The sequence below is a fragment of the Protopterus annectens genome, chromosome 2.part0 (genome assembly GCF_019279795.1).
Source record: "Protopterus annectens isolate FY-2018-M chromosome 2.part0, PAN1.0, whole genome shotgun sequence".
NCBI lineage: Eukaryota > Metazoa > Chordata > Ceratodontiformes > Protopteridae > Protopterus > Protopterus annectens.
In genome coordinates, this window is record NC_056728.1 from 93,667,507 (window position 1) to 93,739,595 (window position 72,089).

Below are 72,089 nucleotides of genomic sequence, written 5' to 3' on the forward strand. Positions count from 1 at the left end.
GCTGGAAACTCTATTAGAAAAAATGGTGTAGCTCTTTTAATTAAAATGAACTTCCCTTCAAAAACAATATTCACTCTAGAGGACCCTGAGGAAAGATTTATAGAAAGAGAGAGAGACACAGAGAGTGAGAATGTTCTATTCATGCATTAGCCATGCCTATAATAATTGTATCAGTATATGCACCGTGTGGCAAAACATAGGAACATGGAAACAAGCTAGGCAAGTGATCACAAGGACCAGAAGGTGTCTAGCTGTATGGACACAATGATTTGTGCCACCATTCTCAAGGGTTTAATACTGCTTACCTCCCAAATTGGACAAGACTGTACAGGACAATCCAGGTATTGATTTGTCTACCCATCCAATCATCATGACTAGCCTTAAAGGTTGTCAAAGCAGTACTTCTTTTGACCTGTAGTGTTAACTTAGTCCATAGGCTGGGAGTACATTGAGTTATGAATCTCTCTCTCCAACCATTTTTTTTTTTTGTGTGTAGCATTGATATTTAAACACCACCTCAATATTCAACTCCTGAACACATCTGCTCCTCACCACAACAATGAAGAAATCATTTATGCCAATCTCAAACTAAACCCAAAAAAAGCAGTCAATATCATAGGATGCTATTTCCCACCAGGGCAAAATATTACACCCCTAGAAAATCTCTTGAGCTGGGCTACTCTATCTCTACCCCAGGGAACCATCATTCTTGGTGACTTTAATATCAACTGGCTATCCTATAATAACAATCTCCCAACCATTCACCTTAATCTCCATGGGTTCACTCAACTCATCCAATCCCCTACCCGAATCAACAAAAACCCTAACAATCATACCTTACTTGACTGGATCCTAGTCAACAAAGCCCCTCACTCTTTCCTAGCATGCTGCTTACCTGGGTTCATATTAGAAAGATGAAAACGCTTTTTGTCAAATGTGTTTTTGTCGACACATGTAGGGCAAACAGGCAAAACAGCGAAGCGGCTGTTCAGTGAATTCTTTCCCTGGGAAAGAAGTCGTTTGACCGCTTCATTGCTTTGTCTGTTCTGGAGTGTAGTGCGGTCCCTTGTCTGGTATAGCTCCCGAGCGTGATTGTGTGACAGTTACTGACCTTAGGGTTAGGTAAGGTAAGTGCATATGTATGAAAGTGTTTACTATTTTTTATTTTGCGTTAGATGTATGGTTGAGTTATATGTGTGTGTGTGTGTGTGTGTGTGTGTGTGTGTGTGTGTGTGTGTGTGTGTGTGTGTGTGTGTGTGTGTGTTTTTAGCTGTTTACTTTTGTTTTGGGGGGGTAGGATTAGGGTTAAGGTAAGTGTGTTTGTGTTTGGAACTGTTTATGTAAATGTGTGAGAGTTACTGACCTTAGGGTTAGGGTGCGGGTTAGGGTAAGTGCATATGTTTTAATATCGTTTACTGTTTTCTTTTTTTGTTCCTAATTCGGCACTACACAAACAGTCTCAAGCCCATTATCCACAGGAAAATACGGAACAAGTCCATCTACAACCCCAACTCCTTCATCTCCTCGCTGCAAAAAATTAACTGGTCACCACTAAAATACCTCAACCTAGATGAGGCTGTCCACTTTTTCAAAAGTACCTTCCTCTCCATCCTAAACACCCATGCTCCTGTAAGAAATGCCAAAGTCAGATCCAGGCATGCCCCATGGTTAGAAAAGACCACCAGAACCCTAATGAAATCCAGAGATAAGCCCTGGGAGCACTGGCGACTAACAAAAAATAACTCACATAGGCAATCATTCCTTGAACTGCACAATAAAGCCAAAAAGCAAATAAAATTAGACAAATCCCTCTACTATAAATCCACCCTACACTCTACCAACCACAACCCTAAGCAATTCTGGTCCACTATTAACACAATCCTCCACCCAGGGACGGTTGATACTCCCCAGCATCCATTCCCCCTCCTCCAGCAGTATTGCTTAATCCTTCAACAAACACTTCACTGAAACTATAACATCTCAAAACAAACACTTCCCTACAACAACCCCACAAACTCCTAACCCTAAACCCCCACTCCTCTTTTCTTCTTCACCACAGTACCTACCTCCAACATAAAAAGACTATTGTCAAAAGTTAAACCCACCAAACTCGCAGCTAACAACCTCCCCTCTGAATGCTTGAAAATTGCAGCTGATACACTAGCCTACCCAATTTCAGTTCTAATCAATCATTCCATAACAGAAGGCTATGTTCTCTCGATATGGAAAATATCCCACATCATTCCCCTCAACAAAGGCACCCCCTCCACTGACCTCTCCAAATACTGCCCCATTGCTATCCTCTCTTCAAGATACTTGAAAAATGTATCAACACCCAGGTCTCCAACTACCTCTTAGCTAATAATCTCCTCTCCAAAACCCAACATGGTCTCAGGCCATATCACAGCACTACCTCCAGTCTGCTCTCCTTCACCAACACTATACTTCATCACAAAAACAATGGCCTCTTCTCTACTGCTGTATTTCTAGATCTCTCAAAGGTCTTTGACATGGTATCTCATGAGCTACTACTCTCTGCTCTCCCCAACCTCTCCTTCTCACAATCAGCCTGCAACTGGTTCCACAGCTATCTACACGGATGCCAGCAATCAGTAATCTGGGATGATAACCTATCACATCGCCTCCCAGTTACTCTTGGAGTTCCCCAAGTGTCTGTTCTTGGCCCTCTGCTATTCTCACTTTTCACTAACAACCTACATACTGCCACCACACAAGTATTTCTTATACAGTACACAGATGACTCTTCTCTCATCTGATCTGCCCCCACTCTACCAGAACAACAACAAATCACACAGGAATCATTCTCTTCTGTAGAAAGCTGGCTATCCAATGCACAGCTTCTACTCAACCCAAGTAAGACAAAACTTCTCCTGTTCCAACCTTCCAAAGCCAACCAAAACACCCCCCCCCCTTCACCATTCTCATCAAAGACAATACTATCATCTCTCCATCAGAACACATAAAATTTCACGGTGTGGAAATAGACAACAAACTTAGATTTGATACCCACATATCTCTCACAATAAAAAAAGTTCACAAGAAACTTGGTGCATTATATCGAAGCCGCCATTTCCTAACCAAGGCAGCTAGAATCTCCATAGCCAATTCCCAGCTAATCTCCAGCCTAGTCTATGCATCCCCCATACTTACCAACATTAGACAGACAGACCTACACAAGCTGGATGCTTGTTGCAGCAAAATTTCTAAATTTGCCACTGGAACCTCCTACCGCAGCCATCATTGTATCTCCCTTAAAGAACTAAACTGGCTAGAACTCCCACAACTTCTTCACTTTAATCAACTCACCCTCGCTCATAAACTTATTAACCACCCCCATAACATTCCTTCCCTTCAAACCCTTCTCCAACCCTATCACTCCACTAGGCCCCTAAGATCAAGCAACAAAAATCAACTCACTGTTATCAAACCCAAAAACTCAGCAGGAGAAGCCATATTTTCATGTACCATATCTAAACTTTGGAACAATCTTCCACCATCTATAACTACTCTACCTTCCAGCAGCCTTTTCAAGACTGTTCTCAAATTCCACTTAAATTTGTACTGGCTTTGTCCTTGTTCTAATCCAGACTAACACCCCCCCTTACCCCCCACCTAGACTCTTAACCCAACTATACTACCACCACTACTAACCACAGTCAGAATTAGCTAGTTGTCTTTACATACTTTAAAATCTTGTCTGACAACTTTGTTACTAATATTATAAATGACAAGAAACTATCTTAACTTGCAATATTTACTGTATATGGTGTTAATAATCAACATCTTGTTATTGTATTAAAGCCAACAACCTGTAATGTTGTTTACTATTGCTGCAACTTTGTATCTCTATTTATCATGTACATGATGTGGAGCTTTTCTCCCCGGGCATCCACTGAAAAAGGACCTGTGTCCACTCGGAATTTCCCGGTAAACAAATGTAAATAAATAAATAAAATAAAAATACATTTAGATCCCTAGTGCTGGTGTTTGTAGAGCCATTGGTTTTACAAAGAAAGAAAAGGTCAAATATGATTGGGTCTTTTATGATTCAAAAAGCAAAACACAGGTCATCTCAGAACAGCCGGGAGGCTCTTTCAAATAATGAGAGTTGTGATAATCTGTCAGGATAGCTGAAAGATTTAAGGTCTTTGATTTTTTTTTTTGGTAAGGTATCTTCAGGCCCTTTGTAGTTGAACAATAGGCTTCAATTTATACATACCAAAGGGGACAATATATTCAATGGTGGATCTGCTAAGGGAAGAGTATAGTAGCATGATGACTTCTTTGGATCTTGAAGACATTCCCTTGGAAATTAACTGGGCCATATAGAAGGATTTATTGACTGTGATATAAACATGATGACCAAATGAGAGACACTTGTTCGCTTATTTATTTATTTATTTTACATTTGTTAACCGGGGGTGTCTGACTGAGCCGAAAAGGCCCTTTTTCAGCAGAGGCCCAGGGAGAAAAGCTCCACAAAGAAAAATTACAGACACATTTAGTTATTTAGACATAATCAGTATACACACAAATTACAAGAGACATGTTTGTACAGTGGTATGCGGCACAAACAGTTACAGTGGAGAGAACAATCAAAAAAATATAAATTTTTAAAATAAAGGTAAGTAATAGATTTGTGGTGTACGGCTGAACTTTGGAATGTAGGTAGAATACATACATAGTACACAGGTACAGTACATACATTGTAGATTAGTCAGTGTTTATGAGTAAGATTGAAATACTATTATCAATTGCTCTAGATTTAGTATGTATATGTTATCCGCTTTCACTAGCCTGGGGAGCAATCATGGCACTGCCAACTTTGCTTGAGATGTTGCCTGATGAGGTCTTTAAAGGAGGCTTTGGATGATGTGTTTTGAATGCTAGTAGGGACAGAGTTCCATTTTTTAGCCACTGAACTACTATATATTGCATCTCCAAAGCTATTGTAGCTGTTGGTGACTTCTAGTAGTAGTTTGCTTGATGATCTAAGAGACTTTTTGGCTGAGTGATGTTGTACTAGGTTTTTGAGGGCAGGGCACTTATTGGGGAGGTAACAGATAGAATGACAGAGGCAGAGCTGATTGTAGGTTAGGAGGTTGGGCAGTTCAAGCCAGTGGAGCTGTCTCAAAGCAGTACAGTGATGAGTTCTATATGAGCAATTTGCAGCACAGCGGGCAATTCTGTTATAGCAGGCTTCCATTTTGCTTAGTTCAGTTTTGTTGAGATTAGTCAGAATGGGAGATGCATAGAGTAGGGTGGATAGAAGTTGGGAGTGAGCAATGGCTGATCTTGTGTTGTTGGTAAGAAATGGTTTGATACGATAGAGTGACCCCAGTTTGGCATGTACTTTTTTAATAGTTAAATTCAGATGACTATCAAATTTTAGGTGGGAGTCTATGGTTATTCCCAATAGCTTAGCCTGTGCCACTGGAGCAATTGGAGTAGCATTTGTGGAGTAGATAGTGAATTGACTGTTAGTGTTTTTGTTAGAACTGGTTATAATCATAAGCTGAGTTTTCTTTGGATTGAGGATAAGTTGGGCTTTGGTAAGGTAGTTTTCAATGTCAGTGAATGCTAGTTGAGTTGTTTGCAGGAGGGTGGGAATGTTTTGTGCAGCACAGATTAAGGTAGTGTCATCTGCATACTGAATTATAGATGCATGCTGTGTGGAGGTGTGGAGGTCATTTGTGAAGACTGTGAATAGTAGTGGTCCTAAGATAGAACCCTGTGGGACTCCTATAGTTATGGGCAGCTGAGGAGAGAGAGAATTTTCCCATTTCACAGCTTGGTACCTGTCAGTTAAGTAGCTTTGGAACCAGGTAAGAGTGGAATTAGATAGATGATATTGGTTTAGTTTATTTAGCAGGATTTGGTGTGAGACTGTGTCAAATGCTTTGGACATATCCAAAAAAGAGTTGACACCTGCAGGCCTTCATTTTTGAGATGGTTTACTGTGTCTGTGAAGCAGAGGAGGGCTGTAGTGGTACTATGGGCAGGTCTGAAACCATACTGAGTAGGTGGCAGGATGTTGCAGTCTAGGAGATAGTTTAGCATCTGGGTATGGGTGCATTTTTCCAGGATTTTGGCCAGGGGAGAGAATAAAGCAATGGGTCTGTAGTTATTAAGTTCAGTGGAGGTCCTGCCTTTATGTATGGGTGTAACATAGGATATTTTCCAGAGTTTGGGCACATAGTTTTCAACAATTGATCTGTTTATGAGAGTGGAGACTGGGATAGCAATAGCATCTGCTGTAAGTTTCAAGAAATAGCTGGGGAGTAGGTTGGCTGCTGTTGATGAGGTTTTTAGTTTGGAGAGCATGCTTTTGATTGAAGTTGTGGAAACTGTTTTGAGGGTAAAGCTTGTATTAGTGTTATTTGTGTTGGGGGGGATAGTGAGGAAGGAACTGTCCTGTGATACTAAGGATAGAATTGAGTTCACAAAGTTGGAGTTGAATTGTGTTTCAATGGGAACTTTAGTGTCAGGGGTGGTTGGTTTGGGGTAGCCTTTTGGGTGGATTTTAGTAGCTGGTTTACATTTTTCCCAAATTTTTGGGTATTGTCTTGGTATTTAATTTGTAATGTTGTGTAGTAGGATTTTTTTTGTCCAGCCTAATGCATTTTATTGCATGGTTGCATAGTGTTTGGTACTTAGTTAGGCTTTCTGTTTCTTTGTTTTTGATAGTAACGCCAGGCAGTGTCTCTGGACTTGAGGATTTGTTTGGTTTCTTTACTGAGCCAGGGTTTGTAGAGGTTCTAACCTTGATTTTGTGCAATGGAGCGACAGTGTCTAGGTGTTGTAGAAATGTTTTGTTGAAATATGCTACAGCCTGGTCAAGTGGGAGGGTTTTAGGGGGTCCAGTCACAGTTACACAGTAAAGTGTTGAGGACCTCAGGAGAGAATTTTTTTGTTTCTAGTGGATATATAGTTAGTGGTTTTGCATATGCTTGTTCTACTACGTATAAAGTATATTATGTTGTGGTCACTTAAGGTGTCTGGGAGACTGCCTGTGTGAGGGTACAATGTGAGGTTGCTAGTTAGGACCCAGTCAAGGATGGATCCCCTTTTAGATTTTTTATCACACCTAGTTGGAATTTGGACTAGCTGCTGGTAGCCATGGAGATTTATTAGATTACTTGGTTGTTCTGATATACAGGTGAACCAATCAAGGTTGAAGTCCCCCAGAATAAGGGTTTCTTGTGAGTATGTGGAAGAACACCAGGATAAGAAGTCTTCAAGGCTAGCAGGTGTATTACTTGGTAGAATATAGATCACAATTGTGGTGATGACCTTTTTAGGGTAAAGTTGAAGTTGTGAGATAAGTATGTCCCAATTATTGGCGCAGGGTAGGAGTTTGGTATTTGACGTACAGTTAAGTTGGACTTGTACAGTAAGGCAGTTCCACCCTTTTATGAAGTGGTCTGTCTTGTCTAATGATATTGTAGTCGGAAGGGAGAACTTCTGAGTTAGCTATGTTTTTATTTAGCCAGGTTTCTCTTAAAGCAACTATGTCTGGGGAGTAGTGTGCTATTGTGGCCTGGAGTTCAGGTATTTTATTTTTGATACTTCTAATATTAATATTTAGCATTAAAAGATGGTTGGTTTTGCTGCTGTTGTTGATTTGCCCAGGGATGAAGAAAGTGGGGGTTTTATGTTCAGACATTTGTGTTGGAGCAGTTAGTGTTGGACAGGATGGATTTGGGCCTGGGTTGGGGTGGATATCCCCACTTATGGTGAGCCTGGAGTTAAAATGGTTATACAGATGTTGGGGTTTGGTGAGCAGTGTGAGAAAGTATTGAGTTTTTTTGGAGTAGGAATGAGAGCATATGTGTTTAGTTCTGAATTGGTCCGTTATGTAGTTCTTGAATAAGTGTGGGTAGATATTATTATAATGTGTGGTGTCTGTGTATGAGAGTGCATAATGCAGTGTTGTGCTACTAAGTTTAGGGATATTGCTAGAGTGATAACTAGTGGTGTTGTAAAGAATTATGAGAAGACAGACTAGATTTAGTTGTGTGATAGTCATGGTTATAAAGTTTATGTTGTTTCTAGGTGGGGAGTCTGAATAGGAATTATAGGGTTGCACTATATGTGGATGGGGAAGTAGTGTGGGTGATGCAAAAAATGCCTAGTGGGAATGAGAGTGATTGGGAGTATTTTGTGTGGAGCAAGTTGGTGTGGTTTAATGTGATATGACTTGAGGAGCTGTGATTGGTGGAGGTGATGTGAGGGTGAGCTGTGGGTGTGGCTATGATTACTATAAATGTAGAGGTAGTGGGGGTGGGAGGGAATAGGGGGCAGGGCAGGAGAGCGAGAGAGCCGAGCATTAGCGAGGGCTTAACGAGCGGGCAGAGCCAGAGCCAACCAAGACAAGAGAAAAAAGTAAGTATTACTTTACAAATCTGAACACTTTTAAAACAAATTCCTGAGGTCTAATGGCTTACCGGCTAGCAGAATGTAATTGCTGAAGAGCACTTGTGTCCTGGTGGGAGACTAGAAATTTAAAGATGGCTCCATGCTCAGCAGGATTCTAATATAGACTTTGTATTGGGGAGGGAGATAGCACAAGGGGTGTAAACCAGGTGGAATGCAAAGAAACCAGAGAGGCAATCAGTGGAAATCAGTGAAGGCCTCAGAGAGGGTAAGTAATAATTCAAACTACCTGTAAAGTGAAGGAGAGAAGAGACAGCAAAGTTTATTAAGGTTGGGACTTACATTGACTTGCTGATTAGTAACCAGTTTGTGCACAGATTAGAGTAGGGAGATACATTAGCAATGATAGAGATGCAAATAAACAGGTGATCCTCCAAGTGATACAAACTAAGGCAGAAAGAACTGAGAGGGCTGCTTGATGGTTAATTTAATTTAGTCACAGGGATGTGAATTAAATCTATACTGTCTATTGGACAGTTAGGATTACTGTACTATCAGGGGGGGGGACAAGGCTACAACAGTCAGTTTTATTAGCAAACTGAGAACTACTAAGAAATACTGCTAATGTAATAGCTTCACTCTCATAAAACATACAAGTAGAATGCCTGGGTGGACTGACCCTGCTCTTGAGGCTCAAAATGTATATCCTTGTTTAGTTTGCAATACTGATTCCTTCTTACACTGTATAGATGGAGTGGTAGCCGCAGACTGCAGATTTGCTTGAGTGTGCTCCTGCTCTTGAGGCTCAAAATGTATATCCTTGTTTAGTTTGCAATACTGATTCCTTCTTACACTGTATAGATGGAGTGGTAGCTGCAGACTGCAGATTTGCTTGAGTGTGCTCGGCTAGCAGAATGTAATTGCTGAAGAGCACTTGTGTCCTGGTGGGAGACTAGAAAATGTATCTAGGTCTCTTATGGCTATATCTGTGTGAATAGAAGCACCCTTTTAAATATGAGGGAGGAACAGTTTTTTTTAGATAATGCTACTATGCCACATGCTTTTGCATTTAACTTAAGATCATTTTCAGTATATCAGGTATATGCATACTCCAGCCCTTGCTGGAGCTGTTTAGTATCAGAGGATCAGCTGGTAACAGTGCCCAGCTTGCAGTCATCACCAAACTCAGTCAACCACACTTGTGGGATGTTGGACTGTGCAAACTAAATGCCAAACAGGAAAGGTTCCAGCACTGATCCATATAGTATCACACTACATACAATTTTTATGTTCAGAGGATACCAGCAACTTTCTCAGCCTCGGATCTGTTTGATAACCAATTTGCAATCAAACGGATAATTTGGGGGTTTATATTGTTTTTCTAATATTTTAATCATATCATCAGGGGGAATAGTGTCAAATGTTTTAGCTAGATTGAGATAAGATGTGTGCATTGAGTGCCCACAGTCTTAATAACCTTTTTAAAGAAGGTACTAGTTACAGAAGACAAGACCTGCCCTTTACAAAACTAAACTGATTGGGGTTTAAATCTATTAAGTTGCCTGTGTCTGCACCAATGAATTCTGTTATGCTATGCATCATGGGTTTGAATATAAGGCTGGTAAAGCTAATGTGTCCATAATTGCCTGGAACTGTAGAGACCACTTCTTGTGTAGGGGAGTTACAGTGGCTGTTCTTCAGGCATCAGTCACAAACCCTGTGGATAGACTGATGTTGAAAAGTTACAGTAGAGGTTCAGTTAGTGTATACTGTGCTTTTTTAATACCATTTTGGATAGCCTTTAAAATGTAAAAATCATGACTATAGCCAAAGATTTAATTTGGAATCTGGCTTAGCCTGATTTATGATAAAAAGCATTATATTAATCCACCAAACAAAATGGGTATGATATTTTTGAAAAATAAATAAATTAATAAATGTGTCAAGTCTTTTTGATCCCTCTGGAAAATTGAATCCTAAAGGCAGAAATTAATGTTTTCCCTACCTGCCCCACAAAACATTGCCTAGAAGTGATGTCTTTCTTTCTTTAGTCCAAATCACAGTCCACATATTACCTGGAGCTTCTAACCTAACAAAGACCTTTTTCAGATTATTCTCATTCTTGCTGAAGTTAATTGAAATATCAAACAGTAGAATTTTTAATTGGAGAATAAGCTCATACCTTTTAAAAGGATTTTATAAAGCTGATAAAGTTCAGTATAGTCTTAAGTCAGTCTTTAACAGCCACAGGTCAAGAATGTGCCCCTCAGTTTAAAATGGTCAGCTAGCTTTTGAGCAGAAGTTAAGAGGTTTCATTATTAGTAAGGTGTCCTTTTACAAGAATATCAGAAAGGGGTAAATACCTGCTATGGAAAACAAAGAACTGTCTAAAAAAGGAACTCCTGAAAATATAGTGATGTTTAATTTGAAGAATTAGTATCATCCCAAAATAATTTCAAGTCTCTCAAAACATTTATTTGAACTGTTATTGAGGTGAAAATGTTGGCTAGGTATGCCAAATGAACTAATATTTTACAATTTGGGTTAGTTTAAACCATGCATCCAATAATACTTTACCGATAAAAGAAAAGATGATTTAATTACTATACCGAAGAGAAAGTGATGAGCATTCAAGTTCCTCCTTGCCAGAACTAGACCTGCATTGAGGGAAATATTAACAAAAAGGATCATAAACATTGTCTTTCTTTCTTGAAAATAACAAGTTTTTATTTCAGATTTTTCTTAACTCAAACAAAAGAAAGGTTTGGAGACAAATAATCAATCCTTCCAGCCTCAGCAAGCATACAAGGCGTTTTATATAAAGATTAGAATGAATGTGGAAGTTTGGAATGATAATACTTCAGTTGCAGTATCCCCTCCTTCCAAAGCAAATGCATTAAGCCTCATAGGATATTTATTGGGTTCCAAATGAGGATCTGAATTTCCAGTCTGCATTTCTAATCCTCAGTCTAGAAAATGCACCAAATACATGAATTTGATAAATCCCCCAAAAGTGACAAAACACACACATAGCCCTCACAAACACAGAAAGTTGATAGAGAACAAGTCATGCATTAGCATGAATTATTGAAGGGTAGAAGTCTGAAAGCAAATGTATGCCAATAGTCCCTTACAGCAGTGCATGTTAACAAAGGCACAAATGATGGGGGGAATAAATAATATATTAGGGACACACCTGAAAATTTGCCCTCACACACTTGGAAAGTTGATAGATAACAGGATATGTATTAACAGGAGTCCCTGAAGGATAGAAGCCTGAAAGCCAACTAAATGCCATTATTTCACGATTGCAGTCCTCAATGACTTGTTAGAACACCACAAGACTCACTTGGGTCTATATTATATAGTTGAAGTTTCAAAACTTCGAACCTCACATGAGCGAACTCATATGAGCGAAGTTCAAAACATCGACTATATGAAAACATTTAAAAAAATTAAAAATTACTTTACTGCTCTGAGCAGGGGGGCTGTGCCCCCCACACCCCACCCTACTTAAATATACCAACTCCGAGAACGCACTTCAGTGCAGAAAGGGAAAATTTCCCATTCTGCACATGAAAAGCCATTGACTTTCACCCTCGACCTTTCCGATGTTCAGTCATATGATGCCAACCATCTATGATTCTAACATTGGAATGGTCACTCATCTAATATAGAGCTGACTCACTTATATAACATAATAATATGAAAATAATATAATTTTTTTTTTCAAACTTAAGGAATGTTTAAGCTTAGCTAAGCGGGTGTGCATGTTATGGCCGTCCACTTAGCATAGCTTAAACATCCCCTAGGAGATAAATGCAAATATAAAAGTGAAATTTCCAAGCCAAGATAGTGTAGTGGTTAGAGTTCTGGCTTTACACGCAGGTGTTCACGGTCTGAGTACCAAGACAGGCAACTTACTTTTCTATGGGAAAGTAGTGTTAAAATTATTTTTGTAAACTTAAATTATGTAGCAACTGTTTTTAGTCAACCAGGTTAGTGTAGCAGGTCCACAAGTGAGATGTCAGTCCAGAAAAGATGTGAAACCCCCGTATAAACACAAGTGCTCCATACAGTATAGTCACACAAGAATATAATTTAATGAAAGCACATAAGGGGATGTCACGGAAGGCAAATATAAAATTATAATATGTCAGTAATTATGAATCAATCCCACAATCCTGATATTCTATAAAATGAAATGTGAGCAATGCTAAATAGTGCTCAGCTATGCTAAGCTGGTGCAAGCATTGCTTAAATGTAAATGCTAAGCAATAAGTAGCCCAGCTAAGCGGATTTGCGCATTGGTAAGCAGTGCTCAACATCTATCCCTTTAAGCACTGCCAACCTTAGCTAAGCGGGTTTGTCCATCACTTAGCTTAGCTCAGCATATTCAAAATAATCCAATCACAGCAAAGTGTGAGAATTCAGCCCTATTTAAACCTTGCAGGTGGGAATACAGCTATAACCAGTTGTAGCTGATCACTGTAGGCACTATGGCTGGCGTTGGTGAGGGTATGCAATTTCGGACGCAGTGTTGAGGCATTCAGGAGTCCATACTCATGGTTGGACTCCTTGTAAAAGACCATGAAGGAAGACTGCTGCAGGACCAGTACCAGGGCTCACAATACAAAGCAGAGGCCTGGGACTGTCTCACACATGATCTCACCAGTGCAACTGGCATCCCTCGAACTGGTGATCAGGTCCAGCAGGTAATGAAATGTTTGTAGTATGTGTAGGAAGGCTTTACTAATAAACTGTGTACAACACTTCCACTGCCCAACCCCAAGGCTGCAAATGACAACAAGATAAGTACATACAAAAAGTGCTTTTTTCCAATACATGTCTCTCAACTGTCATGCTGTCATGGCTAGTGGTCACCACTGCCAATAACCAGGGTGACAGATAGAAATCACAGCAGAGTATGTCAGTAGCATACCCACACAGCATGAGTGCAGGACACCCCATTCAGTGTCACATATGTAACACTGAATATGTGAATATGTGCAGAAAAAGTCAAGTATTGTTAACGGAAATTTCCTCCACAGGTCTGCCAGGCAAGGAAATGTTTGTACTAGCCATAAGAAGGCATTACTAATATACTCTGTGTACAACATTTCCACTGTCCAACCCCAGGCCATAGGTTACACCATCGCTTATCATCTCACAAACCCACACAAACCTGCTTACAACTGCTTAAAAGTGCCTTAATTGCTCTGTATCCAACAGCCATTGTTCTGTCCAGCAACAAAATAATCAGTGCTGCTAAGTCTGAAACCCGGGATGCTGTACGCTATAATCACAGCAACATACCACACCATCTGAGCTGTAGGAATTACTGTTGCTTTTTCAAACTTATCATGCAATAGAGATGTATAACAATAGTGAAAAAGCTGGGTCTACTTCACTTGATTGAAAGCTCACTAGACTGAAACTCATTTGAAGGAGTACAGTTGACTGAAAGCTCACTTCACTGAAAGCTTACTTGACTGAAACTCGTTTTGTTGAAAGGTATATGACCTCTTCCCCATTGTAGTGCAATCCTGGAGTTAGTATATATATATATATATATATATATATATATATATATATATATATATAGTAAGGAGGATGGGGGGGGCACAGTCTCCCATATTGTGGGGGTGGGGGGGTGAAGCTCCCCACCTGTTTTATACATTTTAAACAGTATACATGGATACTTACAACTATAATGAATAACTCTTTTTAGAACACAATATGTACCCACACCCCCATTACTATATATACTAACTCCAGGATCGCAATACAGTGGGGAAGAGGGCATATACCTTTCAACGAAATGAGTGTCAGTCAAGTGAACTTTCAGTCAAGTGTGCTCTGTGAAATGAGTTTCAGTCTAGTGAGCTTTCAATCAAGTGAAGTAGACCCATATATATATATATATATATATATATATATATATATACACACACACACACACACATATATATATATGTGTGTGTATATATATATATATATATATATATATATATATATATATATATGCATCTATATAACATGCAGTGCAGCCATACCTCAGAACTATACCTATCAACCTCTTAGTGCAAGAAAACTGTGCAAAGGCTGTACAAAGTGGAGGGGAAATGGGCCACACATAGGGTCATATTCCAAATATTGCTGTCATAAGCAAATATTTGTACAGCAACAGGGTGCATTTAGGCAGAAACATCTGAAGGATATGAGGATGGGAACTGACATGTTATGTCATTATTCACTAGCATAAATCCTTGGATCATCACAGTGATTTACCAGACAAATACAAATAAACTGTGGAACAGAACCATAGCATGGGCCAAACATCTGGACATTCTGTGAAAAGCCTGGCAGTGGAAAGTTACACTCAGAACCCCTTAGTGCAATGAATCTAGACCAAGCCTGACAAAGTGGGGGGACAAAGGCATGACAATAGGGCCGCATCCAAAATATTTAAGTAGATAAGATGAGAAAGTTGCTATACTGACACTGTTAGTCCTACCATATATTGACTGAAATATTATAGGTCTGGGACTTAGTTGCTTATTAGTTATTGACCCCAATCCTCACATCATTTCACTGATGAGTCAGGAGTACACAACAGTTATGGGGCCCAAACAATGGTTCATCCTACGAATACATGGACATAACACACCAGTAGGGAAACTGCACTGAGCTACCAAGCACCATCCAAACTACAAGCAGACTGACATAACACTACTGAAATCCAGCTCTGTGGCTGTTCACATGCATTTGCAAATATGACAGGCACTACAGGGATATAACACCAGTGGAAAACAAAAACTGGTGTGAAAGTGCATGCCCACAAACAATTGCACCATAGTCACAGTGACATACCAGTAAGCAAACTGAAGACTGCAACATAATGACAGTGTGAATACACATATCCCATTTCCACTCGCACATTACCCCTACATATACTGCCCCAAGACACAGTGTAGTGGAAATCCGGAGGTGTTATGGGACATGTCACAGTCTGCCCGTACAAACATATAACAGTTGATAGGGAACCAGAAACTGCAGCAGCATGCACAGTCAGATAGAAAGAGACCATGACACTCACATGTAAACCCCTCCTTACACAGCCATAATAACATGTACACACTACATTTCTATACAGTTCTGACAGTCTGTTAACGATGGCCAGACATACATAGACATCTCTAACATACGGTTTACCTCAGAATGTACAGGCTCAGGACTCATATCTATGGCCTATTCCCCTTAACATGTCTGTGGGTCTACTACCTCAATGGGATGGTAGCAGGAATGAAGGAAATACATAATTATACAAAATACCTGTGAGCCTCTTAGTGCATGACATGATCTGGACAAAATCCAACATAATCTGGGGACAGAGGCCCAAACACAGGGTTATATTGGACATATTTATGTTATATATTGAGACAGTTGCTGGTGTTAATGAGGTTTTTGCAATATATCCTTTCCGAGGGATATGAAGTCAGTAATAGCAATGGATGTTAGTATTTAATGACTGCATTCCACAGAGTCCCCTACAGATTTCCCAAGGACAAATACTGTCTGGGGAATAGACCAAACATAACAGGCATATGTCTGGCCAGTCTGTGGACAGCATGCCAGTTGAGAGGTATGTCAGAGACATATCACTGCCAGATGTCAGGTCACTCAGTAAATGCATGTCCAGATGAACCCTGTCAATCTAGCAACTCTCCATGTATATAACAGCACTACTGACACACAATCTGTACCCAATTCTGGAGCTTTGTCCTCCATGTTGTTGGGCTGTCCACACATGTCCTGTCCTGTGTAGTATCCCCACCTACTGTCTGTGAAGCGGTAGCCCCCACACCTCTGTAATGTCCATTGCACAGGCAAGGAAAAGGGGCAAGGCCGACATGAAGGATATAGGTGACCGGTTGCAGACAGGTGACGTGTAAACATCACCCCCCTAGCCCCCCATAGGTACACATGTGCATTTACAGCACCTGCCCCTTACCCTCATGATCACAAAGCAGGTCTGTAATGCCCTCTCAAAGGCAACACATAGAGGTCTCCATAGGCCTAATACCATTCCTGGCTGCATCCTACATGAACACAGGCATGGCTTCTCAAACACATTCTGCAGTGTAGTCTACCACAGCCTGAGCACTGGTGTCATCCCATCTGCACAGAGGACAGACAGAAAGTAGATAGAAAACAGGTTATGCATTAGCATGAATGTTCTAAAGGACAGAAGTCAGAAACTGAAATATATGCCATTATTACATGACAGCAGTGCTCAATGACATGGCCAAAAAACACAATCCTCTACAGTTAATATAATGATATGATATTAATATCCAATAGGAGATACATAAAAATATATAGCTCTAATCCCCAGAACAGTAAAGTGCAGCACTCAGAGTCCCAGCTTTGCATTCAGGGGTGCATGGTTTGAGCACTACAACAGGCAGGCAATCCAATTTTAAGTGGAAAAGCAGGATTAAATGTACTATTTTAATAGTGAAATATGTGGTAAATATTTTTTGTCAATCAGGGTACTGTAGCTGGTCTAACATGGAAGTGTGAGTGCATATAACATGTGAAACCACCCATGTGTACCCAAGTGTACTATACAGTATAGTCACACCCCTTGCTACTGTAATGGCAGCACATACAGGCATGTTATGTAAAGGAAATCATATACACATACTAAATGAAGTCATTACTCTGCTATTTTCTAATAATGGAATGTAAGCAATGGTTACCAATGCTCAGCTATGCTTAACAGGTTTAAGCACAGCTCAACATGAATGCTAAGCAACAGGTAGCTCAGCTAAGTGGATATGGCCCTGATAAGCGTCACTAAGCGAAGTCTACATGGATTAAGCGCCTATTATTTTAACCATGTGTTGGCATCGCTTAGATTTGTGTAAACCCATGCAAACTCACTTACAGATGCTTAAAAGTGCCTTAATCACTCTGTCTCCATCAGCCTCTATTCTGCCCAGCAACAAAATAAACAGCATTGCAGGTCTTGAACCCAAGACTCTGTACACCCTAGTTTCAGCAATTTGACACTAGGCCATCTTAGGTGAAGGATTTTTGGGATGTTTATTCAAACATATCATGCAGTACAGTCAGTTTACCTTATGGAATGGACACTGTGAAATCACTTATGATTGGTATTTACAAATATATATATATATATATATATATATATATATATATATATATATATATAAAAAAAACACACACACACACACACACACACACACACACACACACACATATATATATATATATATATATATATATATATATATATATATATATATATATATATATATATATATATATAGTGAGATAGATATGTAGATACCCGCGGTGGTGGTGCTGCGGTAGTGTTGTCGCCTCACAGTAAGACGCTGTCCGGTTCGGCTCTCAGCTAGAGTGTCCTCTGCATGGAGACATGTGTGAATGGGCATACCTTCATTGAAGGTTGTGCATCAGGCCTGGCAAGCCGATACGTAAAAATCAACTGCCAATCATTAGCAGACCAGAGTTCTGCTGTGGCGATCTCTAACCAGGAAAAGCCGAAAGACACAAACAAACAAACAAACATAGTGAGATAGATATGTAAGGAGATACACACACACACATAGTTTCATAGGTTCATAGGTTCATACTAGGCTATCTGCCCTAGGGCATTTATAAGCCTAGCCAGAATGTGTTTGTCTTTCACCACCCATTTTAAATTTATTTTGCTATGCCCTTTTTCGAGGTTAGTATACTGTGCCTCTGCCTAACAGTGACACAGAAGTGATACCCGGGGTAAACCTACGATCTCCCATCCATTCATCAAGATTCCTCTTGAAGAGAGTCAATGAGGGACTCTGCCTAACCTGGACTGGGATTTTATTCCAGAGTGAAGGGAGCCTCTGGGTTATGAATCTGTCCCTCCAGCATGTCCTATTTATTTCAGGGCTGAGGTTCAAGTCTCTCGAGCGCGTAGCTCGATGGGATTTGGATTTTCTGAGGTGCAGCATGTCCATTAATTCCGGGTTGGACATGGCTTTATACGTCAGGCACAGATCGCCTCTGAGCAGGCGGTATGCCACTGAGTAGAGCTGGAGTTTCTTTAACCGGGCAGCATATGGCATCTGTTTCAGCTCTTTGATCCTCTTGGTGAGGTACTTTGGGGTCTTTCCAGTTGCCGCAGGTGTCTGGTAAGGTACATCCCAAAAGGGGCATTGTACTCAATTATGGGCCTAATGAGGGATGAGTAAAGAGGCACAATGACCTCCCCTGATCTAGATGTGAATCCCTTCATGATTAGGTGGGCTATATAAAATGTTTTTCTAACCACTTTGGCCACGTGGTTGTCAAATGAGAGATTGCTATCAACTTGGGTCCCCATGTCCCTAATTACTTCTTCTGTACTTAATGGATTACCACCTATGTGGTAATATGTGGGCACTTTGTTTTTGCCAAAGGGGATGACTATACACTTTTTGGCATTTAGCTTGAGGCCATGGCTCTGGCACCAGTTGTCTGTTTGTATGAGGCCCTTTTGAAGGATGCTTGTGTCGGCTGGAGAGTCGATTATGGTGCCCAGTTTGCAGTCATCTGCAAACTTGGTCAGCCACAGTCCTTCCATGTTGGCCTGTACCTCCGAGAAATATATACCGAACAAGAGAGGTCCCAGAACTGAGCCTTGTGGGACACCACTTGTAACTGGTTTGGAGTCTGACTTGGCTCCAGCAATTCTAACCATGTGGGTTCTGTCCTTGAGCCAGTTTGCAATCCATCTAGTGACATAGGGGTTTATATTTAAGCTGGTGAGCTTATCTATAATGCCCAAGTGGGGTATTGTATCGAAGGCTTTTGCGAGGTCCAGGTAGGCTGTGTGGACCACCTTCCCCTCGTCAATAGCCTTGGTGACTGTTTCAAAGAAATCAACCAGGTTTGAGAGGCAGGATCTGCCCTTAACAAAGCCAAACTGGGTAGGATCCAGTGTCTGTAGGTCCCCAATATCTTTATTTATGAGGTCCATGAAGATCCTTTCCATAGCTTTGCAGACCAAGCTAGTCAGGCTTATGGGGTGATAGTTTCCAGGATCCATTGAGGCACCACCTTTATGGAGAGGGACCACTCTTGCTGTACGCCTCTCTTTGGGCACATATCCTGTAGTAAGGCTGAGATTGAACAGTAGTTTTATGTTTGGGTTTAGCTCTTCTTGGAGTTCATGTAGGACGCAGCCCGGGACACTGTCTGGTCCCATTGATGCTGTGTATTTTGCTTTGGAGAGGGCGGCTCTTACCTGAGCATCTGAGATGTCAGGGGGGCAGCACTCTGCTGGGATAGATATTTGCCCTTTTGGTGGGGAGTTTGCGCTGAACCTGTCAGCTAGGATGTTGGCAATGTCTGTGGGTTCAGTGTATTTTTTGTCATTTTGGACTAATTCTGAGCATATCTGGGAATTACCACCCAGGTTCCTAACATAACTAAAGAAAGCCTTGTGATTATCCTTAGTGTCCTGTGCAATTTTTCTCTCAAAGCTGGCCTTAGACAATTTTATGAGTGCCCGTAGTTTTTTGCTAATACTGATCAGTGATGCCTTCCCTTTTTCGGATTTTGCTCTATCATTTAGTAGCTTCCTCCTTCTATTGTATAGTTTGTTTATGGCTGGGGTCCACCAGACAGGACGTCTGCCTTTGGAGGATTGGGTCTTGGTTTTATTTGGGATCGCATGATCCATGCATTCCTGAAGGTGTTCATGGAATGCGTTTATAAAGATTCTGCGGTCTGGGCCGTATTTTCCACAGGCTCGGGGGCTTTGAAGGATTCCACCTTGGTTTTGAGGAGTGTGAAATTTGCTTTAGAGAAGTTTTTCACTGTGGTATTCTGGGCAGGGGGTGGGGCCGGGATGTGAATATCCAGTGAGATTAGTTTATGGTCTGATCTTACCAGTGAGGGATACACTTCTGGTCTGGAGCATAGAGTCCCCATGTTGGTGATGATCAGGTCCAGTATGTTTTCCCCTCTTGTGGGAGTGGTAACAAGTTGTTCCATAGCATTTGAGTTTATAAATTCTAAGAACCTTTGGGCTAGGGTGTTGGAGTTAGAGTAATACTTCCAGTCTATGTTTGGGTAGTTGAAGTTGCCCAATATAATGGTGTTTGGAGAGACCTTCATATTTTCCAGTGTTCTCAGGAAGGCCGAGTGGGGTTCCTGGGTTTGGGAGGGTGGTCTGTAGCAGGCTATAAACTGGAAGGCAGTTATATAAATATATATATATATATATATATATATATATATATATATATATATATGTATAACAATATATAGCTATATTAGCAATAAATACTGAGGTATATTATTTATATATATATATATATATATATATATATATATATGGTTTCACTTCAGAATGTTGAGTTACTGAAAACTCGAACTTCATATGGTCGAGACCATATGATCGAGTTTTCAGAATTCTGAACTGAAATTAAAAAAAAAAAGTCAAACACATAATTTCTGCAGGGGGCAAGCCCCCCTGCACCCCCACACCCCCCTACTTAAATATACCAACTCCGAGATTGCTCTACAGTGGGGAAAAGGGAAATCTCCCATTCTGCACTGTATGCAGAAGTGCAGAATGGAAGGTTTCCCTTTTCTTCGCTATAGTGCGATCACGCAGATAGCGTATTGAAGTAGGAAGAGTGCAAGGGGACTTGCCCCCTGCAAAAAAACTTATATCAAACTAAATTTAAGTCTTTTTTTAACACTTCACAATTTTGTGTTTCTGAAAACTCGATCATATGGTCTCGACCATATGAAGTTTGACTTTTCAGTAACTCGACATTCTGAAGTGAAACCATATATATATATATATATATATATATATATATATATATATATATATGTATATGTATGTATAAAATTATATACACATATATATATATATATTTATATATATATATACATGCATACATGTATGGGGATACAGATATATGTAAGGGAGTGTATAAAAAAATGACAAATATATATATATATATATATATATATATATATATATATATATATATATATATATGTAGTTAAAATTTTCCTATAACATGCAGTGCTGTCATACCTTAGAATACCTTAGAACAAGGAGTCTGGACCAAGCCAGAGAAAGTGGCAGTCCAGGGTATGGAAAGAGGGACACATTGAAAATAATTGGGTAGATAAACTGCGTAAGTTGCTGCAGTAACACCGTCCGTCCTAACATATGTTGAATGCAATATCAGATATCTGAGAAATAAATTGCCTGTCATTATGTAGTAAGTACATTCCACACATCATCTCACTGAATTGTCAGCAATACACATCTGTCATGGGGACCAGACCAAGCATATGAAGCAGACAACTGTACATCCTATGAACACCTGGAGGGTTGAGACCTATGAGCACAGCTATGTAACATTATGGAAACTACACTGAGCTGACAAGCATGTCACCAAGTACCATCCAAAATGCAGTCAGGACAACACATCACTACCCCAAAGCAGCTTTGGGGAACTACATATGCATTAGCTACTACAACATGCACTACAGGGATGGAACTGTACTGACAAACAGACACTGGTGTGAAAGTGCATACACACAACCAGTTTCACCACAGTCACAGCTACATACTGGTAAGTCTACCAAATATAACAGTGTAATGGCTGTATGGACAGATATGTCCTCAATGAGTGTCACACAATACCCCTACATACACTGTGCCACATCACAGTGTATCCGGAATTGTGGGGTGGTATGGGACATGTCTCAAAATAAACCTTTGAAAAAGTCACAAACAGACTAAAAAAATGGTGGATCCCTTATAACAAGTTAAACTATTTATTATTAAGCACTTTTCATTTGCAGAGTCTGCAAACTTCTTCAGATAAACAACAATGTAAGATCCAAACACACTTTAAAACTATAGTCACAATCACATGATTTGTGAGAACCAATGTACACACTCCCAGTAGAACCTAGGGACTCAACATTAAAGCCACATTAACATACTAGATGTTACTAAAACACCTCATTTTGCAAAAAATAAACTAGAAAAATAAAAGTAAGAATAAAGATAAAAATACTAACACATTTATACTGACTATAAAAACCTATAATAACTAGTCAAATTAGATATTAAATATAGTTACACACTCAACTCTATCTTTCCAGGCTCTTCATGCTTCATTTAAACCTGGAAAGTTAAATGCATTTAATAAGAGTTGCCAGTACAACTCCAATTCCTCTAACAATAATGTAACTGGTCCACCTCTACTATCCATTAATACTTGGTCAATTGCTCTAAAAGTAAAAGTGTGACCTCTTGACATTTCACAATGTTTAGCCAAGGTGTTCTCTAGTTTACATTTTTCTATTGCATGCAAGTGCTCATAAACTCTCTCTCGGAGCCTACGCTCCATCTTTCCTATATAGAAAGCTGAACAGAGTTGGGACTTGGCCAAATAAACAACAAATCTTGAATTATATGTGTATTTCTATTTGGATGTGAACCTCCTGTTTTTTTACTTCAAATTAACTACCTATATCCATGTACTTACAAAATCTACACATTACACATGACAAAGACCCGAACCATACATCCAAAGCTACCTAAGAATGGCTCCACCTGAACACACCCATTGTTATTGATTGGTCCTGCCAGAGCCTAGACCTAAACCCAATAGCAAAACCCTTGTGTGACCTGATGAGGGCTGTGCACATAAGCTTCCCTTGCAATTTGACAGAGTTGGAGGACCTTTGCAAGGAAGAGTGGCCAAATAATACCAAGTCAAGATGTGCCATGCTGATAGACACCTTCCCAGGAAGAGTGAATGCTGTAAGTCACTTACATGGTCCTTCAACAAAGTATCATTTTAAGTGTGTGCACACTTAGTCAACCACCATATTGTACATATTTCATTGATTAGATTTTACATCCAACGCATTTGTTTGTTTATCGAGTGGATTGCACAGGTCATATGTCACATGAAAGGTGGGTAATAAATTGGAATGCATTATTGCAGTCTCATCTTATATATTACAAGAACATGGCATGTTAACAGGATTGTGTACACGTATCCACTGTAAGCATAGAAGGTTGGTGGTGTAACAGGAATTGTGTGACCACACATTTACTGCTGGTTTGAAGGTCTGAAACTCAAATGTATGTCATTAATAAGTGATGTCACTCCTCAGATCATATCAGTTATTTATCAGACAAACACAGGGGTTATGAGGAACAGAGCAAACATATGAGCCAGACATCTACACATCATGTGAGGATCTGTACAGTTGTAAGGTATGTTCTATAGTAGTTGCCACTGTGCTATATAGGTGAACAGCAATGATGTGTACATGGGTGCAGTCTGTGCTGGGGAAGGGCCATCACCTATTACACTACTCATGTATTCCAGAGCTCTATATTTTTAGTTACATGTAGTAAAACTGGCTGCAATGCATGAAGTTGAAGGCCGTGTGTCATGCATGTCACCATTTGGGTAAAGTGAGTCTGTGTAACAGATTTTCCCGCCTTACCTGTAAGTGTGTGTGTGTGTGTGTGTGTGTGTGTGTGTGTGTGTGTGTGTGTGTGTGTGTGTGTGTGTGTGTGTGCACCAGCCAACCTCAAAGTGCAGGTATTAATGTACATATGTTGTCTTCCTCTCACAGGTGGTGATGGGGTTCTGGGTCCCTCTGCCTTGGAAACTGATGTCATTGTCTCTGCAGACTCTGACAATGATTATAGGAATAGTAAGGTACAGGTGGGTTTGTCAGGGGCTGAACCTGTGCCATTGGTTGGCATCCCACTCTTGTCCACACCATCCCCACACACAGTGATAATGCCCACACATACCACGTCACCAGTGGCCACAGATGATGGACAGTTGGCAGGTGGCAGCATGGAACAGGCTAGTGTGGTGACTATGGCAGGTGTGAGTGTAGACACTGTCCATAGCCATATTGCAGGTGAGGTCCCATACAGGCGGATGGACAAGGGTGCTCACAGGAGGGCTGCAGCTCAAGCCACAATCAAAAGTGCCACAGCAGGTGTCACCAGATGCATGTTCTGGGCTATCAAGAATGCAGAGGCATGTAGTGAACTCCACACCAGACAAATACTCAGGGTCATGGATATAACTCTTCCTGATTTATGTGGCAACATACATGACCTTACTGAGGCCACACATCAAAATACTGAGGTCATGAAGAGATGGTGGGATGAGAGCTTGGCAATCCTCGACCGTGGCATGTCTGTGTTAGAGCATGTGGTGGGAGATGGGCATTGGCCACATTGATGTAGGGCAGCACAAACAACAGCTGAGAGTCTTACAGGGCCATGCACCTTCACACTCCTGTAGTAGCACTGACACCAGCACTACTGAAGGGGAGTTGCTGTTCACATCAGACCAAAGCAGGCCATGGGTACATGGTCCTGGCTGGTCTCGTCAGGGGCATGGATCCAGCAGAAAGCAGTCACCATCAGGATGCAGTACTGCATTTGGCCTTGTGCCTGGTGGTGCCAGTGCCACCCCTGGCATTAAATGGTGAACTGGACACCCTGCCATGTATGGGCCACAACTGTGCAACATACCCATGTGTAGGGTAGCCACATGGCGTGACTGTGTGCATACATACACACACATCTGTATCACAGGCAAGTCACCTCCAGACACACACAGCACCTCTGCACAGCCCATCAATTGGATACCCCTACAAACACATACACATGATGTCAACCATATGGCCCAGCCTAGGCTTCTGGCAAATCCACACCACACCCTGTGCATATGATGATACTTGTGCCACATACCTGTCATCCATAACATCAATTCAGGGACATACTAATATGGGTCTGATGCACAGGATGAATATAGTACAGTGTAGCTATGTAATACTATGTAAGGTGATGTCTGCTGGCATTTGTTATGGGTATACATACAGGTGTATGCACCTTATTAGTCATGATGCATTATTGCTGTTAGTACCACTGACTGAATGTAGTCTGACATGCTGTATTCTGTTGTGTTCCAGGTGTCTGTGTGTCTGCAGGCTGTGGCCCTGCAGACATTCCCAAGAGGGAGTATGGCAGAGTGGGAATACACTGACCATGTCATAGGCAATGTACAGCTTTATATGTACATATACCAGGTGTGTATGCATGTAGCAGTGTGTGAGGGACACTGTTATCAGGCAGTTTGACCTTCCACACATACCTCTTGTCACAGACAGATAACCTTCAGACATGTCACCTCAGTGTTGTGTAGTTCCACAGGCTCATACATACAGAACAGGTTACTCCAGTACTGTCAGCAGGTCCCTCACAAGCAGAGCCATTACATTAACTGCAATAGATTCACCTCTCAGCACCTGTTGGCCCTGCCATTTCTTTCCCATACACTCAACCCTAACGCAGTTGATGAGGGCATGCATGATACTGTGTATGACAGGTTTGTGGTGTGTATTTCTGAGTTCACCGGGTGAAAGATGGAGAAAAAATGGCATATCCTTTGCATACACACAGTAAGAACTGACACAGGGGATGTGCATACAGTAACACAAACACAGTTGGCAATAGACACATTAGTAAATCTACATTCCCACTTTGATGTACTGTAGTACTACATACACATGACATGCCCCACATAGATTATATGTATGGGACATAACACACTACCTCTTACAACACATAATGTTCTGAATGTCTTCATGGATGGTGAGATAACCCACCAGAAATAACATGTGGAGTCATGTATTGCTCCTACAAGCCTGAACAAGTGATAGTGTAGCAGACATTGTATCAGCATGATGTTCCAGTGAGTTATGATACCTGATGCTGACATGTGTGTCACTACACTCACTGTGACTGATTTGGCAACAAAATCACATACATGGGCATTGTTAAGGGACACAGACCACATATAGGTTGCAAACATCTGGATATTCCATACACAACTGTACAGAGGACTGTATCACCTGCACAATGGTTTAACATGCTGCATGTGAGGCAGGTGCCTTTACCGTGCTATATAAAGTAATATCATCAGGAGGTGGTAAACAGGCATGGATGGTACACACATCAAAATGGTATCAGCCAAACAGGATATAATCTTCACCCAAACACACACACTTGCCAGTATTGAGATTAGAACTTTTACCTATCAAGTTGTTACTACTATAGTGTTATGCAGTTATCAGACATGTCATGGAGCTTACATAATTTCACCTAGTCTCAAGGTACTTCTAAGGTGAATTACATCAGCAGGCTAGTAGAGTAGGGTGATGGGAAGTTTAAATGGTGGTATACAACTCAAAATGGTATAACCCACACAGTATATGATTCACACACACACACACACACACACACACACACACACACACACACACACACACACACACACACACACACACACTTGCCAGTTTTGAAATTAGAACCCCTACCTACCTAGTTATTTCTACTATAGTGTTGCACAGTTATCAGACATGGCACAGAATTTACACAATTTCACCTACTCCCAAGGTACTTCTAATGTGAAAGACATCAGCAGGCTTAGTAAAGTAAGTTGATGGGAAGTTTATAGGGTGGTACACAACTCAAAATGGTATAAAACCCACAGTTTATGATTCTCACACAAACACACACACACACACACACACTCAAACAGTTGCCAGCATTGACATTAGAACCCCTATCTAGTTATTTCTACTATAGTGTTACACAGTTATCAGACATGCCATGGAGCTTACATACTTTCACACTCACACACACACACACACACACACACACACACACACACACACACACACACACACACACACACACACACACACACACACACACACACACACACACACACACACACACACACACACACACACACACACACACACACACACAGTTGCCAGTATTAAGATTAGGATCCCTACCTATCTAGTTATTTGTACTATAGTGCTAAGCAGTTATCAGATGTACCATGGAGCTTACATGATTTCACCTAGTCCCAAGGTACTTCTAAGGTGAATGACATCAGCAGACCTAATAAAGTAGGGTGATGGGAAGTTTACAGGGTGGTATACACACACACACACACACACACACACACACACACACACACACACACTAACTTGCAGATATTGAGATTATAACCCATGCCTTTCTAGTTATTTGTACTATAGTGTTACACAGTTATCGAACATGCTACAGAGCTTACTAGGCTGATAACTGACTGAACGAGCTGATAACTGCACAGCTGAGGTAAACTATTACAGGTGCCAGAAAGTCTGTCTTCAGTTTTTCCCTTAGATCTTGCTAGTTCTTTCTCTCCTGCACTTCAAATGACCTAATAGCTTTGCACTTCAACAGGTTTTTGTATCAGTTATTCTAGCACACCTGAGAGCCATCAGCAGTAGTCATTCCTCATGGAACTAGCTCCAATACTTAGTAGTTATGACCACCCCTCCTGACATGATTAAACTGCATTTCTCTGTGTTTTTGCCCATTAACCTGGTGCACTTGGGCATTATGAGGCAATGTTGCAACTGCCTCATGTACACAGACAACCCTCTCCTCTAAACTCCCAACACTCAGACTTGTGAGAGATACCCGTATATCACCAAATTGGAAGATATGCACTATCCAGCAAAGACTGGACTAGCTGGACAAGACGAGAAGGGTCAACACCTGCACCACACCACATGGAACACATACCCCTCCAGAACATCCACTATCACAGCTCTGACATACAAACAAAAACCACATACCCACCTTCACAGAGGCACTCAATAGACATTTACCCAAACAGCATAGACCAGCAAGACAGACACCCACTTGACTAGCACAACACAGCACAAACCACAGGACACATATCTCACCTACACAGTGTGCCCCTCAACCTAAGCCCCTAAGTCTAACCACCTTGCTTAATACACTTATCATAGGTGACTCAATAGTGAGGCACACAGATGTCCCACTCAGTAGGTTGAACATGGAGAAGGTAACAGTCAGCTATCTATCAGGTGCAGAATCCAACACATAACACACCCAGTCAGGTCACTCCACAACAACTACAAGTATCACTCTGTCATTGTACATGTGTGTGTGTGAATGACCTGAGACACACCTCCCTGGACTACATGCAAAGAGACATGGTGTAGCTCTCAGATTATGTGGGCCAGGTGGGCATGACAGTATCCCTGAGGAGTATACTACTGTCACCCAGAATGATACCGCAGTACAAACAACAAAAGATTGACTTCAACAATTGGCTTAAGTGTCTACTGTCATTCTCAGGAGATCCAGTATCTGTCTGTTTGGGATGACGTGATTGACAGACTGCAATGGATTGTCAAAGATAGCCTACATCTGTCACCCCTGGGTTTCCAGGTACTAGCTAAGTGTCTTTCCACCCCATAGTGCTTTTTTAGTTAGGGGATGTTCCATATCAAATTACTACCATAGCAGCTATACATATATGCAATCTGAGGGTCATGCTGCTCAACACTAGACATATAAATCTCGAGATGCAGCCACTCAAAGCTCTCCTCAAAATGGAGAACATTGACATTTGTGCTGTAACGGTGACCTGGTTTACAGCAGCAGACAGCACCCTGCACTACCAGGCTATAACTCATTCCACACCTGTCAGCCCCAAAACATGGACCACATATCCAAAGGTGGTGGTGTCTCCATATTAATAAAGGATATGCACAACTCCAGACTAGTATCCCAGAATAATGCATTTGAGATACTTCAGGTACAACTGACACTGGGTAATAGTGAAATCCAGGTAATAGCCTGCTATAGGTCCCCATCCATGTCCCTAGACACTCAGTCCACATTCCTCAACACCCTGAAATCTATCAAGATCCAACCCAACACTCTCATACTAGGAGACTACCACTCCATCAACTGGGAATGATACTCATGCACCAATACACTGGTCCAACACTTCCTGGAATTCATCACTTTCAATGCCCTGGACCAGCTCATTCTGACACCCAGTAGAGGAAGCAACATCCTTGACTTGTGTTGATTACTAACCTATGGGACTGTTGCTTGACAACAGTAGTCAATCCCTACTTGGTCAGATCCAACCATAAAGTCATCACAATGGAAACCCACATCTCAACCCACACACCCTGCAAAGGCAATCACTTTGGAAAACTTCTCCAAAGCTGACTTTGGACTCCTAAAAACAGAGGTGGCTAACTTCACAGCACCCATGCCAACGGAAAATACCTGCATGACTGCCAAATTATACACAAATGCACTGTACAAACATGTACTTCAATGCATGGAACTAGCCATACCCAACAGAACCATGACACTCTCCTCCAAACACTGGAGGCCAATCTGGTGGTCCCCTGCCATTAATAACCTGTACAACAGAAGGAAGAAACTGTTGCAGAAAAAGGTGGCATCCCAAGAGTGGTAAAACTACCTTATTAGCCTCAACAACAACTTGAGATCCCTCATGAAATCAACTAAACCCAGCTATGATGGCAAAATTGCAGCAGATACCTTTATTTATTTATTTATTTATTTTACATTTGTTAAACGGGAGAGTCCGACTGGATACATGTCCATTTTCAGCGGAGGCCCGGGGAGAAAAGCTCCACGCATAAGCAAATAGGAATACACTATGTTGATATAATACAGTATGTTCACTTAGGTATTTTACACAAGAATAGGAGACATTTTAGAATATTTCTACTCATTGCTCAAGATCTGTAAAGAAAATATTCAAAAAAGAACACAATATACAAAACGTATAGTATAACAGACTTTTTCCTTTTAGGTAGACCTTTCGGATAGTAGTAGCAGGTATTAAATAGGATAATAAGACTAGGGAATTACATAGAAAAGGGAATAAAAGGGAAACAGATGAGAGAAATGGTAGTGGTTCCATCATTAGTCCTAAAGGGAGGAGGAAAAATCTTGTTTAGTTGAAGTCAGACTGGGCTTATACATTGGCATAGCCAGTGTATCTGAAGGTGGTGATTTAGTCTCTTTTTGAAGAGTTTTATGGAGGAAATGGTGGTGAGGCTGGGTGGAAGGTTGTTCCAGATTTTCCTATTGCATTGGCAAAGAGAGCATCACCCCCTGAGTTGTTGGATTTTACCGTTTGAGCTAGTAGTTTGTTTGAGGAGTAAACTATTGAGATTGTTGTAAGGTTTGATTAAGTTTATCAGTGCAGGGGTTTTGTCAGATTGTTTAAGAATTTTAAATGCTACTATGAGTTGGCTCTGCTGTAGAAGGTTGGGGATCCAACCCAGGCTTTGTAGGTTGGTACAATGATGAGTTCTATAGGGCGTGCCAGTTGCAAATCTTGCAATATGATTATAACAACATGTAAGTTTGTTTAATTCAGTAATGTTAAGATTTGTGAAAATAGGGGAAGCATATAAGAGGGTGGAGAGGAGATGGGAGCGGGCAGTGGCCATTTTTGCTATTGGGGTAAGAAAGGATTTTATTCGATAGAGCGACCCAAGTTTTTTGTTTACGGTTTTAACAGTTTGATTAATATGGATATCAAATTTAAGTTTATTGTCAATGGTCACTCCCAGAAGTTTAGTGTAGGAGTCAGGGGAGATGTTTGTCCCATTTTTGGATTGGATATGGAAGGGTGTGGGTATGATCTTGTGAGTGGGTTAGAAGATTAACAGTTTGGTTTTATTTGGATTCAGAATAAGTCGATGTCCCAGTAACCAATTTTCAACTGCCGTAAAGCATGATTGTGTTTTTGATAATAAATTAACTGGGGATGAATCAGAACAGACTAATGTCGAATCGTCAGTATATTGAATGCAGGTGGCATCTGGGATGGCTTTATAGAGGTCATTACAACAGTAAGAAAGGAGAGGTCCCAGTATGGAACCTTGAGGAACTCCTATGGTATTAGAGAGGAGGCTAGAGAGCCTGTTCTGCCAAAGTACAGCTTGCTGTCTATCTTGGAGATAGGCTTGAAACCAATCTAGGGTTATGTTGTCTAGATGGAGATTTTTTAGGGTATTGTGTAGTAGTTGATGGTTCACCATATCAAAGGCCTTTGATAGGTCCAGAAAGAGAGCTGACGATATTTTTTGTGAGATTAATTGTTTCAATAAGCGAGAGAGCAGTGGTTGTACTATGGTGTGGCCTAAAGCCATGTTGAGAACTGGAGTAGGTTGTTTTGGGTTAGATAGTAAAGGAGCTGTCTATGCGCATTTCTCCATGATTTTGGCCAAACTTGACAATATGGCTATGGGCCTGTAATTTGATAGTTCAGTCGATGAGCCTCCTTTATGGAGTGGTATAACATAGGATATTTTCCATATTGAGGGAATTTTGGCTTCGGTCAAGATTGATAAGAATAGAGATAGGGTAAGCTATGACATCAGCAGCTTTTTGTAAATATTCGGATGGGAGAAGGTCAGCAGAGAGAGTGGTTGGTTTAAGTTTCTTCAGTAGTGAGCAAATATAGGCAGTGGGGACAGGTTGAAATTTAAAGATGGGTATGGACATTTGGGAGATATCTGTTAACTGGGGGCAATTGGTAGATAGCTGATTGACAAGGAATTGTATTGTGTCCGTGAAGAAGGTATTAAAGGAATTGGCTACTTCCTCTGGGCTCTTATCTGATAGTTTTTCTGGGATAGGAGTTGAGCTTTTACCTGGGTGGAGTAGATTGTTTAAACTGGCCCAGAATTTTTGGGGATTGTTTTGGTGTTTGTTTTGTAGTTGGCAGTAGTAATTTTTTTTTGTCTAGGGTTATTGTTTTTTTGGTCAGATTTCTTTGCTGTTGGAATTTAATGCGGTTGAGGGGGTACTTGGTAGTACGCCATGTATTCCAGGTTTTGTTTCTTAGTTTAATTAAGGATTTGGTCTCCTTTGTTAGCCAGGGTGTTATTTTTGTTTTAATTCTAATTTGTCTTTTTGGGGTAGAAGTATAGTTAGAAATGTGGTATTAAAATTTAATACTACCTCTTCTAGTGGGAGAAACTTAAGGGATGCCCAGTTATAGGATTTGAGTTCTGTCTGGAATTTTGTGAGGTCAAAGTGTTGCCTGTTTCTAACAGATCTATACATGGGCTGATTCGAGTAGGTTATCTTGTTTTTCTTTAGGTAGGTGATGAGGTGATCACTGAGGTCATTTGGTAGGGTCCCTGATACATAGTTATGATTTTGACTGTTTATAAGGATCCAGTCTAGGATGCTCTCTTTTTGTTTGCTGTTACCTATCCTGGTAGAGGAAGTTATTGTCTGTTGGAATCCGTGGAGATTTATTGCTGTGGAATTTAACTCTGAGGAACAGAGGTGCCAGTCTAGGTTTACATCTCCTAGGATAATGGTTTCTTGAGGGTAGTTGTTTGATAGCCAGCTTAGAAGATTCTCAATTGTTTCGGTGTTTTTCCCAGGGGGGATATAGGTAACTATTAGATAAATTTTTTTGCCCCTATTTAGTTCTATTTTTAGTGCTAGTATTTCAGCATTAGAGATCTGGGGTGGCTGAATGGGGTTGATAGTGACATTTAGCGTGGCTTTGTAGAGCACAGCAATACCACCACCCTTTTTGTTTAGTCGATCAGCTCTGTGTAAGTTGTAGCCAGGTGGCATGATCTCATTATCTTTGGTCCCTGGTTTTAGCCAGGTTTCAGTTAAGCACATTATTTCTGGGAAGTACATTCCTATTAGGGCATGTAAGTTATGTATCTTTTTATTTAGACTTCTTATATTTAAGTGGTATATTTGGAGGGAGTTGGATGTGTTCCAGGAAGGAGGTGGGTTGTTCAAGCTTAGTAAGGACATGGGGCCTGGATTGGGGATACCTTGGAGAGTTATATCAAGAACCTCCACAGCAATAACCAGAAGTGCTCTGAGTTACTGCACAATGCTAGCTCCTATACTGAGCCAACAATTATAGCCAACATTCTTGCCAACACATTCTGTGCCAGCTTTACCCCCCCCCCCCCAGGAAACAATTAGAAAGCCAGAAGAATGCCAGGAACCCAGGATTACTGCTGCCCAGGTTATACCTGCATTGTCCACGGTCAAGAATACTGCTTCCATGGGACTCAAAATTATCATGGCTGTGTTCTACATGAACTACAAAGATACCTGGCACCACATCTGTGTGCTCTGTTCAGTCACAGCCTCACCTCAGGCTTTGTCCCTTCCAAATGGTGCACTGCTAGAGTCATCCCTCTCCATAAAGGTGTAGCAACTACAGAGTCAAAACAAAATGGCCAGCACCAATGTAGAGGAGAGAATACCTTTATTTCCAATGTAGCAACACCATCCAAAGTAGTGCATAAGACACCAGACAACAGATAATCAGACCAGTTTCAGCATGGTAGTCCTGGCATATATACACAATACAGTCATATATTCCAATGTGGTTCCAACATCCCCTGTGATTCTCTAAGTGTAGGAGCATGCCCAGTGTGATCTTCTATAGTTAGAGTGGGACTCCATTCCAGAGATAGGTGTACTTCAGTCCAGGGTTTTGTGTGCTACAGCCATACCTCTCAGGAGTACACAGGACTTTCCTCAGGGTACTTGTTTTGTCTGGAAGACATTTTCTGACACATCTGTAGTCTGAAACTGCAATGTATTGTGTCATTACCTAGTGCCAGATATCCTCAGATCATCACAGTGCTTTACCAGAGGAATACTTGTTGTATGATGCATAAACCAATATTATGAGGGCAGCTATGTAAATTCTTGCCCAACAATGCCATTTGTGAGGTGTGGCTACAGCCAGTTTAGTAATGACATATGGCCGTGTAAACAGTCCAGCAACCTGCTGATATACTAGCTGGGGATCTCCTGCCTGTGTGGTATCTTTCTAACCTGAGATGTCATATCCTTGTGTGGGCATACCTCTCACCTGTACATTTTTTGGCAGGTTGTCCAAGTGTTTGGCTAGAGGTTTCATTCTTTCTACATAAACTTGTGTTTTTATGGCAAGTCAGTTACATATAATTGAAGTGCGATGTTGCAAAATAATACAGACATTACTGTTTCAGAATACATTACCTTCAGACAAATCCCACTACTGCAAACCCCTCACCCTACCAACTTTCTCAGTATGTAAGGGTGATATTTACAACACATGCCTATCACTGTGTCTTTGTTCCACTTTTATTTCTGCCCTTGTCCAGACATCTTGCTGTCAGAGGTTGGGAGTTATAGGTGTGGGTACAGAATGCATTCAACTGTGCAGACATGCCCAATATATGTAAACGAAAACATAAGAAAAAAAGAATTACTGAGAATGACCACTGGCAACAGTACCAAAAAGCACTTATATTCACAAAAGCCTCGGCACCTCTGCTACACATCCTTCAAGATGTCAGTAATATGTGTAGTATATTCCACATAGCACTGTGACTTCCAGGTATGTCAGTGGCAGAGCAGTGGGTGTCACTGACATGCATAACAGTTGGCACTGCAGTTATCTGCACATGGCCCTGTCAAAGGCAGCACTGTACCTAGGGCACTACAAGAGAACTGCCAGGAGAACGTGCTGACCAGAGCCAGACAGTATTAACCACACATACACATAGCTCATTAACACCTGCATATTGTGGATGGGCAACATGTTTTCATGTGTATTGGTACAGCCCTGCCAAGGTGTGCTATGCTATTATTTCCCTGCAAGCATACATGTTACTGCATTTGTGTGGGTATATGGGGGGGGCACACCTGTCAACTGAACATATCTGCACAGACTGTGCTGATATTTGCTTTATATTTTGGTTCCATTTACCATACGATTGTGCCCTGTATTGGGAACTAGAGGCATATCAGTAAAGAACCCAGGTCAGATTGTATTGGCATACATTTGACTTTCAGACTTCTTACTCTTCATAGCCTTACTGCTGTGCCACCATTTGTGTGCCTTTACCAGACATTTCTCTGTGGTTTTCTACAGCTGACTTGCTGTGTGAGTATGAGGGGTGATTATGGGACCCCCACCCTGACATCCATGCCTGTGACCTATGACGCCAAGTTAGTTGTCCCCACACATATACTGCTGTGGGATTTGCCACCTTGGGTACTACTGAATAGGGTGGGGAGGCCAGTTTTAACCAGACATTTCCTGGTGTCCCATATAGCTGTCAGTTGTGTGCTGCTATCCCAGGAGCCATCCCATTCCCTTGCATGCATGCAGCATTACCCTACATATACTAGCAGAACATGCTAATCCATTCATTTATTGTTAAGAAGACTCACTTACCTTGTGCTTGATGCAGTTGTGAGAATATTTGTTGAAGGCCACCTATGTTGGATCCACATAGTACACTGCCTATACATAGTAAGTTAAAGGTAATGTGATGTGTGTGTCATCCATTTTACTGTATGTGTGAGTCAGAGAGAGAGGTGTCAGTCCCTGGGGTCCCTACAGTGTCAGTGTGTGCTATGCATTGCCTCTTTGCCAAGGCCTGAACATACTGGGCATGCCTCCATATGCCTACAGGACCAGGCTCAGGGGCCTCCTCCTGTGAGTCCCTCTGTGCCTGTGGGCACCTTGGCAATGGTGGTGAGCTGTGTGACCCTTCCCCGTGCTGTTCCTGCTGCAGCTGCTTTCACAGAATCATATTATATTGCATGGCACATACTATAAACATGTGTGCACATGTGGCTGGAGAGTCCTACAAGGCTCCACCAGCTATGTCAAGTTAGCAGAACAGTGACTTGATCATCCCAAATGCATGCTCTATAATGATCCTGGTTTGTGTGTGTACCTCATTATTGCATTCTTGTGTGGGTGTGTGTGCCTTTCTGATAGGTTTCATCATCCATGGCTCCAGTGCATAGCCAGCATCCCCCACCAGATGGCCATATGGGATGTCCCCACTGGCAAATGTCTGGTACAGCTGTGACAAATGCCAGATGTGGGAGTCATGATAGCTTCCAGGGCAGCCAGCACACACATTCATGATAATGCCCTGGGCATTGCACACAACCTGGCAGTTGATGGAGTGATGGAGGGGAATCCTTTGTGGTTTCTGTAGACCCTATCCTGTTCACCAGGTGGTGATTTGATGTGGATGTGCATACAGTCTATGGCACCCAGTACCTCCAGGTATTCTGCTACATGGTGGAAGAGACACATATTGCTGGTCCTCTCCTCATGGGTGTTGGGGAAGTAAATGTTATCACCGGCATGTGGTAGCATGGCATCCAGGATCTGTTGGAGTACCCTGGATACAGATGTCTGTGAGAGTCCCATAATGTCCCCAGTAGGTCTTTGGAAAGTACCTGTATCTAGAATTCTTAAGGCTACACATACCTTGGTATCCACTGGTATGGGTTCCCCTCTGTTGGTTCTAGGTCTGAGTTGAGGCCAGCACAGCTCGGTGATTTGCTGAAGTATGTCTCTGTCCACCCTGTAGTCCTCTACTATCTCCAGAACATGTAGCCTCTGGTAAGTTACCCTGGGTCTGAACACTCTTCTCCTCCTCTTCGGTCTGTGGTGGTTGTCAGCATTATCCTTCTCTCCGCCATCAGCCAATAGCACATACTGATGGATCAAAGCAATGCCAGCCCCTAATATTTTTCCAGTTAAATTTTCCCTTCATGTATACACCAATGGTGCAGTGTTGTGGGAAAAAAAAACAGACTGTAAGATGTTTCCATACTTTATACTGTTGTGCTGCAGATGCTGCCTGCATGATGCATTCTACCTCCCAGCTATGTTATTTGCACTTGATTGCTTTAATTCTGCTATTTTTCCTTTTTTTCTTTTTTCCCTTCCCATTCCCTCCCCTTTTAAGCCCCGAGGCAAGCCTCACAAACCCAGTGCTCAAATGTAAACAGTCCTGCTATTTTCTGTTTGTTTTTTTTTTTAGTGCGTTCCATGTAAACCTGTTTAGCTTATGTAAACTGTAAGAAGTGGCCCTCCCCTGGGCGCAAACATGCTTCTAAGTTAATGGAATAAGACAGTACAACCTCAGACACACCCCCTTGCTTAGCTGTGCTTAGCAAAGCTTATCTCCGCACCTTAGGACTGCAATGTGCTTACAACATGCCTTACTTACCCCCTTTTCATGTCTGTTGCTCCTCCTAGTTACACCATTGTATTAGAGCACCTACACAGTTAGGTGCAGTTTGGGACTTAGAAGATTTTTTGATTTAGTAAATTTCCCCTCATTTGCATACCCCACTGCCTTAGTCCGGAGCTACTGCACTTACACAGAGCCTTTCCCCTTGACAAATACTGTTCCCCGGTATTGTTTTCATTCTGCATGCTATATAGTATAATGGCAAAATGCAGATTTCCCTTAAAATTGAGTTTTCACCTTTTTTTTTTTATTTCTACCCAATCTCGTTTGCGTGCCTCTGACCTATGCTTAAACGTCCGAGATCAGCCAAAAAAAAAGTTTGATTTTTTATAAAACAAAAAACTGTTTTCGATGCCACTGGCCATATATTTGCCCATTGGCATGCCTACCCTCTGTAATACATGCTTTTTTGAGAGTTATCATCCCTCTGTTTTGTTATTTGCAGAAATGTATTTGGTTAGTAACCGAATACATTTCTGCAAATAACACTGTTCCTCCATGGATACCTGGCTGCTTGGTGAATCGCTGATTCACTTCATTTGCATGGTTTTCACCAGCAAATGAGGTTATTAGCATTCTGCAGCCGTATCCATGCAGAAACAGTATAGGCATGCTCATGCACGTGAGATCAGCCGTTTGCTGGATCTCTCGGCATCTATATTCCGTGTAGGAATGGCTGCACTGTTCCTGCATGGATTAAACTACTTAATGAATCCTGGGGATTGTGTTGCCACTTACAATTACTTTATCATTCCCTTCTTGGATTTCTATTTCCCTTGATAATTACTAAAGAAGTGCAAGACTTCACCTTTTTCTCAGAAGGAAATATTTCTCGAGTTCTAATAGAGTTGTTTACTTCTCAGTCACACAGGATAAAGAAGATCGTAACTCTACATTAGGAGGTGACATCAAACATCTCATCATCTTTAATCCTGAATTCTGGAAAATGCCAAAAATGATGGTGGAAGACTCAAAATCAGTGACAATTTTTAAATATTACAGTCTTTAACTTAAGAAATTAATAAAACGAGAACATTAGGTTTTTACATCAACATGCATTTTTGAACTATAAGAAATGTGGAAATTTAATATCTGGCACCAATAACTTTATATAGTTCTCAGGGAGGGCATTGCAATAATAGCAGTGTACAAAATTTGGACAGTTGAAATATATGGGCTAGTATCACAGTAATATCTAACAGGTAAAACTCTTCATCGTTTCTTGAGGTCACATGTCTGTAGGTATCTGGGTGATTCTACTGACCATGCAGCACAAGACATTTCAGCACTTTCTGAGAAGTCTATAGAATCAGTAATGGCAACTTCTGGACCTTAAATATTGCCTTATACATTGCTTAGCTATGGTATAAGTTTGCTGCTGAGAGTAATAAAGGTATTTTTTATGCCATGTCCACTTTTTCAGATTATGGTGTATGTTGACTGCGTTGACACAATGTGGGGTGCACAGATGGAGTCTATGATGAATTATGGAGTCTAGAAACACTCTTTTTAATAAGATGTTGAGTACTTTACAAAAACTTGGAGCTGTTCTTCAGGAATATATGCTACACAAACACAAAAAGGACATTAACGATTATAAAATAAAACAACAGTTTTCATGCACTTCACATAAGCCTAAGATAATATTTTCTGTGTGCCCAACACTAAGACAACTTGACTTACTGACACTAAAAGTTATATGCCTGCATTTATTAACATTAATGGGAAGGGGGCTGTGCTGGATGTTAATGTTAATATTAATCATGTGAATACAATTACTTTTAATAAAGCTTGATGGAAATGTTATTACCAAATAGCCAAGGGATATAACTTAGATTTCGGATACCCTGCCTTCAAAATAAGTGGTAGGTGCACAAGAGGTAAAGGTGGGCATTGTCTACCCCTGTAATCCAGAAAGTGGAGCTTATGCTGAAGCACTGGAAAATATTGAACATTTCAGCCAAATGGTTACAGAAACAAATTAATTTGTTTAAAATGTCAAGTAATGACTTAGATTATAGAACTGTCCACTGAGTTCCAGTCAATTGATGGATCATGCCATCAATTTTAGTTAAAAATAAATTATCATCCGAGGATAAAGTGGGGGGAAGCCTCCTCCATATTTCCTATAAACGTAGCTTTACCCACTGCAGTCCTTTTACTTAATATGTGACATCTTCCTCCATCACAATTCTTTCGGGAAAATTAGGACATTTTAATTAATAAATGGTCTGTTAGTCAGAACTCAACAGATTATATAGATCCAACTGATTTACCTGTGGATACCATTTCCCATTTACATAAAAGTCTGGAATTTATTTCTAACCTTTTCATGGATGACTGTCAGTTTATTACATTCTTAACAGCCTTCTGAAGGAAAATCAATCTTTATGTTTTCAGGATGATCCTTATGATCATCATATTTTTTTATGATGAGTGCCTTGTTGATTTGAATACTGATTTTGGCATTAGCCATTCCAATTTGAAATCTCATTTCAGGCCAGTTGTAGCTGCATTTTATAATGTATCCTTGACCACAATTTATCCACTATAGTAAGGAAGTTTATTTTCATTGCACAGCTTATTTCTAAAGTTATGTTTTCCAAGACCTGGGATGTAATCATTCTACTGTACTTGGCTCTCATTAGGTGGATCATTGAATATAATGCCCCTTTCAGCATGTATTTGGCCAAACGCATGTCAGAACATGAATAACCACAATGCTTTCTCACTAAAATAAATCAATGATCTAAATCATAAAAACTATGCAGGCCATCTCAAAGCATTTTCCCTCTTCCTGGTATTTTACCAGCTATTAAGGGGAAACCAATGACTCATGTATAGAGCTTCAACAATCCCTGTCCTATCAGACCTGATACACATTTGCAAGCCCAAGGTAGCATGAACACCCACTCAAGTAATGCCAGTCTCTTTTACAACATGATTAGGACATGTTGGAGGGATAAGTATGTATCACAGAGAATACCACTTCTATAGAACCATCTTGCATTACACATGAAGCAGAGTGCTTCTCTTAATGTATTCAAATGTAACTTTGGCAATTGGATGGAAAAACACAAATTTACCCCTCTCCCATTTGGCACCCATGTCCCTCACTGATAGCGGCAATAAGTAAGTGTCTCAACATATTGTTGTTCTGACTATTCTCGGTTATTCGTAAATAAAATAAGGCTAGACAACTACCACAGGAATGTAAGGCTATGCTTCTTAAGATCTTCAAAGATCAGTAACCTAGCAAGTACTTCAGGTCCTATAAATGAATCAAGCAAGAATTTTGATCAAGGTGATATGAATTATTTAGGAAATGATGTTATAACCTCAGTCTTAAATAATGGAATGTATTAATTAAATTGATACATCTGTTTTAAAGGAGACTGATAGGGATAGAATAGTGGTAACTACATGAGGACTCCAATAGATAATGCTTGCAGACCTAATTGTATGTTGCCCCACATTCAAACATGACATAAATTTTAAGATGGAAACTCTTTGTTATAGAACAATCAGTAAAAAATATTATTACTTTGGAATTTATTACATCCCAACTATTCCTTTTGTAACCTTAGACATACTAAGTATTGAATACTCAACTCAATTCAATGATCACTTAAGAACTCTCTTAATAAATCACTTTCTGAAATTATGAACTTATGTTTGCCACCACTTTCAGAAAATGTGGGGTCCAAGTTACACAAAACCATAAAATTCCTGGATTTAATAGCAGAATTTCTATTTGAGTTATTTGAGTTATTTTGTAACTTTTCTGAAGAAAGTATTTATAATTGTATCCCCATGAATTTTGCCTTGGTACTTTTTATTAATACCTTGTAATTTTTATGGGTAGGGTTTGTAGACTTTCTTCTTAACAAAGTGTCATCTGTGCCTGGCTAAAATATTTTTTTTTAAAGGCACACAATATGTTTCAGTTCGAGTTGACATTACTTCAAGGAGTCTCTATATATGTATTTTGTGTGTGTGTGTGTGTGTGTGTGTGTGTGTGTGTGTGTGTGTGTGTGTGTGTGTGTATATATATATATATATATATATATGTATATATATATATATATATATATATATATACGCAGACAAATAGACAATCTTATTAATATTTTTTTCTGTTTTCTTTGGATAAGTATCAATTTCTGGGTAATTACATGGACATGGTGGACTTCTAATATTGCAGAACTAAGTAACCAAGCCCAACAGTGAAAAGTGACACTACAAGAAGAAAAACACCGCTCCAAAGCCACAAAATGGTATTTTAATAAACAAATGGAAGTGCTTTCATTTCCAATACTATAGAAACATCATCAGACAAACAGATACAGTACCTCACATCCTTTAAATACCATAAAAAATGGATAAACCTCACTTCCTTGAGGGGGTGGGGCCCAAGTGCAAGACATGCTATACAACATCTTATGCAACATCTCACTTTCTAAGAAAGGTGGCACCAAAATGCAAGATACAAAGTTACAAAACATTGTGTTACCTTCATAAAATCCTAGTGTATTTTGAATACTAAAAGTTAAAAAACATATATACAAACATAGAAGTTAATGCCAATAATAAAATTGCATTAGTTGCTTTGTATACTAAAAAATGCATGTCATTTCGTAATAAAAATCAAACAATACCAGCTTTCAACTTTAAAATAGCTTTGATCGATATGTATTCATTAAGCCCTGGGGGGTACTGGCATTTAAGAGAACTTGCCAATACAGTCCTCTTTTCTCCACTAAAGTCTCCCAGTCACCTCCTCTGTCTAGTACACCCACCTTTTCCAAAATAACAAATACAAATTTCTTAAAACCAGGACACATGGTGGAATGTTTATAAAGTGCACTACTTGTGTTTTTGCTATTAATAGCATAAAGATGCTTATAAATTCTCATACATAAGGGTCCATTAGTTTTTCCAATATAAAAAGCAAAACAAGTGGCACAAAAACTAATGTAAACAACCCCCTTGGTGTTACAGTCATATTTACCTTTAACAGTAAGCAAGAATGGGCAACCTTGAACAAGGAAACTACTAACTTCCTGGATATACCTGCATTGTCAGCAGGCCCCACATTTTTTCATTCCACACCCATTGGTGTGGCCATTCATTTGTTGCTTGTTGGTTTCAAAAATACCCTTAAAGTTTTTGTTATTTTTATAAATAAATTTGGGTTCTGGGCCCAACTTACTCAAAAGTCCCAATGATCCAAAAACTATTGCGAGTGTTTCTTAATCGTGTCCTGTAATAAATAAATACCTGGATTGTATTGCAAAACAAATACTTGTGACAAGTTTTGCCAATCAATTCGAGTGTTAATTCCTTCACCATCAAGATTAATAAAATTGGTACCTACATCATTGTTGCATAAAAGGGACTTATATCTAACATCCCTGGTTCTGTAACATAATCAATGGTGCTATCCAAAACATCTTTGGGGTAACCCCTTTCGAGGAACATACCAACCAATTTTGCAACCTCTACTTTGAGCACTTCAATATCTGAAACCAACCTACATAGCCTGACTAACTGACCTTTTACTAAATTTTTATTTTGCCAGATTGGATGCTAGCTAGAGTAATGTAAGTAGGAATTAGAAAATGTTGGTTTCCTGTATGTGTATATATATATATATATATATATATATATATATACATATATTTATTAGATTCATATCTGAAATTCTCCAAGATCTTATAAAGAGTCACATCCAAAAAGTCTGTTGAGTTATTATGATGGTGATGAGTAAACTCCAAAAAAATCAGTAGAGTGGTTAAGGAAATCCATAAAATGTTCTAAGTCCTCCAAACTTCATTTCCACAAAATAAAAATATCATCCAAAAATCTCAGATACAAACCCAACATATGTGGAAATACTGAATTTAAAACAAAATTAGTTTCCCAAAACCATAGGACCATATTCTGTATTTCTTTCCCAACATGCTTTCAAAACTCTGTCTCATCTTCCTTTCTCTTTTATTTCTTCTCTCCTCATTCTATTGCCACCATCTCTCCCAGCCCACTTTTTCCCTCCACTCCCAACACTTTCACATAACTAATTATCAGAACTCACCTCTCTCATACTCATACTCTATTATTTCCTCCTATTTGTATCCCTCTAACAATCTCCTTCTTTTCCAATACAAACTTTTCTCCTACCATACACTCCCCATTTCTAAAACTACTAGTAAATCCCTCCAATTTACAACAGAACCCAATCTCTTTACCTTGCTATCTGCCCACATAAACTGTTCCATTCTACATCTTATTAGCACTCTCATTTCTGGTAATATCCACCCAAACCCAGGGCCCTCCTCTATAACAACCATAAATAAATCCTTATTATTTACTTCTTTAAACTCCCAAAGTATAGTAAATAAAGTCCCAAACCTCCATGCTTGGCTCATACACAATAAACCTGACATCCTGTCTATTTCTGAAACCTGGTTAAAACCACATATAAATGACTCTGAAATTATTCCCCCAAACTACTCCATCATTAGGAAAGACAGGCCTCTCAAAAAGGGTGGAGGAGTAGCCCTCATATATTCATCCTCCCTAGCAGTCACTCCCTACAATAAACCTACTCCATGCTTTAATAATGCTGAACTTCTCCTTACTCTACTACAAATCAATAATCACAAACACATATGTCTAGCTTCCCTCTATATACCCCCAGGGGATAATATCTCCACTCTCGAACTTATCCTTTCTTGGCTTTCTAGTAACATTAGCAACAAAACCATAATCCTAGGAGATGTAAACATCAACTGGGCCTGTATTTAATCTCCAACAAACTCCTTTAATATTAACCTCTACAATTTCTCTCAACTAATCAATTCAGTAACTCGCCCTGCAAAAAACCTCTCCAGTGGAAGTATACTGGATTGGATCCTTGTCTCTCATCCTCACTATTACTGCAACAGTGGTACCCTTCCAGACTCCCTTAGTGACCATACACCCATATTCACCCACCGACTTCCCACTGTCCTTCAACGAACCCACAACTATATTACTATCCGTGACCAGAAAAAGTTCAACCCAACTACCTTCATAAATTCTTTACAAGCAATTAATTGGAACTGTCTAAAAACACTACCACTAGACATGGCAGTGTCACACTTCAATACAACATTCTTAAAAATACTCAACTCACAAGCTCCCTTACGGACAAAGAGAATAAAAACAAAATCAGTCCCCTGGCTCTCCAAACATACTCTTGCTATGACGAGACAGAGAGATAAAGTCTGGGCACGCTACCAGAAACTTAAGACAGGATATAAAATCTTAAGAAACTTAAGACGAATATAAAATGCTTCAAAATAAAGTAAAGAAACTCATCACTTTTGATCGACAAAACTATTTCTCTACACTCCAAAACCATAATAAAAACAACCCTCAGAAATTCTGGAAAGGGATCTCTAGTCTCCTTCATCCTAGTACACCTGATACTCCCACCCCAGACTCAAATGCCTCTGAACTAGATCTGGCCACCCAATTTAACTCATTTTTTATAGACTCTATTGCCAAATTGACCTCTTCATTCTCCAACTCCACCATGCTCTCTAATACCCCCTCACCCCCCCACTCACACTCTATCTTTCTCCACTTCTACTTCCTGCTTCCCATCCTCTAACTCCTCTACCTCTTCTAGTACCCAACCTTTACCCCCAGCACCTCCACCCTCCAACTCTCCCTCTCCCAACTCCACTCTCCTCTCATTAAATCCCATGCCTACATCTACTATAAAGAAACTCCTTCTGAAATTGAAACCATGTACCAATGCCCCTGATAATATCCCTTCCTACTTTCTTAGTATAGCTGCTGAAACACTAGCATATCCCATTAGCATCTTAATTAACCGCTCCCTAAAAGAATGCACAGTTCCCCAAATCTGGAAACAGGCTTATATTATTCCCCTCCACAAAGGGGGCAACAATAACAACGTCACTAACTTCCGTCCCATAGCCATCCTGTCCCCCATTTCTAAAATCCTAGAAAAATGTGTCCAACTTCAACTCCTTCCTCATCTCCTAGAAAATCACCTTATAACTCCCACACAGCACGGCTTCAGACCTAATCACAGCACTATGACAGCCCTCCTCTCCTTCCTTGAAACGGTAAATAGAGCCCGTGATTCTGGCCTAATTGTTTCTACCTTACTACTCGACCTCTCCAAAGCCTTTGATACTATCTCACACAGTCTGCTCTTAACTAAACTCTCAGAACTTAACGTTTCTTCCTCCTCCTTGCACTGGTTCTCTAGTTACCTATCCAACCGAAATCAAGCAGTAAAATGGAAAAAAACTACCTCCTCATTCCTTAGTACCCCCACAGGTGTTCCACAAGGCTCCATTCTAGGTCCCGTTCTCTTCAACATATTTATAAATGACTTCCACAAATCAATCCCATTCTCAAACATCATCCAATATGCAGATGATTCAACTATCATTTGCTCAGCCACTTCTATCACTACACTTCAAAAACTAACTCAAGATGCTTTCTCTACAACAGAGCAATGGATGTTAAAAAATCACCTAGCTCTCAATGCCTCCAAGACCAAGCTAATGATATTTACTCCTTCTAAAGCTACTTCTCTTAATATGAATACATTTTCAATCACTAGCCAAAATAACTCAACCCTAGAAATGGTTTCGGAGACCAAGCTACTTGGGGTACAAATTGACAACCAACTTAAATTTAGCTCTCACCTACAAAAAAATATCAAAAAAACCCATCAAAAACTTGGCATGCTTTATAGACAAAATGCCTACCTTACCTCTGCTACTAAAATCACTCTCGCTACTTCCTTCCTTATCCCCTCCCTTCTCTATGGCGCCCCTCTCCTAACTAATCTTCAGTCCTCTCTCAAAAAACAACTTTCCTCTTGCTACAACAAAATTGCAAAATTCGCCACCAGCCACAAATCTTCCACCCACCACTGTTTTTCCCTCCAGAAACTAAAATGGCTAGAACTTCCCAATCAATTAACTTACACTCAACTAACTCTAGCATATAAGCTTATTCTCAACCCCTCCCTCTGTCCTTCCCTTTCTTCTGCCTTTAAAATGCACCTACCCAATAGAGTATTAAGATCAAACAATCAAAACCTACTCAAAGTCCATAAACCTACACATCCCCCAGGCAAAAACCTTCTATCCTTCAACCTAGCCCGCCTCTGGAACTCCCTTCCTCCACTCATCCGCACCACCTCTAATCACTCTGCTTTCAAAAAATCTCTTTATACACATCTAGCATCACAGTGGGAATGCTCCTGCTCCCACCCTACATAACCTACTCTACTCCTTCTCACATCCCTCCCTGGCTCTGCTTACATCTTTAATACACCCAGAAAATTCCATAGAATGTATTAGACAAGGCCATATGTTTCTTCTTCCCCCACTACATTATGTCATTGTACCTCCTTTTCCTTTTTAGTAACTATCTTTTCCTAACTATTCTGTATAATGGATATTTTTGTTGTGCTAAATAGTTAATATGTTTTTCTGCGCAATGTATTTAACTGTATACTTGCTGTACAATTTGATATTGTTTTTTACTACCTGCTGTAACTATTGTGTAACTTTGAATGTATTTTTGGAGCTTTTCTCCCCAGGACTCCATTGAAAACGGGTTCATTATGGCCCAGTGGACTATCCTGGTAAACCAACTGCAATAAATAAATAAATAAAATATTGGCAAAGACAGGGGCACAAGGGGCCACCATCACAATGCCCGTGTGCTGTTTGCACTACTCCCCTTCAAAGTATACAAAGTTGTTTGCCAGGACGAGTTCCATAATCTGATATATAACACTAATTTCACTATTGGAAAGATTAGAGCCTTTAACCAGAGCTTGGTGTAACCAGTCCAGTCCTTCATCATGGGGAATAACCAAAAAAGGTCCTTTACATTGATGGTCACCAGTAGGGCATAAGGCAAAAAAGAAAACTATGAAATCAAGTTCAAAAAGTGCCATGAATCTTTTAAGATGTGACTTCTGTTCACAAAAAAGTTTTTAATTTAATATCAACAAATTTTGGCAATGGTTCGGTCTTTGAACCCGCTGGTGCCACTATAGGTCGCAATTGCGGATCAGTACCTGACCTATGAATCTTGGGGATACCGAAAATCCCTAGGATCTTAGGCTTGCAAACAGTCAGAAATTCTCTAAAATGAAGAGATAGATCAAGTATAATAAATATGTCTTCCAAAATGAGGTCTAGACTATGATAAGCAATGTTCACCTCATTTCGTGATACCTCAACAAAAAAATCTATCATTTTGTAAAAATTCCAGCATCTTTGAGGAGTACAAAATTTTGTCCATGATGACAACACCCCTTCTTTGTCTGGTTTCATAATTCATATGCTGGAATCATTGGCAAGTCTATGCATAAGTTGTGGAACTTATACCTTCTATGCTTAAAATGCCAATCCCTGATGCTTTGCTCACATAATTGTTCAAAAAGATGTATACTTGGAATTTATGGGGGGTTGAAGGTACTAGAGCTTTGCAGTAAGGGAAAATCAGACCCTTGCTTATCAGGAGGTAAAATATATTTAATGTACAATTTTCTGGTAAAAAGTTTAAATTCATTACCACATCCACCAAATCAGGTTTGTTAGAGGGTACATATTTAAAACCATGCTGGAACAATGAACCAAACACAGGAGAAACAAGAAGTGACGGAAAATTGTAAATCTTACAACCTTGAAATTTATATACATTGTCAGCTGCATCAACATGGTCATTACCATCAAATGCATTGTCAACTGCTAGTTCTTGGGTCGATTCCAATGAGAGTTCTGAAAATATGTATTTTTTGCCTGTCCCTAGAGGTAGAGTGACCACCCCCCTTTTTTTGAACCTTTTTTGAATTCTTTTGGACCTCTGAGGGCAATTCTGGTGATTGTTGACATTATTTTGACCATTGTTGGGGTCAACACCATCATTCTCTTCACAGTTGTCATTGTTGGTGCTAAAAATACCAGTACTTTTCGGGAACTAAAAATACCAGTACTTTTCGGTGGCCTAGGGTAAACATCCTTATTAGTATAGTCCTTAGTGTCAAGTAAAAAAGTAGAAGGAATCCCAGAAGACAAAGCTGTAGCACAATTCTTTTAATAAAAACAAACCTTGAAAACAAATGGTGAGCGCTTTCGCACCGAAGTGCTTCTTCAGACAAATAACATCACAGCAAAACACATTTATATAGTAAAACAGTAGTCATCAATTATTAAAATGAACAATTATCACTTAACTATATCCCTTGATTTTAGAATGGGTCTTAAAGAAACCCTGTCATTAAGGCCATGCTTCCTTTCAGCACCAAACCTCAAAATCCACTGAAGTTCTCTCTGTTCAGTATAATTCTTTAAATCACCACCTCTGGGATTGTTAAACACTACCTCCAGTACTTTAAAAACAAAATTATGTTGCAAGTCAGATTCTAACACATGTTTAGCTAAAGCATTTGTAGCATCACACTTTTTTATGGCATAAAGGTGCTCACGAATCCTCTCAAATAGCATTCTATTAGTTTTCCTTATATAGTAACTGTTACAATCTTTGCAGGTAGCTAAATAAACCAGGTTTTTGGTCTTACAATTAGCATTAACTTTAAAGAAAAAAGTTTGTCCAAAGACAGGATGTATAAATTTATTAGTACCATAACAGAGACATTGTTTCAAAGATTTTTTTTATTTTTATAACTAATAAGGGGTTTCTCACCTATCAAGTCTCTAATATAAGAGTCTGAGGTTAGAATGCCCCAATTAGAATAGATAACATCATTGACTGCTTAATGTCACTAGCAAATGACAGGGTCAGGAGAATACGTCCACCTCTCTGTGGACATGGTCTCCAATCAAAATAGTCACCATCTTCAGAAAAGTATGGCTTAGCCCTCCCCGTCCTAAGATTCATGGCTTCTTTTGTCGTTGTGTCCACTTCAACATTACTATAGCCTCTGGTTAGGAACTCATTCGAACGTGTACCCAAATCTGTTAGAAAACCTTCTTCAGTATTATTCAATCTTGACATCCTCATCCCTTGTCCCTTCAAAACATTCCTGTACACGTGTCGGATGCATGCTATTATGCTGTAATACTGTGTTCTGCCTACAAGATTTTCTAAAGAGCCCAGTTGTAAAATTACCTGTGGCTTACTCATTAATCTTAATATCCAAGAAAACTACTTCTTCCAAGGATGGGGAAGAAGTGAATCTTAGAAAGGAGGTGTACTATTCAAATAATCCAAGAACTCAATCAACTGTTGGTTGTCACCCTTCCAGAAAAGTATGACATCATCAACAAACCTTCTGTAAAATATAACTGAAGTATTGTAATGAGTGCCAAAAACATAGTGTTCTTCCCAATGAGCCAATACCATATTGGCGGAGCTATTAGCACATGACGTGCCCATAGCTACACCCTTTTTCTGTAAATAATATGTATTCTGGAAAATAAACACATTATTTTCAAGAATAACTTCCAAAAACAAACACAAAAGATCGATGCGTTTCAAATCATAACCACTGTGTTTTAACAAGTTTTGTTTAACCATAATGATGCCATCAGTATTAGGGATGCAGGTAAACAGGGATTCAACGTCTAAGGTCACTAGTAGACACTGATAGGCAGCCGCTCTATTATCATGTACAAAAGCATACAATTCTTTTAACAATTGCCTTGTGTCATTCAGCACTGTTTTAGCTTTCAAAAGTACTGGTCGAAGTTGTTTATCGACATATATAGAAAATGAAATAAGAAAAGCCAGGCAAGTCCAGAGACAATAACAGCCAAGAAATGCACCTTCTTTTACGCGTTTCGTTCACATTTAATACCAAATGAACTTCATCAGAGAAGATTAACACAAACCAGTACTAATATAAATACTCACAATTTAAATCACATGATCTGAGTACAACCAATGAACTGAACACAACAATAAAAACATAATTAAATACGTTTTAAAATTAAAATATATATTTCTTTTATATTTAAAAATGTATTTATATATATATGTGTAATATTGCTGTTCATGTTCTGTTAAGTTGTAGGAAACATTTGATGTTAATAACATCATTTAACCCAGGTGGCTGATCTGCATTCAGCAGAATTTGCCAAAATGCTTCCCTACACTCTAAGTACACCTTAAAATTCCCAGCAAATGTATGATGTTCCACTCTTTCCAAAACGGAAAACCTAAACTTCTTGAAATCACTACATATTGAAGCATGTCTTGCTAAAGCATTAGAAAAATCTTTCTTTCTAATAGCTGACACATGTTCATAAATACGTTTATGTAAAACCCTTATAGTTTTGCCTACATAAAATTCCCCATAGGAGTCACACACGGCCACATAAACTACAAATTGTGAGTTGCAAGTATAATGTCCTTTACTATAAATAGTCTTTCTAAGATGTTTAAAAAAGATAGTACTGTTACCAGATATGTATCTACATTGCTTGCAGTTATTACATGGAAACGTACCATGACAACCGACCTCATTCTCAACTTGCTTAACAGTTTCAACTATAGTTTTAATATTCTTAGTTTTTTTATATGTGAATAATGGCTTTTTCCCTATCAATGAACATAGTTCAGTGCTACCAAGTATAACCTTCCAGTTATTTGAAATAATACCCCTAATCAAACCCATCTGGTTGGATATTGGAATAGGAAAAGCTAACTTAAAATTGTCAACTCCAAAGAATGTTTTGTTGTGACAAGTGTCAATTTTGACACTATTTCTGCTTACAAGACCAAAGGTGGAGTTGGAATCAGAAGCAGAAAAATATAGAATCGGACGTGCAACACTAGATCTCAAAACCTGTACCTCCTCAAATATTTTGTTTAACCAGACTCTATCATAACCTCTGTTTATGAAAAATAGAGAAAGTTTGTCTTTTTCTCTGTAAAATTCATCATCATTACTTGTCAATCTACTTAATCGAATAAACTGTCCTTTGACAACTCCTCTTTTCATGAAAGTTGGATGCAAGCTGTCATGATGTAAATACTGGTTAACAAAATTAGATTTTCTATAGATGTTACTTACAAATTTACACGTTTCAATGTTTATAGATAGATGTAAATCTAAAAAGTTGATGTTTTCTCCAAAGTGCCCAATCGTGAATTTAAGAAATTTTGTTGAAGCATTCAAATCTTTTACTAAATCGTAAAAGGACTCCTTATCACCACTCCATAGGAAAAATAAATCATCTATATATCTTTTGTAAAATATAATATGATTGGCCAAATAATGGGGAAATAAATGTTTAATTTCCCACATGGCCGTTACCAAGTTGGCGAAACTAGGAGCTACACGTGAGCCCATTGCAACTCTGGAAATCTGCTGAAAATACATGTCATCAAACTGAAAAAAATTGTTTTCTAAGATGACTTCCATCAGGCTTCATATAGTGTTCACTAAAGTGTTGTCCATATTGGTTTGGCCAGTGAGATAATCTCTCAAAAATTCTACACCCTCTTCTTGATTGATACTTGTATATAGTGATACCACATCCAAAGAGGCAAAGTGAACCACATTTTCATCTAATTTGATCTCACTTAACTGTTCTAACAAATGCCAGGAGTCTCTAAGAAATGATATAGTTTGTTGTACTATTGGGTTCAACTGTTTGTCCAACCACATTGAAATAAATTCCGTTTTAGACTCTCTAGCCGAAACTATTGGTCTAAACGGAATGCTTTCACCTGATTTATGAAGTTTGGGTATACCAAATATTTTTGCTAATCTTGGACACTCATTGCTCATAAATTCATAAGCTATGTTGTCTATATTTCCTTGTGTAAACAAGTCAAATAAGGTCACATCAACTTTTCGAAAACTTGTCATGATAATTTGTTTAGTGACTAATTTGTAGCAACTAGAATCACTGAGCATGGACTTCATTGCTATGTTATAGTCCTTAGTCTGCATTACTACAATAGTGCCCCCCTTATCAGCTTTCATAATACGCCAATCATTATTGTTTGCAATGTAATTTAAAGCTTCTTGTTCTTCAATAACTAAGTTAGGGACACAATTGCCTTGATTAAACCTCAAAAGTCTAAATTCTTGCTCACAAATCTTACTGAACACAGACAAGGTGGAGTTCAATAAAGGATTAAAAGTACTTTTTTTCTTCAAAAGACATTCATTAGGCTCAGACTGTGCTATTCCATCAAATATATACTTCAAATTTAACTTCCTAAGATATAATTTAAATTCAATAATGAGTCTAGGAATGTTAACATCATTTGAGGGAAGAAAGGTGAACCCTTTCTGTAAAACAGAAATGACATTGTCTGGTAAAATGCCTTGAGTCAAATTCAAAACATTGATGTTAAAATTCAGTTCCTTTTCCGGTTCTTCCCCTTTCCTTTGTTCCTCGTTTGCACTTTCCCTGACCATTTTGGGACTTTGGTGTTCCCTGCCTTGTCCCTTAAAAAAGGAACATTCTTGTTACCAGTAGAAACCACACTAGCAAAAGAGGTATTATTGTTGGTAACTACAGTATCATTTAAACAATTATTTTCAGCCACAATACATTCTTCCATAGTAGGAATATTATTTGTAACTGAATTGTCACTGTTAGAGACCATATTTTTACGATTTTGTTCGTTAGACGTACTACCATCGACATGCTTTTTCTTAATACAGTATGCCATGTTGTTATCATAAGCTGACATGTCTCTCCTTAGCTTCTTTTGCTTTCTATCTACAATAGAAGCTCAAATTCTTTCAAGTTTAGCGTTAATACCATAATATAAAGTGGCCAGTTGGTTAAATACTTGAGAAGCTCTGATTTTGGCGTCTAAAACTTCACTTTGTTTCTTAAAAGACACCAATTCAGTCTTATAATGTTCAATCAAGAGCTTCATGAACGCCAAACCAGTGTTGTTAAATAGCTCGACCAACTGCAAATAAAGTTGGTCGCCCTGTACAACACAGTTCGGAAACTTGAAACATCTCAGTCCGAATGGTACACACTTTAAACGGACATTTTCTTCAAGATAAAAAATCTCTAATTGTAGTGACACACATTTAGAACATAACTTCTCTAGAGAAAAAATGTCTTGTTTACATGTCGAAGTCATGTCCACACTAGAAGTACTAGCTTTAGAACTTACTTGCTTGTTGTTAGCTTCACTCAATAAACTAAACGGATTGTCCATAGTTTTGAAAGTTTGTTCGATAACTTTCTCATTGCAAGCCAAAAGGTCCCGCGTCTCACCAACTGCTGCGCCAACTACAGGTGTAACCGAACTTGATGGATTCTCATTATGAACATGTGTCAAGTCGTTCGACTTACGTTGAAAATAATTAGAAACAGTTCCTTTGGTTCCTGGGAAAACCAAAGTGTCATTGGTTTTTACGTTTAGGTTAACGGCTCCCATCTGCCGGGCCAGGGCGTCACGAACAGCATCAGCAACCGTAATTTGAATTAGTTCTTGCAACGTACTCCCCGACTCGGGAACCGAATGGGTACTCAGATTTAATAAAATATCCTGGCTAGAAATTTCACTTGCCATGCCTGGCAAACAAGAGACACTTGAATGCACGAAAAACACTCCAAACCAAATAAGAAAAGCCAGGCAAGTCCAGAGACAATAACAGCCAAGAAATGCACCTTCTTTTACGCGTTTCGTTCACATTTAATACCAAATGAACTTCATCAGAGAAGATTAACACAAACCAGTACTAATATAAATACTCACAATTTAAATCACATGATCTGAGTACAACCAATGAACTGAACACAACAATAAAAACATAATTAAATACGTTTTAAAATTAAAATATATATTTCTTTTATATTTAAAAATGTATTTATATATATATGTGTAATATTGCTGTTCGTGTTCTGTTAAGTTGTAGGAAACATTTGATGTTAATAACATCATTTAACCCAGGTGGCTGATCTGCATTCAGCAGAATTTGCCAAAATGCTTCCCTACACTCTAAGTACACCTTAAAATTCCCAGCAAATGTATGATGTTCCACTCTTTCCAAAACGGAAAACCTAAACTTCTTGAAATCACTACATATTGAAGCATGTCTTGCTAAAGCATTAGAAAAATCTTTCTTTCTAATAGCTGACACATGTTCATAAATACATTTATGTAAAACCCTTATAGTTTTGCCTACATAAAATTCCCCACAGGAGTCACACACGGCCACATAAACTACAAATTGTGAGTTGCAAGTATAATGTCCTTTACTATAAATAGTCTTTCTAAGATGTTTAAAAAATATAGTACTATTACCAAATATGTATCTACATTGCTTGCAGTTATTACATGGAAACGTACCATGACAACCGACCTCATTCTCAACTTGCTTAACAGTTTCAACTATAGTTTTAATATTCTTAGTTTTTTTATATGTGAATAATGGCTTTTTCCCTATCAATGAACATAGTTCAGTGTTACCAAGTATAACCTTCCAGTTATTTGAAATAATACCCCTAATCAAACCCATCTGGTTGGATATTGGAATAGGAAAAGCTAACTTAAAATTGTCAACTCCAAAGAATGTTTTGTTGTGACAAGTGTCAATTTTGACACTATTTCTGCTTACAAGACCAAAGGTGGAGTTGGAATCAGAAGCAGAAAAATATAGAATCGGACGTGCAACACTAGATCTCAAAACCTGTACCTCCTCAAATATTTTGTTTAACCAGACTCTATCATAACCTCTGTTTATGAAAAATAGAGAAAGTTTGTCTTTTTCTCTGTAAAATTCATCATCATTACTTGTCAATCTACTTAATCGAATGAACTGTCCTTTGACAACTCCTCTTTTCATGAAAGTTGGATGCAAGCTGTTTTTTTATTGTTGTGTTCAGTTCATTGGTTGTACTCAGATCATGTGATTTAAATTGTGAGTATTTATATTAGTACTGGTTTGTGTTAATCTTCTCTGATGAAGTTCATTTGATATTAAATGTGAACGAAACGCGTAAAAGAAGGTGCATTTCTTGGCTGTTATTGTCTCTGGACTTGCCTGGCTTTTCTTATTTGGTTTGGAGTGTTTTTCGTGCATTCATATATAGAAAATGGTTCAGTCAACCATTTCCTTCCTGACCCTATAGGTCTAAAAGGAGGTTTTGCCATGTCTTTATGGATTTTAGGGAGTCCTTGAAAAACTGGAACAACTGGATGTTCCACATTAAGATATTGTGGCAGGCTATCAGTAATAAGAAAATTCTGCACACAATCACGTACAGTAAAAAATATTGTACATTGCAAGTCTCAAATGAAATCTTGTTAAACTTTTTCATAGACATTGTCATCAGATAACATTTCCATCAATGAGTTAACATAAAACGCTCAATTTAAAATAACAATCACTCCCCCCTTGTCTGCCATTTTAATGGTAATATTAATATCATCCTGTAATGGTTTCAAAGCTCTCCATTCTGACTTGCTCAAATTGTAAAACACATGTCCCCTGTTACTAGTCAAATCTACAACATCCTTATTGCTAAACAATTTAAATAAATCCTGCTCACACTTGTTGATAAAAACTTCAAGAATTGCATTAAGTGGAGGATGAAAAACACTTTGCTTTTTGAAAGGTAATGACATAGAAAGTTCAGAAGCACTATCACAGAAATACATCTTAAGTGCTACATTTCTGGCAGAGTCATAAATTAACCAAAACATCTGATAATTCAGACTACTCAGCCGGTATAAAATTAAGGCCATGTTGTAATAATGTTAACTCAGTTTCAGACAGTACCTTGTTTGAAAGATTAAAAATGAAGGACTTGTCGTCCTGTTCCAAAACTGTTTCAGAGTATGCGTAGTCTCCAATTGCTGGTGTCCCCTCTTCCTCCCTCTGTTCGGCGAAACATCGCGTTCTCGTTCTCCTGTTCTCAACTGCTTCACAGGAAGCGGTAACTGTAGTTCCTGTTGTAGAAGCATTCTTCCTCCTTACATCAGGTAAAGAGGGCTGTTTACAAATCCCTTCTGGCTGGGACTCTGTTCTTGTCGTTCCTTGATTCAAAGCAGATGCAGTTCCACTTCTAGCAACTGCCGATCCGGAAGGGGTAGCTGAACAGTCTGTTGTTACTTCAGTTGATGCTTCTCTAGCTGGCTGAGCTGTTGCATTAACGGCTGGTACATTAGTGGCATTCTGTCTAGGCCACATAAACACATGACCATTTGTAAATTCTGAGATGTCCCGATTCAGTTTCTTAATTTTTTGCGTCTTAAGATGCATCTCATAGGTGGACACATTATCTACTATCTCATCAATAGCAGATAGACAAGCTTCATGATCACAGCTATTTAGCAAACATTGCTTCTGCTCTTCTATTGCTGTTAGTAGCTCACTCTCAATAGGTGTAAAAAACTCTATTAAGAGGTGAATGTAGACATAACTGTGTTCCAGGTTCAAACGTTGCCATTTAGTAAATAGTTCACTATAGCTGTCCCCATAGGAAGGCATAAGCATGACCCTCAGTCCTCTGGGAATCACTCGATGTTGCAAACAAGCTTCCATATGTAGCCTCTGCCACTGGAAGCATTTTAATTTGTAGAGGTCATTCTCCAAAATTTTAGATCTACCGGTGAAGGTAGAGAAACATTAGCATTGTTCGGAACACTTGAATTATAACTGTTAGAAAAACTAACGTTCAATAAAGGATTCACTTCCATCCATAGCAATCTGTTTAAATGATCATTACCAGAGTACTTACCAACATTGCTGACAGCAGAGTCAGTAGCAGCAATTTCATTAGTACTTTCAGCCATGTCCCCCAAGAAGGAAAAGCAGCAATACACAAAGTTCAATATACCTCCAAAAGGCTAGTCTGGGAGACCAAAAAACAGCAAAATTCTCAAGTAAAAAAGTAGAAGGAATCCCAGAAGATAAAGCTGTAACACAATTCTTCTAATAAAAAAACCTTGACAACAAATGGTGAGCTCTTTCCACCGAAGTGGTTCTTCAGACAAATAACATCACAGCAAAACACATTTATATAGTAAAACAGTAGTCATCAATTATTAAAATGAGCAGCAATTATCACTTAACTAAATCCCTTGATTTTAGAATGGGTCTTAAAGAAACCCTGTCATTGCGGCCAGGTTTCCTTTCAGCACCAAACCTCAAAATCCATTGAAGTTCTCTCTGTTCAGTGTAATTCTTTAAATCATCACCTCTGGGATTGTTAAACACTACCTCCATTACTTTAGAAACAAAACTATGTTGCAAGTCAGATTCTAACACGTTTGCTAAAGCATTTGTAGCATCACACTTTTTTTATGGCATAAAGGTGCTCACGAATCCTCTCAAAGAGCATTCTATTAGTTTTCCCTATATAGTAACTGTTACAATCTTTGCAGGTAGCTAAATAAACCAGGTTTTTGGTCTTACAATTAGCATTAACTTTAAATAAAAAAGTTTGTCCAGAGACAGGATGCATAAATTCATTAGTACCATCTATATGAACACAATATCTACAGCTGCCACAGGGATGAGTCCCTGTAAAAGACTGTGATTGGGGAAGCTCAATGTAACTGTCTCTATAACAGATATGTCAAATGAATTTAAACATCATGTCTCTGGACAAACTTTTTTCTTTAAAGTTAATGCTTAACAGTTACTATATAGGAAAAACTAATAGAATGCTCTTTGAGAGGATTCATGAGCACCTTTATGCCATAAAAAACTGCAATGGTACAAATGCTTTAGCTAAACATGTGTTAGAATCTGACTTGCAACATTGTTTTGCTTTTAAAGTACTGGAGGTAGTGTTTAACAATCCTAGAGGTGGTGATTTAAAGAATTATACTGAACAGAGAGAACTTCAGTGGATTTTGAGGTTTGGTGCTGAAAGGAAACCTGGCCTCAATGATAGGGTTTCTTTAAGACCCATTCTAAAATCAAGGAATTTAGTTAAGTGATAATTGCTCATTTTAATAATCGATGACTGCTGTTTTACTATATAAATGTGTTTTGCTGTGATGTTATTTGCACTTTGGTTTGAAAGAGCTCACCATTTGTTGTCAAGGTTTTTTTATTAGAAGAATTGTGCTGCAGCTTTGTCTTCTGGGATTCCTTCTACTTTTTACTTGAGAATTTTGCTGTTTTTGGTCTCCCAGTCTAACCTTTTGGAGGTATATTGAACTTTGTGTATTGCTGATAGTCCTTAGTGTCCCTTAAGATTTTTTTCTGTTTTCTGGAAAAAGAAATCTTTTCCTGTTCAGCCACTTTGACAAAAATACATTGAAAACTGTCAATGATCATCATCATCATCAGCCTCCTTTTTCCCCATTTTTCTACATGGGGTCAGAGTTCCATGTTAACTGACGCCAACTCTCTCGATTTTGTGCCATACTTCTTCAACACTCATGCCTGACTGTCACACATGTTCTTTTGTACAATCCATCCACCTCTTTGCTGGACGTCCTCATTTCCTCTTACCTTCTTCCTGTCTGTCCCAAATCTTCCTCACCAGATTGTCTTCTGCTTTTCTACACATGTGACAAAACCACAGTAATCTGTTCTCTTTGATCTTTTCTGCAATTAGAGCTACTTTAGCTTCTGCTCTCATGTCCTCATTTCTTCACCTGTCCCACAGTGTGCATCCTTCGACCTTTCTCAGGCACTTCATTTCCATCACCTCTAGCTTCTTCAACTGTTCTGCCTTTACTGCCCAGGTTTCTGTACCATGCAGTAGTACTGGTAGCACCAATGTCTTGTACACCTTACATTTCAATTTCTTTGGCATTCTTCTGTCACAGACTACACCTGATACTCTATACCAGTTAGCTGCAGCCCCTCTGATTATAGCTTTGACCTCTTCATTCAGACTACCCTTCTCCTCAACTGCCCCACCCAGATAACTGATGTTGTTTAACTGTTCCACTATCTTCCCTTCTATCTCTGTTCTCAGCTTCTTCTGATTTCCCCAGTTTGGTGTCATTACCACTGTCTTATCTGTGTTTAGTTTCATCCCATGCGCCTTCAGATTTGCATTCCATTCTCCTATCCTTTATCGAAGTTCTAGCTCAGAGTCTGCCTGCACTGCCACATCATCTGCATATAGAAACTTTGTTGATCTGTCCCCTCCGACCTGTTTGCTAATGTAGTCCATCACCAGTATGAACAGCAGTGGGCTCAGAGCTGAACCCTGATGTACATCCACTCCCACTGGGAACCCCTCTGTGAGGCCGAACACTGTTCCTACTTGAGTCATTGGGTCCTTGTACATAGCCTGCACTAATTCAACCAATGTTTCTGGGACTTCAAACCACCGCAGTACTGCCCAGATCAGCTTTCTTGGGCCCTTGTCACATGCTTTTTCCAAGTCTAGGAATGCCCAGTTGGACTCTCTCCTCATCTCTAGCTTCTTCTCAAGTATCTGTTTCACTGAAAACATCAGGTCACTTGTGCTGCATCCTGATCTGAATCCAAACTGCTCATCTCCCATCTTACATTCTACTGCTCTGCGGATCCGTTTATCAGTCACCCTCTCCAGAACTTTCATGCAATGTGATAGGAGTCTGATGCCTCCGTACTGCCCACAGTTGTGGATGTCCCCTTTGTTCTTGTACACTGGCATGAGTATGCTTATTCTCCAGTCATCTGGGATATGCCTTTCTCTCCACACTGCTATTAGTACCCCATTTCTCCCCTATCTCACCCAGCATTTTCTGCTGTTTCCCTGACTTCATCTTCCTTAGTGTTGGTCTTACTTCTGTTGTTCTTCTCTCATCTGGAGCTTGTTTCTGAGCAGTACAGCTTCTGGGGTTTCTTTTTTTCAGAAGCTGATGAAAAACTCCTTCCATCTGCCTTTGATACCCTCTGGACTGCTGACTAGTGGTTGTTGCTGGCATCCCTTATGAAGGGTATCTAACTATCTTCTCTCTCTCTCTTGCTTTGCCCAAACTGATATAGTTTCTTTGTGCCCCTTACTGAGTCACTTTCAAGAAGTTGGTACAGTGCCTCTGATGCCCTATTCTTTGCTACTGCAACTTCTTTCTGAGATTCTTTGTTAGCCAACCAGTAGTCCTTCCTAGCCTGGTCAGTCTTTTCTATTTCCCACGTCTGCATCATTCCTGCTTTCTTTGATGACTTCCTGGACTTCTTCATTCACCCACCAGCTTTCCTTATGTACCTTATTTCCATACCTGGCTTGGTCACATATCTTTTCTGTAGTCCTAACACATGCTGTATTTAGGTGCTGCCATTCTTCTTCAACTCCACCCATTTCCTCCTCTTCTTCAGGTGTTAGAGCCCTAAGTAATTCCTTGAACTGTGACCACTGCTTCAGCTGATTGATGCAACTAGTGGTTTTTTGCTGTGTCGGCGACTGTTTCACTGGGGATGACTTTGCAATCATGGAAAACTGTTAAAAAAAAGCAGGTCATTTTCTTAACTAACATCTCATCTAAATAATGTATTCTTCAGTAAGAACTCAGGTTTAAATTCTTCTCCATAATGAGTTCCATTAGTCATTAGTCATTTTCATTATTTCAAAAAAAATCCAACAGTTCAAGGTACAACACAGAATGACACCATTTGGAATGATTTCCACCATTTGATTTCCCAAGGACCAGCTTATTTGTTGTTTTCAATGTCTCAAAAAAAAATTATGTTTTTTTTTTTTTAAATTTAAATTTTAAAAACATTTTTTTCCAATTTACTCAACCTGGCTTTAAAAGTAAGTTCATTGTTGTCATTACATGTAAAAACAGGACTAGTAGAATTACTTGACTCATCAAAATTGTACATTGATTTAAAAAAATCACTTAAACTGTGAGTATTGACAAATAAATCAGTACCTGTGTGCAATTTGCCAAGTTAGCATTTCTATGAATTGTCAAACCAGCAGATGTTTCTTTCCCACAGTCCTGCTGCAAAGCTGGAATATGCTTCGTGGACAAATCACAAGTTGGGGAAGACGTTCTATTTCAAGGAACAACATTTGCATTAGAAGAAGTTATAAGAACATCCACACGTTGTTTTAAAACACCTATGCACTTAATAACTGCCATTAGTTCCATAGAGGTAGTAGTGCAAGTTGAATTGAGAGTCCCAAATCCTGCACCACTGAAAATATCAGTTTATGACATGGTGGAAAGCAAAAACCAACAGCAACCAAGTAACCAAGCCCAACAGTGAAAAGTGACACTGCAAGAAGAAAAAATGCTACTCCAAAGCCAAAAGATGGTATTTTAATAAACAAATATAAGACCTTTCATTTCCAATGCTACAGAAACATCATCAGAAAACAGATACACTACCTCACATCCTTTACATATCATAAAAACATAACTTCCTTAAGGGATTAACCTCACTTCCTTGGGGGGGGGGGCAAGTGCAAGGGATGTTATACAACATCTTATGCAACAACTCACTTTCTAAGAAAGGTGGCACCAAAATGCAAGATACAAAGTTACAAAACAAAATCCTATTGCATTTTGAATACTAAAATTTAAAAAACATATATAGAAACATAAAGTTAATGCCAATAATAAATTGCATTAACTGCTTTGTATACTAAAAAAATGCATGTTGTTTCGTAATAAAAATCAAGCAATACCTGCTTACAACTTTAAAATAGGTTTGGTCTATATGTACTCATTAAGCCCTGGGGGGGGGGGGGGACATTTAAAAAAACTTGCCAATACAGTTCCCTTTTCTCCACTAAGTTCTCCCAGTCACCTCCACTGTCTAGTACACCCACCTTTTCCAAAATAACAAATACAAATTTCTTAAAAGCAGGACACATGGTGGAATGTTTATAAAATGCATTACTTGTGTTTTTGCTATTAATAGCATAAAGATGCTGATAAATTCTCATATGTAAGGAGCTGTTAGTTTTGCCAATATAAAAAGCAGAACAAGCGGCACAAAAACTGATATAAACAACCCTCTTGGTGTTACAGTCATATTTGCCATTGCAAGCCGCGGTGGTGCAGCAGTAGCATTGCCGCCTCACATCAAGAGGTTCTCCCATTCGATTCTCAGCTGGAGTGCCTTCTGTGTGGAGTCTGCATGTCCTCCTCGCAGTCGAGTGGCGTTCAAAAGATATGCGTGAATGGGCGTGCCTTCGTTGAAGGTTGGGTGTCGAGCTGGCACCTCGGCACCGTAAAAATCTACTGCCAATCATTAGCAGACCGGAGTTCCGCTGTGGCAAGCTCTAACCGGGAAAAAGCCGAAAGAAGAAGAAGTAAGCAAGAATGGGAAACCTTGAACAAGGAAACTGCTAACTTCTAGGATATACCTGCATTGTCGACAGGCCCCACATTTTTTCATTCCACATCCATTGGTGTGGCCATTCATTTGTTGCTTGTTGGTTTCAAAAATACTCTTAAAAGTTTTTGTGTTCAAGGTTTCCCATTCTTGCTTACTGTTAAAGGTAAATATGAGTGTGACACCAAGGGGGTTGTTTATATCAGTTTTTGTGCCACGTGTTCTATCTTTTATATTAACAAAACTAATGACCCCTTATGTATGAGAATTTATCAGCATCTTTATGCTATTAACAGCAAAAACACAAGTAATGCACTTTATAAACATTCCACCAAGTGTCCTGCTTTTAAGAAATTTGTATTTATCATTTTGGAAAAGGTGGGTATACTAGACAGTGGAGGTGACTAGGAGACCTTAGTGGAGAAAAGAGAACTGTATTGGCAAGTTCTCTTAAATGCCACTACCCCCCCCCCTCCCCGGGCTTAATGAGTACATATCAACCAAACCTATTTTAAAGTTGAAAGCAGGTATTGTTTACGAAATGACATGACATGCATTTTTTTTTAGTATACAAAGCAACTAATGCAATTTTATTATTGGCATTAATTTCTGTGTTTGTATATATGTTTTTTAACTTATAGTATTCAAAATGCACTAGGAGTTTATGAATGTAACCAACTGTTTTGTAACTTTGTATCTTGGATTTTGACACCACCTTCCTTAGAAAGTGAGATGTTGCATAAGATGTTGTATAACATGCTTTGTACTTGGACCCCACCCCCCCAAGGAAGTGAGGTTAATCCCTTAAGGAAGTGATGCTTTTATGGTATTTAAAGGATGTGAGGTAGTGTATCTGTTTCTCTGATGATGTTTCTGTAGCATTTGAAATGAAAGTGCTTACATTTGTTTACTAAAATACCATTTTGAAGCTTTGGAGCAGCGTTTTTTCTTCTTGCAGTGTCACTTTTTGCTGTTGGGCTTGGTTACTTGGTTACTGGTTGTTTTTGCCTTCCACCATGTCGCAAACAAATATTTTCAGTGGTCCAGGAGTTGGGACTCCCAATTCAACTTGCACTACTACCTCCATGGAACTAACGGCAGTCATTAAGTGCATGGATGTTTAAAAACAATGTGTGGATGTTCTTATAACTTCTTCTAATACAAATGTTATTCCTTGGAATAAAATGGCTTCCCCACCTTGTGATTTGCCCACGGAACATATTCCAGCTTTGCAGCAGGACTGTGAGGAAGGAACATCTGCTGGTTTGACAATTCATAGAAATGTTAACTTGGGAACATTGTATAGAGGTACTGATTTATCTGTCAAAACTCACAGTTTTTAAGTGATTTTTTTTAAATCAACGTACAGTTTTGATGAGGCAAATAATTCTACTAGTCCTGTTTTTATACATAATGACAACAATGACAGTGAACTTACTTTTAAAGCCAGGTTGAGTAAATTGGAAAAAATGGTTTTAAAATTTAAATCATTACAAATGGACAACTCATTTTTGAGACATTGTATTGCCAACAAGTGGGTCCCTAGAGGACTGCGCCTTTGGAGATACCTGAATGGTGTTACATTTGGGTCTGTGTTTCACCTTGAACTGTTGGATTTTTTTGACAAAATGAGTTGTACACTAATGGAACTCATTATCAAGGAGAATTTAAGGAACCTGAGTTCTACTGAAGAAGAAATTAAGAATTTAGATGCACAGTTAAGAAATGACCTGCTTTTTAAGCATAATATTGACAGTTTTCAACGTAGTTTTGTCAAAGTGGCTGAACAGGAAAAGATTTATTTTTTTCAGAAAACAGAAAATAATCTTAAGGGACACCTAGGACTATACTAATAAGACTGTTTACCCTAGGCCACCGAAAAATACTGGTATTTTTAGTTTCAACAATGACAACAGTGAAGAGAATGACCCCAACAATGGTCAAGATAATGTCAACAATGACTAGAATGGCCCTCAGAGGTCTAAAAGAATTCAGGAAAAGTTCAAAAAAGGGGGGATGGTCACCCTACCTCTAGGGACAGTCAGAAAACACACTTTTTTGGAACTCTCATTTGAAACAACCCCAGAACTAGTAGTTGACAACACATTTGCTGGTAATGACCATGTTGATGCATCTGATAATGTATACAAATTTCAAGAATGTAAGATTTACAATTTTTCATCACTTTTTGTTTCTCCTGTGTTTGGTTCATTGTTCCAACATGGTTTTAAATATGTACCCTCTAACAAACCTGATTTGGTTGATGTGGTAACAGAACTTAAACGTTTTACCAGAAAATTGTACCTTAAATGTATTTTACCTCCTGATGAGCAAGGGTCTGATATTCCCTTACTGTGAAGACCTAGTACCTTCATCCCCCCATTAATTGCAAGTATACATCTTTTTGAACAATTATGTGAGCAAAGCATCAGGGATTGGCGTTCTAACCATAGGAGGTATAAGTTCCACAACCTTTCGAGTAAAAAGAGGGAACTTATGCATAGATTTGTCAATGATTCCAGCATACAAATTATGAAACCAGACAAAGGAGGGGGTGTTGTCATCATGGACAGAATTTTGTACTCTTCAAAGATACTGGAATTTTTACAAAATGGAAGATTTTTTGTTGAGGTATCATGAAATGAAGTAAACATTGCTTATCATGGTATAGACCTCATTTTGGAAGACATTTATTACATTTGATCTACCTCTTCACGTTAGAGAATTTCTGACTGTTTGCAAGCCTAAGATCCTAGGAATTTTTGGTATCCCCATGATTCATAAGTCAGTTACTGATCCCCCATTACGCCCTGTAGTGGCACCAGTGGGTTCAAAGACTGAACCATTGCCAAAATTTGTTGATGTTAAATTAAAAACTTTTTTTGTGGAACAAAAGTCACATCTTAAAAGATTCATGGCACTTTCTGAACTTGATTTCAGGGTGTCCTTTTTTGCCTAATACCTTATGGGTGAACATCGATGCAAAGAACCTTTTTTTAGTTATTCCCCATGATGAAGGACTGGACTGGTTCCACCAAGCTCTGGTTAAAGGCTCTCATCTGTCCAATAATGAAATCAGTCTTATATATCGGATTACGGGACTTGTCCTGACAAACAACTTTGTATACTTTGAAGGAGAGTACTACAAACAGCACACAGGCATTGCAATGGGGGCTGCTTGTGCCCCGTCTTTGACAATATAGTCCTGTAGTTTTGGGAAACTAATTTTGTTTTAAATGCAGTGTTTGCACCTATGTTGGGTTTGTATCTGAGCTTTTTCGATGATATTTTTATTTTGTGGAAAGGAAGACTGGCGGACTTAGAAAATTTTATGGACTTCCTTAATCACTCTAATGATTTCTTGGAGTTAACTCATCACCATCATAATAACTCAATAGACTTTTTGGATGTGACTCTTTATAAGAACTTGGAGAATTTCACATATGAATCTAATATATATATATATATATATATATATATATATATATATATATATATATACATATATATATATAGGAAACCAACCTTTTCTAATGTCTACTTACATTTCTATAGCCAGCATCCGATCTGGCAAAAGAAAACTTTAGTAAAAGATCAGTAAATCAGGCTATGTAGGTTGGTTTCAGATGGTGAAGTGCTCAAAGTAGATGTTTCAAAATTGGTTGGTATGTTCCTCGAAAAGGGTTAACACAAAGATTTTTTTGGATAGCACCATTGATTATGTTATGGGAAAACGGGGATGTTAGATATAAGCCCCTTTTATGCAACAATGATGTAGGTACCAATTCTATTAATCTTGATGTTCAAGAAACTAACACTCGACATGATCAGCAAAACTTGTCACAAGTATTTGTTTTGCAATACAATCCAGGTATTTATTTATTACAGGACATGATTAAGAAACACTGGGCAACGGTTTTTGGATCATTGGGACTTTTGGGTTTGTTGGGGCCTGAAACCAAATTAATTTCTAAAAATAAAAACTTTAAGGGTATTTTTGAAACCAACAAGCAACAAATGAACGGCCACACCAATGGGTGTGGAATGAAAAAATGTGGGGCCTGCCGACAATGCAAGTATATCCTGGAAGTTAGTAATTTCCTTCTTCAAGGTTGCCCATTCTTGCTTACTGCTAAAGGTAAATATGACTGTAACACCAAGGGGGTTGTTTATATCAGTTTTTGTGCCACTTTTTCTGCTTTTTATATTGTCAAAACTAACAGCCCCTTACGTATGAGAAATTATCCGCATCTTTGTGATATTAAGAGCAAAAACACAAGCAATGCACTTTACAAACATTCCATTTGTTATTTTGGAACAGGTAGAGGCAGAGACTGAGAGACCTTAGTGGAGAAAAGTGTGAACTGTATTGGCAAGTTCTCTTAAAAGCTACTACCCACCCCCCGGACTTAATGAGTACATATCGACCAAACCTATTTTAAAGTTGAAAGCAGGTATTGTTTGATTTTTATTATGAAATGACATGCATTTTTTTAGAATACAATGCAACTAATGCAATTTTATTATTGGCATTAACTTCTATGTTTGTATACATGTTTTTAGCTTTTAGTATTCAAAATGCAATAGGATTTTATGAAGGTAACACAATGTTTTGTAACTTTCTATCTTGCATTTTGGAGCCACCTTTCTTAGAAAGTGAGATATTGCATAACATGTTGTATAACATGCCTTGCACTTGGGCCCCACCCCCTCAAGGAAATTAGGTTAATAATGGTATTTAAAGGATGTGAGCTAGTGTATCTATTTGTCTGATGATGTTTCTGTAGCAATGGAAATGAAAGTGCTTACATTTGTTTATTAAAATGCCATTTTGTGGCTTTGGAGCAGCATTTTCTTCTTCTTAATATTGCTGATCTTGCTACTTTTAAGAAATATTTGTATCATATTTGAGATTAGGTTTACCTATGAACATGATGCACATCAGATTAGTCTTTTGGCTGTTGTGGTTATAAAGAATAATAAGTATTGTGTCTATGGATCTTTTTTCTAATACCTAATACTTTCAGATACTTGCTGGATACTAGCAGCTGCTTTCTGGGATACTTAATTAGTACTATATCTAAGTCAAACTTCTTATGACTGTAACATATCTGTCCTAGTGAGCAAATGTCTGTAACTAGGGCTTCAGCGTTTCATTTGTGTTTTCAATAAAGGGATTATTACTAGGGAGGTATTTGAAGATTATTCTTTTTGACAGGCATTCTGTAAGTCTAGGCAAGACATTTTGGAATACACGTGGAAAGGAGTTCACTTCTCAGACAGGTACTGTAAACCTTGACATGTTTTATATACTGAGCTGAGGTTTTGCTCTTTTGTTACTGAATATTTAAGTGTCTGTTATATAAATAGTCAACAATACAATATTTAAAAAGCTTCTCCCTGCTGATACAATCATGTCTGTTTACTCACTACTGTAGGATGTCTACATTGTTTCAGAATCCCACTATATAGCTAAAGTTTCTTTGTTTGATTGGATCTCTCTCTCTCTAGCTAGCCTGCTATTTCCAGCACAGAACTACCTTCATAGACATGGAGAGGTGTGGAAATGTGAGTAACCAGCTTTTCATCAAAAAGAAAACAGAATTAAATTATTTTAATTATTCCAATACTGCTAAAATATTTAAGTTGCACTTATAGTGACTTATACTATAGTGACTTTAATTTGTATTTTTCTGCTCTGTTCTATGTTTTAGCCAAAAAAATATCTGTTTGTACTTTTTAGTTTGTTCTGGGACCTTATTTTTATATTTTAATACAATTGTGAGAAGATTATGTTTCTGCATCATCCACACTATTTCTACAAGTAGAATTACTTGTAAAAGTTATTCATTTGTATTTTAAACCCTGCTGGTCTTTTAGTTTAATTCACAGTTGTGACAAGACTGTGACTCTTCTGACAGATTTGAGCCTTAGTCATTTATTACAGCATTTTTCCATAAACAGTGTTACTGGTAAATTTCTGTATAGTCTGGTACCTTAAACTGTAGTAGAAGTTCAATAGTGAGAGACCTGTCTTTGCTCTAGTTTGTGTTTTAGTGCTTTTATATTCTGCTTATCATTTACCTGTTTAAGGTTGCATTCTGTGTCTGCACCATCCCCCCTAGCACATTAAGTTGACGTTTCTGAAGTTGTTCCATTATAGTCTTCATTTGTTTGAAGGCTTCTCTAGATAGCTGCTTGTAAAAAAATCCTATCCCTGCCAGCCTTTTTCTGTGGTGGTTCTTTAAGACTGTGCCTCTGGCCTCCAACCATTATGGTAATCTGATTTCCAAAGTTCCCCACTCTTTCATTGCTATTGTCTGTTGTATATGCTATTTATGCACTCTTCCCACCCATTGTTTTCCATAGATTCATGCTACTGACTGCCCACCCAGCAAACCAATACTGCTCTTGAGTAAACTTCCTTTAGTACCTATTGTCTCCTGCTCACTTTCCAAGAGCTCAGCAAACCTTGGAGTCCTAGACTGCTTTCCAGTGCCGTCCAGGCAAAGTTAAATAACTTTGATTGCTAAATCACACTTGCTTAAGTATTTTAGTGATTGCTACTCTTACCTGCTTTTATATGTGCATTTCCTTGAATTTTTTTAGAAAAAATTGCTATTCCTCTCACTGTTTGTGCTGAAAGACTATTATGAAATTGCCTTCAGCAAGGGATTTCCAGCTGGCTGTTTAATGGGTTTGTGGTAGCATTGCACTTGTGGGTCTCTTCTACTGTGTTTTTACATTAGGAGGACTGGGTTTATTCATCTTGTGGCAGGAGGTGTTTCCCTGGTCTATCTGAATTGGGAAATATACAAAAAGACTCCGTGTGTAGTCATTTTAGTTGACAGAGGGCTCATTAGGTAGTTTTCTGTTTTTTTCTGTGTTGCTATACATTTTGCTCCTTTGCATGAGTTAGTAGTGCCCTGTACAGTAGCAAACACATGGAAAGCAAATTTTTCCTTTAGAAAGGTCCATAAAAATGTAGCCTGTAAATCTGTTATATAGAGCAAATACCTTGTATGCTGACAAGCTTAGAGCAGCTAGATGAGCTTGAGTGTCAATAGGTACAGATTTATTAGAATTCAATACTGAGTAAACATTAAAGTTAGTAGAACTTAGTACTGTTTAGCATAATCTGCCCCAATAAAGCACCATTATTAGTCTGTACCAACAAAGCACCCTTAATGGCCTTCTAACCCAAATACACCACCCTCTGTAGCTCACCAGTTAAAGGCCTGGACATACAATTTCCTAAGTTCTCTATAGCCAGCTTGGTGGATATCTTGAGACAATGTAGCCATTGTCTCATGTTCTTCTGCAACCACTTAATCCTTAAAGAAGCAGACACAGTTCTTGAGAGGTATACCTACACAATGACACTGGAAGCGAAATTCTCACACAAAAGCATACATCATGTTTTCAAAACCATGCATGCAACACCCACCTCACATAGCACACAACAAACTCACATAGACTAGCATATGTTGATGCCATTAAAAGCAGTCTTCCTAAACAACAAAGATTACCTAGACCACCATTTGTCAAAGCAATGCCTCAGCAAGCCTAAAGATACTCAGAAAAACTAAAAGAACAAAATGGTAGCCAGGCACACCAGATAGTTTAAGCACGTTCGTTCATTTATTTTACAGAATTTCATCAGAAACTCCATATACAATCAAACAACTCCCTTTTATACCAAATAAATTAATTAATTAAATTACAAATCAACCAATGGCAATCAAACTTCAAATAAAATACATAAATATTAATTAATCTCTACTTCCTGATAAGAGTATATTGCACCATTTCTTTCAAAAACCATTTAACAAAATTCTTATATAAAAACATATAAAATATAAATATGTATATCTTGTTTGATCAAATATTTTTGAACATTTTATAGACATTTTTCGTTAATGCCAGGTAGAATATTTGTTCTAAAAATATTTGCCATTTGAGCTCTAAATATTCAGAAAAAACAACACCTAATGCCACACATACCGTCACTTTCAGTGGATCCCCAAACAGTGAGCCCCTAAGGCAAGCAAACATACTTCCCAGGACTCTTATCATAGGTGACTCCATGGGAAGATATACTGCTGTCCCTCTAACCAGGTTAAACAAGTAGAAGATAATTTTTAGCTGTTTATCTGTAACCAGGATCCACCAGATCACATGCACCGGTATGATTCCATCATAGTACATGTAGATGTAAGTAACAGGAGGTGTACCTCCTGGACTATATGAAGAGAGATATTGAGCTTTCAGCCTATATGTCTCAGGCTGGTATGAGCATAGCATTGAACAGCATATCACCATCACCAAGGATGATGCCACAATATGAGTAAAAAATATTGATTTGAGCAACTGGCTGTCTTTCTGATGTTATTCTAAGGGTATCCAACATTTGTCAGCTTGGAAGGACATGGTTAACAGATAATTTTTCTTTGTCATGGATGATCTGCACCTTCTCCCTCTATGTTATTGAATACTGACTAAAACTTTATCCACCCCCATAGTGCCTTTTTCAATACCAAACTGATAGACCTACCAACATAGTAAATCAACTCAGCTGAACCTCAAGATGTTACTGTTGAATGACAGGGTGCCTGAAAAAACAAATAAACTTCCTCCAAGCTCTCCTCACACTCCATTATATAGATATTTGTGCAGTTAATGAGACATGGTTTAAAGAGGCATAGATTAACCCTGCAATGCAAGGTTTCAGTGCCTTTCACACGTTTAGACCAGTAGGTGCACAGCCAAGGGATGGTCAAACAGGATGATGTGCTGGAGTTCCTCCATGTGCAGATCACCATAGATAGAATCTCATACCGTTTCCTAGCCAACTATTGGTCACCCTCCTTGTCTCAAGACTCCTAAAATGCATACTAGGACCTGGTGGATACAATTGTCATCCAACCTAACACTCTACTCATGGGAGTTTTTAATTACCCCTGTACAGACTGGGAATCCTACATGGCCTCAAATTTACAGGCATATAGATTCCTGGGCATCATATATATAAACACCCATGACCAAATAGTGAATATGCCCACTAGAGGCTGCAACATACTGAACTTCATGCTCAAAAAATATGGGAAAATGCTGCACCCCCCCCCCCCCCCAATATCTTGTCCTCCCTGATAAGGTCTCCTTCAAAATCAAAATCAACTCTGTAATCCCATTAAAGCCAGAAACAGTTAGGAACTATTCCAAGGCAAATTATTTTTATTAAGGGATGGGTTGCCAAAATTCAGTGCTCCTCCAAACCCCTGGAATACAGCAGCCTATGCTGAATTGCTCTCTGAAACGGTGTACAACTGGCTGCAGAGAGGCTACTGTAGCTACCAGAAGT